The sequence below is a fragment of the Thalia democratica genome, chromosome 5 (genome assembly GCF_965202585.1).
Source record: "Thalia democratica chromosome 5, ktThaDemo2.hap1.1, whole genome shotgun sequence".
NCBI classification, from domain to species: Eukaryota; Metazoa; Chordata; class Thaliacea; order Salpida; family Salpidae; genus Thalia; species Thalia democratica.
The window spans coordinates 10052424-10124512 of record NC_139169.1 but is presented as its reverse complement, the minus strand read 5'-3'; the positions used below and the strand labels follow the sequence as shown (position 1 = coordinate 10124512).

The 72089-nt window shown below is 23.5% G+C and overlaps 2 protein-coding genes across 2 annotated transcripts in view; one reads left to right on the top strand and one right to left on the bottom strand.

Moving 5' to 3' along the window:
- Nucleotides 1-16429: 16429 nt before the first annotated feature.
- Nucleotides 16430-50526, bottom strand: LOC145835699 (epsin-2-like). Its single transcript, XM_082943397.1, has 12 exons — nucleotides 50436-50526; nucleotides 48387-48494; nucleotides 46380-46475; nucleotides 46095-46178; nucleotides 36261-36401; nucleotides 32768-32869; nucleotides 26787-26873; nucleotides 25983-26196; nucleotides 23333-23470; nucleotides 22774-22955; nucleotides 17661-17887; nucleotides 16430-17451 (listed from the first exon to the last, which is right to left on the bottom strand). The coding sequence occupies exons 1-12, from the start codon at nucleotides 50493-50495 to the stop codon at nucleotides 17106-17108; spliced, it is 1785 nt and encodes a 594-aa protein (XP_082799523.1). The 5' UTR covers nucleotides 50496-50526; the 3' UTR covers nucleotides 16430-17105.
- Nucleotides 50527-63618: 13092 nt separating this feature from the next.
- LOC145835419 (uncharacterized) overlaps nucleotides 63619-72089 on the top strand; it is a 19255-nt gene continuing 10784 nt past the window's right edge. The window contains exons 1-7 of the mRNA XM_082942999.1: nucleotides 63619-63792; nucleotides 65097-65186; nucleotides 65646-65695; nucleotides 67237-67404; nucleotides 68100-68238; nucleotides 68660-68955; nucleotides 71959-72074. Of these exons, the coding sequence (XP_082799125.1) occupies nucleotides 63687-63792; nucleotides 65097-65186; nucleotides 65646-65695; nucleotides 67237-67404; nucleotides 68100-68238; nucleotides 68660-68955; nucleotides 71959-72074 (965 nt within the window). The 5' untranslated portion in view covers nucleotides 63619-63686. The remainder of the gene's footprint in view (nucleotides 63793-65096; nucleotides 65187-65645; nucleotides 65696-67236; nucleotides 67405-68099; nucleotides 68239-68659; nucleotides 68956-71958; nucleotides 72075-72089) is intronic.

Sequence of the window (72089 nt, the reverse complement as noted above, 5' to 3'; positions counted from 1 at the left end):
AATTTCGCTTTCTTTTCCTTTTATTGGTCGTTTTAATTTTTTGCTCCGTTGTTTCAAAATTAAGTTTATCATTGTAACCGCATTTTTTCATTATTAATTCGTAATCTTGCTTTATCTTTAAAAAGTTTTCTTCGTTGCTTGATCTTTTATTTAAACGTTGATTAATTATTTTTCGTATTTGGTTTATAATATTTTTTGGGTGGCTAGAACATTTATTTATATACATAATTTTTGCGTTATGCTTTTTATGAGACATATAGGAGAGAACATACAAGTTGAGCTTCACATCCAGGTAGTCAGTCGTCAACATTGGTGATTCAATAGTGACTCTTAACCCCATAGATATGAAGAAGGCGTGCGTTTGTTTTTTTAGCCTTTTAACTATAAAACCAGAAGAAATGGGCAGTACAGCTAGACCATGGTCCCTGTACAACCCGTTATTGGTCTGTATCGGTTGAAGAATATCTTTGGTTTAGAAAGAGTTGGGTTGTACAGGGACGATGGTTCTAGAAACATTTTCATATAATTGTACAAACCAAAGTTTTTCAATTATTCTAAAGAATTATGATCAGAAAATCATATGTTTGCTATAAAGTAACTTTTCGATTTTTTATTTTGATAACTGAATATTTCTAAATAGCAGCACTACTAGTTTTTATAGTGATACATTTTTAGTTTTAGTAGTATAATCAAATGTTTATAAACTTCTTCACAATGATATGAGCTAATTGTTCAATAAATACATACTAGTTACTATAAACAAGCAAAAATAATGTTTTTATAAGTATAGAATAATTATATAAGTTTATTAATATGTTATTATTTTTCTTTAATAATCAAATTTTCATATAAGATCCAAAAGACCATTACAAATATATTTCTTCAAAAAAATTTAATTTTGTTGTAATTTTTCTGTTTTTCTGGTTTCTCCAATTATATTTAAATTACATTGGTTTGATTCTAATAATATTATTTTATTATAACAAATATAACTAAAAAAAAAACGATAACAATAGTTTCAAACTTTGACTACCTACATAAATATGATTTGCTTGACTAAAAACCAGAATAACTGATACAAAATCGGGTATTTGAAAACATACATAAATAATAATAATGAAAAAAAAACGATATCTATTATAAACTATCAAGTTTGAAACAGAATTTTAGGAAACTAAAAACTACTTACTTTATTATATTAATCTTTAATTTTTTGTTTTCATTAATAATATTAAAGTTAAAAATATATAATCAAAAATCGTCTAATTTATTACGTTTTTTTTTTGACAATTAGCATACAAATTTTTATAAAAGACAGTAAAAAAAATTATAATGAATTTTTAAATTTATTGACAATATATAAACATTTCAGAAAAGTAAAAAAAAATAGTTAAAAAACTTTACTAAAACTATATAACTGTTTTTTTTTTTCAAGCGAGTAAAACAATGCCTCTAGCGTCAAAACATAAAGTAGTTATAATTTAATTCCTATTGCTATTAATATATGAGTACTTAAAATTTTTTTAAGTTTAATCTTTTGCCACACTAAGATGTGTAAATTTTAAAAGCTGATGTATAATCAGTTAAAATATTTTAATTTTATTCATATAAATTCTCTTCATATAGAGTATTATGACACATATAGTAATTATTTAAATTTAATTAACTTAATTTTACTAAAAATTTTTATACACCGTCTGTCAAGCTAGTATAAAAATGCCTCTAGTGACAAAATATAAATGTACTCTTTTGTTATTATTGATGCTTAATATATATAATAAATCAGTATTTTCATTAGTTAAATTTTCTGACAAAAATTTCAGAAATTCTTGCTGAATTAAATTTTAAAACTGATGTAACATCAGATTAAATTGCATAATCTAATTTCAAACTTTTTCTTAGTTTACAAAAATTTTGTGCAACATATTTTTAAACTAATTAGTTTTAACTTAATTTTTCGTATCAATTTTTAAACAAATTAAATTAAACTTTTAAGTATTATGTATTTAAACTAAAAACATAAATTATTTCTTTTTTTATCTTATGTCTATACAATACTTTACTATTAAAATCACAAAGTTTTGTTTAGATTACGCTTATAAACTTTATTAACTTAAAATTTATATACTTCGGTTTTTTTTAACAACTATTTTAAATACGTGCTGTCAATAACGAAAAAATTTTATATGGATATGAGTAAATATTAATATCTAAGTTAGTTACTTTGCTTTATCTTCACAGTTGCTAAATAATTTACTATTTATCTTTTAATCCAAATTTTTGTATAAAAAACTTTCATAAAAGCTTGTAAAAATATAAGTTATTTAAAAATTATAGTCTTTTAAACATTTTAACATTTTTATTTTTTTTTATCAAACAAAATACAAAGTTTAAGTTTAATCATATGAGTAGCTTGAAGCTATATTGTAAAGTTAGAATTGAGATTTTGCATAACTATAAATATATGTAGATTGTTTGTACGATGATAAGTTTTCTTATAAATATTCCAAATAAAATAGTTTAACAATGAAACCGTGTTTCTTTCTTAACAAGAAACGTGATTCAACACTTTTGCACTAAATTAGTAGTACTATAAAAGTTTTATTTTGTTTTTTATCTCCACTTATACCACAAAAATTTAAAGTATTTAGTATACGAATCCAGCTGAATTTAAAATTTATAAAAAAAATCTATAACTTGGATTCAGTCGCATTTTTGAAAGTCATCCGTTAGATCACTAATTAAAACTAGTTAATATTTTTAAAGCGATAGCACTAACTCTTAATTGATATATTTTATCTTAACTTCTACTAATGTCATATAATACTTGGTTCGAATTCCTGTAGAATTTTTTTTATTCAATTGCCGCTTTGAACCCCTTTTGAGTATTATCATATGATTTTGCTTTTCATTTTTTTTATTCATTCGGGAATATATTAAATATACTTTTCTTTTTACGCTTTGAATATAAAAGTAAAACCTTAATTCAAACAAATATAATATTTAAAGATAACTTGATACTATAATGTTCAAACATTGTGTTAATATAGTGTTGTTTACATAAAGTTATGTATCGTCTGATGAAAAATAGATCAATCTATTTATTTGAAGTAAATTTATATATCATTATTTATTAAGTTCAAGCAATAAAAAATCTTAAGTAAAACCGTCCGATACATCTATATTTTGTTTAACAAACTTATAACTTCTGTATAACATGTTTAAACTTGAATGAAAACAAAAATCTGAAAAATTAAACTTATTTAACTAGTGGCAGGTAAACGGATTTGAATTAATTTCTATCATGTTATCAAAATTAGATGAAACTTGAATTTTGTCTAGACATTTAATTTAAACAACCTTATATTACTAATCCGATCCAAGTTTTACTTACAAGCAGTTAAACGTTTGTAATTAATAAAGTATAAATCAACACCGATAAACTAGAAAAATAGAAAAAATTATACTTTTAAGTAGTTTTATAACAAACCAATGAAGCTTATTTGTTTATAAATAAACTGAAATAAACAAAAATAAACTTTTAAATTATAATTAAATAAAAAAAATTTACATGAGTATTATTAAAATCGGTTGTCGTCCTATGCAGATAAAACAATAAAATTATATTTAATTTTATTGTAGACACAAAACTTTTTAAATCAAGATTTTTTTTTTGATTTTAGCACGAACGAGTAAATAGTTGTTCTACCTAACTTGTGTATAAAGTTGTAAAGGTTTGTTAAGACAAAGTTTGTTTTTAAACCATTTTGTAAGTTGACTAAATATTTGCATCTATATACTATTACAAAGTTTGTAAACATACCAAAAAAAAATAAAATTTTAAAATTTATAAAGATTTAAAATAATAAATAACTACATGCAAAAAATTTAAAATAAAATGTGTTACAAACGTTATGTTTAGCAACTTAAGAAGTACAATAATGTTTATGGTAAAACATATTAAATTCTTCAAAGCAATAGTGAACTAACCATTGAATTGCAGGAGGTTTTAAAGGTTTAAATTTATTTTGATTTATTAAAATTAAAGGCCGTGAGCGGTTCTTTTGTTTTTTTGTTGACAAATTTAGTTTTTAAGGGCTGTAGCCTGCTTAAGGTTTATTTTCAAATTTCAATACCTAGACAATTTTTATTATGTAAGTAATAGTTATAATTTAGTTTTATTTTACTTTTTATGTTACAAACCATATGACTCATAATTTATATCAGATAAAGTCTAGAAAAATATTTTTCTTTATTTTTTATAGTTTTTATAAAAACTTAAAAAAACTTATTTCAAGAGTTCACACAAAGTTTTATTACTTTATCTAGATTTTCTTATTTGCTGTAACACTTGAAAGTCAAATGTTTTGACTTAAATGACTTCATATATTTACGCAAAAACAATAAGTTTAAATTTAAGTATTTTAAAAAACTACACTGTAGATTTTCATATCGGCATTATAAAATAGTGTACTAATTTTTAATATTTAAATGATTTAAACTTATAGCTTTCGCGTATATACCAAGTGTTTAAAACTGTTATAAGTTTAACGCAGTATTTTTTTTCTTTAAAAAATATTCATATTTGAATGTTTTAGAATATGTTTAACAAAAACTCATAATTTTTTTATAGTTAGATAATTTAAAAAATTTTTGTATTATGTTTATATAGTAATTAATATTCTTAATTGTAGCAAAATTTAAAAAATTAATGTAATAGTTCAGGTAAAGCTAATAACATTTCACTTAAATAAGTTCTATTTTCAATTAAATAAAATTTACCTTTAGGTTAAATTTAGTTAGGTACTAATGAAACAAAAACTAAAGTTAAGAAAATATATACTTGACCTAATAAACAAATTGTAGCAAAGTGAGACTTTATTTTAAGTTATACTATTTTTTACAACCACTACAGCTTTGTATTCTTTCTGTTGGGTGCAAAACTATTCAAATTTGGAAAATTTAAATTTGGACAATTCAAATTCTTAAAAAAAAAATTGAAAGGGCCACAACTAAAAAAGTAATGTATATTTGTCAAATATAAAAAATACATATGTAGATCCTATTAATATATTCAAGCCATTTTTTCTTTATGCAAAACATTGAATAATTTTTGATATATGGTTTAGATGAAGTAAAAAAAAAGTTATTTTTATAAGTTTTAAAAATATCTTAAAAAGTATTTAAGATTTTGCAAAAAATAAAAAGTGGCTTGTAGATATTAATAAGGTCTACATAAGCATTTTTTATTTTTCTCAAATTTCAATTATTTTTTGAGATATAGTCTTCTAATTATTTTTTTAAGAATTTTAGTCGTCGGAATTTAAATTGTCCGAATTTGAATTGTCATGTAACCGCTTTGTATACTTTCTGTTTATAATTTTTTTGGCGTAAATTGGCTATATGTTACTTAATTAGACTGCCTCTTTTGGTATTCTTAAAATAAATTTTAAATAAACGTAGGAACTTTCGTTTTTTCATGAAACGGTAGTATTTTTTGTCAATTAAGTAAAGAACCGATAAGTTCTTTTTATACTCACAAATTAATAGAGTTCTAGTTAGATATATTCGTTCGTCTATAAACTTGAAAAAAAAAAATTTAATATAGCTATAGCTTAAATAGTTTTACTATCTGAAGTAATTTGTAAACATTTACACTTAATGAAAAAAGACTTCTTTATGTTTATTTTCTACGGTAAGACGGTATTTTTACTTAATTGTAGAAAAGATAAGTTGAAACTTTATCTTAAACTAGTTTTAAGGTTAAAAAAAAATTAAGTTGTAGTTTAAAAAATAATATATGTGCATTTGAAAAACGGTACCATAAACTTTTTAAGCATTATTTTTTTTAATGTATGAAATTTAAAAAAAATCTTTTTAGTTGTTTTTTTAAACATTTACTGAAACAATCATTGTTTTTAGTATCAAACACAATAACACTTCTATATCTTTTAACAATTAAAATTTATAATTTTTACTTGTAAAACTTAAACATGAAAAGGTAGGTTGGTATATTAAAAAATTATAAATATGTCTTAAGATACATTTTAAAATCTATTTTTAATACACAACATTAAAATAAGCACTGTTTATTTTTTTTTGTAAATGGGATTAATTAGCCTTGTAAAAGTTATTGTTCTTTTTCTATAAATTACGTCTTTCTTAAAAGCAATTTTTCAAATTGTATGTTAAACAGTTATGACCTAATTTTAATAAAGAAATAAAAAATTAAAAATTTTTGAAAAGATTTTTGTTTCATTAAATTTCAGTTAAAAACTATAGTTTTATTAAATCAGTTTGATAACGTATACACTTTGTTTTAACACGCTTAAAAAAAGTAACTAAGGTAATAATTATGGTTTAAAATTAATACAGCAAAAACTATAAATATGTTAACCAGAGCATGAATAATCATAATATGAGAAAAAACGTATCAATTTGTAGAAAACTAATTACATCCTAAGGACACCATCTGCGTGATTATTTATTTGCAAATTATTGTGGTAATTTTTATTTAAAAATATTAAGAATGAATCCTTGTCTTTATATCTTAGTAAGAAAAAAAACAGAAATAAAATATATTACATAAAAATGCTAGAAACTCGTTAGATTATTTAAATTAAATTAAACTGGCATAAATTTAGCTATTTTCATACAAAACTAACATTTAATTTATAAAGTTACTAAAAATAAATAAAACTGTAATAATTTTTTATGAAGATATTTTAACTTAATTGTATAAGTCTAAACATTCTTTTTAGTGAAATTTCAATTCCTTTTTATAAAAACTTATTATAGTTTTAATTACTTTATAATCTTGTTTCCTGATATTAAAAAAAAAATTTTTGTAGAGTAAATTAGTTATGTCTTTTATATTTTTGTTTTAAATAACAGGTTTGAATTTTGATATACAATTTGTAAGTTCATAACTTTTTTCTGGTTTTTTTAGTTTTATTTTATCTAAATTTAATACAGTATTTAAAATAAAAAATATAATAATTTTATATCACTACTTATGTTTCTTTTTTTATTTCTAAGCAGAAAAAAAGCATTTTAAACACAGAGTTTTTCGGCTAATTATTGCGTATTTACCTGGCAGTGCATACCTAAGAAATGCCTACTTAAGCGGAAAATTAAGAACTAAAAACAATTGTGAACCCCCTTTGAAAAAAATCTAGACACGCCCCTGGTGTAATGGATGTTAGATGTGTTCTTGAGTTTTCGGTTAAAACAAGTTTCTGCCTGGCTCACACATACAAAATTGAAATAAGCAAACATAATATTTTTGGAATAAATCATCAACTATATATTTTTAATTTTGTTTTGATAATATCAGATTTGAAAAACAATAATAGTTGAACAGAAGTTTTACGAACATCAATACACGTCATATGTGTTTAAAACAATGCAAGTTAACTAAATTCATAGGTTTTATATTTTACTTAATTAATCTTATGCTTCAAGTTTAAGTTTAAACGGGTAAATGGTAAAAAATTTTAAACAAAAACAAAATAATTTATTTTGCTAAAAATTATATAAAACTTTTATTAAAAAGGATATTATAACAATTGTTATAACTTTACTTTTCTTTAATTAACAATTTGCTATTTGAGAACTACATAAATAAAAAAAATTCTATAGCTCTGATTTTAAGTGACATAACCTTTCAAAGTATTTTAGTTTTCTAATAATTGTGTTTCAAACCTTATTCTATTTTGATAAGGGTTATAAGCAGTTGAACAAACACTAGAACATGTCAACTATAACAACGTTGTTTAAGTCAATATATCTTTAAGTATATTCAAATCAATTTTTTACAAACATCATAATCAAGATAAGCTAATATAATATAAGCTAATAATAGAAAACCATTACTTATTACTTTAAGCTAATTCGAAAAAAACGTTCGGTCAAAACTTAAGTATGTAGTAAAATTTAAAATCTAATATTTTACAACAAAAGTGTAAATTTTATAATTTTTAATCAAAAAAGTGCAAAACTAAATTTGAATTATCAGAGATTAAATTTATTGTTACTTAATCGTCAGAATTAAAAAAAAATTAGTTTGTAGCATTATAGTATTCAAGTTTATACAGTAAGATTTTGAATAGTCTGAATTTTAATCATAGTACAAAAAAATATTGAACTGTTGCCTTTGATTTGTTTGAATTGAAACTGTCGGAATTTAAGGATCAACAAGTTTTAAAAAAAGTTTTAAAAGAAATAAAATTCACTGATTAACTTTTTTAACTGGTGTAAAAGCGAAAAAAATATATTGCCGTTATATCAAACTTTAAAATAAGTGTGATGTTCTTTTTAAATTTTAAATTACGTTGTATTCTATCAGTCTCTAATGGCGTAATTAATTTACACACAAACATTATTCATAAGTATAAGTATAAAAGTATATACTCCATGAATATGTAGCCACTTTTTTGTGATTTGAATTTAATACCGGTGGAAACGAAGAATGGTTGTTTTTATATAATAATTTTAAACATTTTACATTTTAACAATAACTTAACTTTTTATTTACGAATGAAACACTCAAAATCTTTTATTTTAGAATAACTTTAAATGGTAATTAATATATAGAATTCAACTAAGTGTAGTAATATAATATTAAATTTCATTCTAATTTTTTGCAAATAGTTAACACTATTGCGTTTAAAAAAGTTGGAGCTTTACTCTGTTGTTAAGTTAGTCATTGAATATAATACTACAAACTACTTTTCATGTTTTATTTAAACTTTTGTATTATTTTTAATAGATATACGCAGTTTTGAGGACTGAGAAACTTGGACGTTAAAAATCGTTGCGAACAGGGTTGCGAACAGGGTAAATACTTTCAAACTTTAGACAACAACTCATAAGTACCTTTTTATTAAAATAAAAATCTTGAAAATCACATAAAATTGAAATACAAATTCAATTAAGTTTCTGTAAGGTTTTGAAAAATGTATTTTAATTTGAGATATATTTTAATTAAGTTTTTTAATTAACGTTTCGTAAAATAAAGTTTCTAAATATTAAACTTATTGTAAAAACTTGCAATAGTTTGGTTAAATTTTTTATGTTGTATTAATTAGTCAACAGTTTTATCAGAATACTTTAAAATTTATAATGGCAGATTATAGAGGGAATAAAATATAACAAGCATACTGCAAAAACTTTAAACACACAAAAAAAACATTAGTACATTGTTTTATAATGTTATATGTTTTTGAGATTTCTTTATAGCACGGGTGGGCAACGTACGGCCCATGGGCCGGATACAGCCAGCAGAGTGAAAATGACCGGCTCCCGACCGTTTTTTGAAATGAAATGGGATCCGGCCCGCGAGCGAAGTGACAAGGCTGCAAAGAGTCAGTATTTTTACAAAACAAAAATTTAGAATTTAGTATTTTGTAGGAATTAGAATTTAGAAACATGTTTAAAAATGGATTCTCAATTTAATATGTATTAATGTTTCGTGTTGTTATAACTTAGTTGAAATATCCTATTGTCAAATTACCCCAAGCACTTTATTTTTTAAGATTGGTATTTTCTATACGTTTCTTTGTCAATTCCCAAGTCAATTTTATTTATAAACATTATGTAAACATGTCTTTGTCTACATCTAAAGTTGTCAGACTTGAGAAAGTTTTGTGAATAAGAAGGGCTCTAAAAACTGACCAACCTTATCCATAAAATTATATTCTAGCCGGATCTTTAACTTTTATTTAAATTAAAGTCCGACAGGATCCGGATCTTGATATTAGTATCTAGTTCAATCCACATAAATTTTCAAACTAATATCCGGCCGTATACGGATCTGAAGACTCATTATCCAGCTAGATCCGGATACTGGATCCTTTGAATCACTAATTCAAAATGCTCCGGCCCGTAAAATACCATTTTTTTCCGGATCTGGCCCGTTGATTGTAAGAAGTTGCAAAGCCCTACTTTATAGTATCCTCTAATAATATACTTTATACCTTATTACAATCTGAAGTGTGTTTAAATGTAATATAACTTTTACAATGATTTAATAACATATTTAACTTGACAACTGATTAATGCTCACTTACACTTGTTTACAAAATGTTTTATAAGACGCAACTTCTGTCTAACGTTCTCTAGTAGTATGATATTACGGAAATTTTTACATTTGTATTATCAAATGTACCAAATATAATTATTATATAGGTTTTAATTGGGTGCTAGAAACATAGTTATTTCTAATTTTGATATTAGTTTTGTATCTACAAGTTTTTCAATTTTTTTCTCACTTAAGTTCTAAAAAAATATTTTGATAAACTTAGAGTATAGCTTTTAAATCGTTTCGTGTTACAAAAGTTTTGAATTTAGATACTCAAAAAGGTCAAGTAAATGAAGTTATTATTTAATATTTTTTTGCAGCATTTAACACTAAATGCAGATAATATCGTTTTGCTATTTACATTGTGAAAAAGTTTCAAAACACGTACTTCTTTGTTTTTACTCGGCTTAACATTTAGCTTAATGTTTTACAACCTGTTGGAGATGAATTAAAAAAAAAGTCTTGGTGTAAAAGTATCTTAGTGCAAAATTGACCAATCGTGCAATTTTTTCTACATGCAATTTAGTCCCGTTTCCATAAAAACACTGAGCATCTGTTAGCTATAAATTGAACTTTAAGCACATTTTAGCACTAAAAATTAACAAGCACATAAATACATTTAGTGACAAGCTATGAATCATATGTTGACCGCCAATTTTTTCTCTAATATTTAGTTTATCTGATATTGAAAAAATATATATAACTAACAAAATTCAATGTTTTAAAGTCAACTTGTGTAGAATTTTTAGTTATTATGTTTCAAATGCATTAATCTTTTAAAATTAACTTCAAAAAAATTATTATTTTATGATAAAGTTTTTTTTACAAGAAATTTTTTTTGAACATAAGCTATCACTATTTTAAAATATCCCTAGTTGGTTTTATTACTGTCCTTAAAAAAAATTTGAAAAAGTTTTTTACATTTAAAAAATACAAATATTTGAGAATTTGTTTCGTCTGAAACACAACTTTAAACTATTTTATTTGCTTTGTAGTTTTATATTTTAAAACTGGAACACCGACATAACCATAATAATGTTTTAAAACTACTAATATTTAAAAAAATTAAATTTGTTATTTCTATCAATTTAATGCTTGTTAGCATGAATATATGTTAGTAATGGTAAACTTTAAACTTCAAAATACATAGAGTAAAATAGAGTTAGCTAGAAAAACATAAGTTGATTATACTTTTATTCAAAATCTGTATTTTTTTTGCATCTTACCTTTAAAAACTAAGTCTTTACAAAGAATTTTCACTTTAAGTTTTATAAAGTAGGCAAAAAAAATTAAGAGATAACTGTTTTAAAAATAAAAAACAGATTATAATTAAGTGATCTATCTTATTTTAAATATACCAGTAAACTTGCTTTAAAATTTGTTTTTTGAGACAACTGTAACCTATTTTACTGAGTAAACTTTTCTAGAGTGTCTAAAACATTATGCCGAGAAGCACAGAAACTTGTCAATTAAGAAAATATTTTTATATATTTAAAAAATAATTAAAAATACACTTTGATGAGACACAATAAAAAAATAAAATGTTCAAACTTATACTTGATGTTTCTAAATGTGAAATCACAAAAATTGTAATCACTAGTAATTAAATGTTTTTTCTAAGGACTTTTTCGAAACGATGAGGTTAACTGTTTATTAGTAAAAAATGCCTTAATGAATATGTTATGTTTGGGAGCCGATCATTTCTAACCCGCTATCATTTCTAACCCGATCACTTCTACCCCAATCATTTCTAACCCGATCATTTCTAACCCGATCATTTCTAACCCGATCACTTCTAACCCGATCACTTCTAACCCGATCACTTCTAACACGATCTTTTCTAACCCGATAATTTCTAACACGATCACTTCTAACCCGATCATTTCTAACCCGATCACTTCTAACCCGATCACTTCTAACACGATCATTTCTAACCCGATCAATTCTAACCCGATCACTTCTAATCCGATCACTTCTAACACGACCATTTCTAACCCGATCACTTCTAACACGATCATTTCTAACCCGATCATTTCTAACCCGATCACTTCTAACCCGATCATTTCTAACAAGATCACTTCTAACCCGATTATTTCTAACCCAGTTTAGCCAGATCATTTCTAACCCGATCATTTCTAACCCGATCACTTCTAACCTGATAACTTCTAGCCTAATGTTTCTAGTCCGATCGTTTCTAAACTATTTTACTTGTTTATTTACATTTCTTTGTTTTAAGGATTTAATGCAAAAACCAACAAATCTTAATAAAGTAATTAAACCAATAAAAAAATTTCAATTTTTAATTTTTTATAACATAATGATTTAATATGTTACGTAAAAAATAATTTTTGTATAATTTTTTATTTTAGTATTAACTTAACATAATATTAATTTATTTTGTTTACCTCATTTTTTGAGTTGTATAAACGAATCTATTAACTTATATTTATAATTCATACATAATGATCGCTAAATAATATACAGTTTTTGTGTTTATGTAAATCTGTAAAATAATAACTTTTAAGACATATTAAAAACAAATTAAAGAAGTTTTTACTATTAATCGTGTAAAATTATTTTCGGAATTTTAAATTTCTAAAACTTTTAAATTTTTATTAAAAATGTATATTTATTTTGCTCTATATACAACTTATTTTTAAAGAAATATGAAAAATTCAAAATATTAAGTTTTCGACACTTAACTTTTATGTTTAAGTTTATTTTATAATATTTCTTATTTAACCTTTAGATATAATTTACCATTGGCTAAAAGAAAGAAAATCTAATTTAAGTTCTAGTAAATGACAGGGTCTATTTATAGACAAAAAAACGTTTACCTCTACTTTTTACTTTGTGCTATACAGTATACACTTTCGTTTTAAGAACTTATGATTTAATGATAATAATTTTTAATTAAATTACCATACTAATTATGATTACTAAATTTTTTTAACTGTATTATTTTAAGTTTCATATATACTCATACTAATACTCTTAAAAAATGGTATTTCGTTTAAATTTGCCCTAAATTTAAATGCAACTTGCCAGTCTGGTCTCCATACTTAAAATTTATACTAACCATATAGAATCTCTTCAAGAAAAAGTAAAGAATAGTCTTTAACCACTGCAATGCTCATTATATTTCTTACATTGACGACTATCAAAACTTAATATTTAATCTTTAGAATTCAGAAGACTTCTACTTTTCCTAATGCTTTTAAAACTAAAAACTACAGTTAATTTATAGTCAGTTTTTGAACTCTATTAAAATACTAAATTTACTAAATTGTCTCAATATGTATTGCTGAATTTTACAGAGAAGGTTGTTTGTTGAAAAGAAGTTTGAAGTAAATTCTAAAAAGAAAGGTTAAGCAGCTGTGTTTTGTTTTATGGAATTTTCTGATCGTTGAAAGAGTTGATATTTAAGTTGCTTATTATAAAATAAAAACTGAGTTTGTTAAAAAAAATTTTTCTCGAATCATAAGTAACTTAATTAGTCTTATACTAAGTGTTGATTTTTTTTTTTGCTGTTAAAAAAAAAAACTGTAGTTTTTGGTTTTAAGATATATAAATTTTTGTCTCTTTGTTATGTGTTATTTAGTTTAAGCTGCCCAGATTATTATGTGTGGGTCTAGCGTAGGTATTAAAAAAATTTCAATAACGATATATATCAAAAATAGAATTTTATTAAAGCTATCTAAACATTAAGTTTTACTTTAAACAAAATATACTAAGTTTCGATAAAAAAAACAACTTAGTTGAGATTTTTTTGTTTTTAAAACAAATCTTTAATTTACTTCAATAATACATAAACATATTAATACAGATCGAATTAATAATAGTCGGGTTAGAAACGATCAAGTTAGAAATGATCGGGTTAGAAATGATCGGGTTAGAAATGATAGTGTTTAATCGGGTTAGAAGTAATCGGGTTAGAAATGATCGGGTTAGAAATGATCGAGTTAGAAGTGATTGGAATAGAAATGATCGGGTTAGAAGTGATCGGGTTAGAAGTGATCGGGTTAGAAGTGATCGGGTTAGAAGTGATCGTGTTAGAAGTGATCGGGTTAGAAATGATTAGGTTAGAAGTAATCGGGTTAGAAGTGATCGGGTTACAAGTGATCGGGTTAGAAGTGATCGGGTTAGAAATGATCGGGTTAGAAGTGATCTGGTTAGAAGTGATTGGGTTAGAAATGATCAGGTTAGAAATGATCGGGTTAGAAGTGATCGGGTTAGAAATGATCGGGTTAGAAATGATAGCAAGTTAGAAATGATAGTAAACCGTTATGTTTGTTTTATTTATTTTCATAAACCAAAAACACTTTTCACAAAAAGCGGTCCAAGTATAAACTCACAATTCCTTTATGTACCTTTAATTTATTTCAGATTTTAGTTCAGCCATGTAAGTTGTAAAAAAAACTTAAACCAGTTTTTTTATAATTTACATTTTCATATCAAAGTATGATGGTTTAAATTTTTAACTTGTTGTTTATATTCTAGAGTTTTACTTTAGGTTTATTACGATAGCTGGTGTATTAATTAACATAATAATAAAAGGATTCTTCCCACTAAAACATGTTTAATCTAAACAAAATGTTTTTTTTTAATTGTAGTTAGGAATTAGAACAAATTTTACTAGTTATAATTGCTTACAGTGAAGTTTCTAAAACTTCCTTAATGGTTAATTTAAGAAATAAATAAAACTTATGTCAAAATCTAACATTTTTAATATTGTAATTTTACAGTGGTGTAATTACAGTTTATTTCTTTAAAGTACAACATGTTTGTTTTAAGCTAATAAACTTTACTTACCTAAGAATAATGTTTAACAATTAAAATTACATGCATTTGAGTTAATACTTTGAAATCTTGTGTTTACTTGTTTTACTGATTGTAAGACTAAAGAAAACTGTTTTTTAATTATATTAATATAAAGAAATGTTTAATGTTTTCATTGAAGATAAATTGTAGTTTTTAGTCTTAGTAAATTTTAAAATATATTCAAGTGTAGAGGTTAAAATTACAATACAACTACTGTTCATTTATAGAAAACTCAGTATACTCTTTAAATTGAAAATAACTAATACCTTGTTTTTTTATATATACAAATATTTCTATAACTAGGTTTAGGTATTCTTAATACTACAGTAGTATTTGTTATTATTTACAAATTCAGTTTTAGGAAAATTTGGATTTTTAATGTTAACACTTTTTCGAATTAATGGTTTAAACTAAGATTTATACAACAATTAACAAGAGCTTATAAAAAAGAGTGTGTAGTGAAATAAGGGATGATTCAAACTATAGTCGAGTTTGAAGCCAAAACTGAAGCAAAACACCTGACTGCATTAAATCATTATTTTATTTATTGTGCAATGTTTGACTTGGGCACCAAAATATGAGCCACTTACTCTCTTTTGATAAAACTGTTGGATTTAGGGTAAGGCTTAGACTAAAGAAGGGTATGCGTTTGTATAAGAGTTAAAATATAAGGTATAGAAGAATAATAAAAAAGCTAATGAGTAAAAAAATGTATGTCTCTGAAACTTTGAAGCACAAAAGAAAAAACATTTTTTATTTATATTAAGTTTTAATAAAAGTTATACTATTAGAACATTTTTAAATTGCAAATAAATAACTAAATAAATTAAAAATTAATCAAAAACAAACAATTGTTGATATAAATTTGCTGCAAAAAGTTTATTAACCGACGAATTTAGAATTTCATAAAAAAAATTATTATTTAATCTTTTAATAAACATTTTGAAAACAAAATCCATCATTACCTTATAAATAGTAGTGTTATCGTAAAATAATCGAAAACACGTTCATTAAATAAAAGGGACGAAATTAAATACTGCAGAGTATAAGCTTCGAAAATTCATAATCAAATTATAAAATACATTTCCAAAATTATAACAATTGTTTAGAAAATAACGAAGGTCTGATATAAAATATTATTTTTTCAAGCATTTTGTTTTTATTAAAAAATTGTATCTTTTTTCAGTAAAATCGAGAAAAGAAAAGCTGCTTAAACTTTTCAACAACTGAAAAACTTAATAGTTTTTTTTAAGTCTTGAATAGCATTAATTTTGACATTTAAAAGTTTTTACGAGAAAAAATAATAAATTACAACGACAACCATGCACTAACAGTATAATTTGGTCGAAAATAAAATTAAAACTTCTGATGAATAAATATAACAATATAAATATACAACTCATATATAAATTGATAAAAATATACTTCATCTATTTTGAAAAGTTTTTTTTTTCTTCACAAACTTTGGTTTTTGGATTTTAATATTGTTTCGAAAAGTTTATTTTAATAATAGCTGAAATTAAAACAAATAGTTTTTTTTTAATAATTTTTCGTAAGTTATGGGTAGCAGCAAAAATTTTAACATTAATTTAATAACTATTTAGTTTAACCAATTATACTTCGCACAATTAAAACAAAGAAAAATCTTTCCCTTAATGGAATGCGTGTTATAAATCAAGCTATATAATATTTTTCAACTAAATAAATGCTTCTTAATACACAAAGGATAATAAGTCAACGTGATTTTTCAACAACAAAACTGAAGTATTATACAATTTGTTTTCTAACTTTTTTTTCTTTAATTTAAACAAAGAAGCAAATTTTCCACGAGTCAAAATATTTTTTTTCCAAAATAACAACTTGCAACTTTGAAAGTTTCAAAAAGTTTAAGTCTTTATAAAAAGTAGCTGTTGCTGTAAATAAGCAAATAAAACAAAAATACTTCAGCAAAAACTTGATGGTGATAAAAATCCACCAAGCATTTTTTAAATTAACAAAAAAATAAATGAAAATAAATAAATTTTCATGAAATTTTTTCACAAATTAGCAGAAAATGTTTCAGCAGAAAAAATAAAAAATCACTTTCTACGCAGGAATCTGAAGTAAATTCGCCAAAAAAAAATCCCCTGATAGAAAAAACAAAAACTCTTTCTTAGGAGAAAATTTCAACAGAAAAAGGGAAACTCCCAGAATCCAAACTTTTTCACATGAAGGGGTTGGTGCTTCCCCCTCCGTTACTTGGTTGGGGGTTTCCCCAAATACTCTGGTTGCCAGGCTGCTGGTTGCCACCCATCATCTGTGACGTCATGAAACCGCCCATCTGCTGCTGCTGCGCCATCATCGGAAACATCTGCTGTTGTGACGTCATAGTATTAGGTTGTTGTGACGTCATGAAGTTGTTTTGTTGTTGGGGAAACATCATCTGGTTCATGGTTGGCTGATTGTTGGTCGTCATGCCAACTTGGAAGGGGTTCGCTTGCTGCTGATTGGTTGTTGGGTTCATCATGGTCGTCATGGCCGGCTTGTTACTAACCACTTGGGGTTGTTGCCTGGTGATTTGTTAATTAATAACTACTTAATTCAAAACAGGGTGTTTAGATAAAGTCTACATTAAGATTAAGTACTTTTTTTAGTTGATTTATGAGGTAAGTTTTTTAAACTAAAACTTGAAAAAGTTATGTTGTCCTAGATGTCTTAATAACGTTGTTATTTCTATTTATACACATTTATTGGTAAAAATATTTATCCAATCACAAACCTAGTAACAAGCGAATCGAGGTTTACAAGCGACATCGCATCTCCCAAGAAATCCTCAACCTTCTTCTGATCACTAACTTTTTTATCCGGGGTTTTCCCTGGACTGAGTAAAACTTGTTCTTGCTGAGGGGTCATCAGTAAATCGTCCAATGGTGACGCTGAAGTTTGTACCGGGTTTGTTGATGGTGCTGATAAGGATGCAAATGGGTCGAATAATTCTTCCTGGGGCTAAAAAGTGAGGTTATGGTTATGAATGGTATAAAGTTCTATTAATTACAAGGTAAGTACAATAGTTTAGTCGAATAAATTATAAATTAATAACAAGAACAATATTTAATATATTTTATTGATAGCTGCGGAGAAAAAGTTAGTTCTTTTTACGACATGTTATTTTTATTATACTACAGTAAATGTGAGTTTGAACAAAAAAATTACTATTATTAGTGAGTAATACAAATAACTTACTTAACTGGGTTACTTATACTACCCATCTTAACCTTTCAAACTTGTCTTAAAGTATTTTTTTATTGTTGTAAGTTTACTAAGATTTTCTACACTTTTTTTAAAGTATTGTGGATACTTAGTTAAGTCCCTTAGGGAGAATTTTGGCTATCAAGGGGCAAAATCATTGCTGAGAAATTAACAAATAAAGTGGCCATATTTACTATAGGGAGAAGTTTTTTAGTTGTTATAAAGTGGATGACCGTGAAAATGAATTTAGGAAACTCTCATCAAAGTTTATGCATTTTGTCTTAAAGAAAATTTTTGGAATTAAATTTTAAAACACTTTAACTTAGAAACAATAAAAATATCCTTAATTATCTATATAAAACACTTGACTGTGTATATATATAGTTAAATAAGTTATTGGACTTAACTATAATATAAGTTTAATTTTTCCTTAACTTATTTTGTAAAAGCAGAACTATTCTATATCTTTTTAAATGTGATAAAACTAAACTTCTATAACTTTATTATTAAGGAAAGAAGGAAAAATAAAATCGATATTTTTACAACCCGAAGTGTGGTTGAATATTTCCTGCACACAAATTCTTAACATTCTACAGTTCATTTTTATAAATGATTTTGAAATTTACAAGTTTTAAGTGAAATTATTTTGAAAACTTATTTAAATAGACTGATTCTGTGCCTAATTAAAAAAAAAAATAAAACAAAATAATCAACTAATAAGTGTAAATATATGCTATAAATGTTTGCTTATTAGTATAATTATTTTTTTTTTTGATTAAAATTATAATTTATATTTTCAAAACTATTTAAACTGTTAAAATGAGCTTTATTAACAAATCAATTAAACTTAAAAAGTTGTTTTAAACATTACTTATAGATATCATATAATATATGATTATAGGTGAATTTAACATATATCTGTATAATCAAGTTTAGAACAGTTTGAAGCTAAATTTAAAAATACAGATTATATTAATATAAAGCACGTTTTAGCTTTTTAAATGGAAGTTATTAAACTTTAATGACTAAAAAAGACGTTAAGAAGTAGCTAGTACTTTGTAATTAAACTTTGCTGTGTCTATGTTCAAAGTTTGTTATAAAAAGTTCATTTAAACGAACTAGTATAATGATACTTAAAACAATAAATAAATTTTAGTACGAAATGTTCAATTTTATTTTGTAAAACTCTAAAACTTTATTAAACTATAGCATTAAATATAATTAGATAAAGATTATAAAAATAATTTTAAAAAGTTACATTTAGTAACTTTTAAACGGAATAAGATAAACTTTTTTAAAACTTACAAAGTATTAGTTGTTTTTGTTTTACTACTATATTAGAAATACAAACACCATAAAATAAAACATCTTAAAAAATTAGTTTTTGAATAAAAGTTGAACGAACCACTTAAAAGTTGTTTGCGTTCAATGTTTATTTTATTACAAATTCTATTGAGAAAAACTTTTACATAAGTAAACAATTCTGTTTACTATCAAACTTTCTTTGATTTTTAATTTTTATCATGTTTTTATAATTTTTTTTTTCCAATTTGTAAATGACTTGTATTACAAAGTTGTATTTAACAAACAAGTTAGAAGTTAAGTACCAAGCATTTGAATATTATTTTCATTTTGTTTTAAGTAATAACAACATTTTTTTCTACGAAATATAATATTAAATCAACTAAAGATAAAAAACATGTAGATAGTATTGCAAAAACCATCACAAATAAGGTAAATATTTTTGTAAAAAAATAAATACTTTAAAGTAGTTCTATGGTCGCTTTTAAAATGTTTATTTTTTAACTATATGGCTAATTAACCAAACTATTCTGAAAAAAAAAATTTAACTTATGTTCTAAAACTTAAACGTTATAAATTTTACTAATTTGTACCAAATGAAGGCATTGGAAATTAAATAATTTTGTAAATTTCTAGGAAAATTTGCAAATTTTTTTCTGACTTTAAAACATTTTTAATTAACTTTTACCATTTGAAGGCTTTGGAAAATAAGGAATTTTGTAAACTTAAACTGAAAAAATCTGACTTTGTTTTTAATTTTATCAAATTTCTTGACTTTTCCTGATTTACTTTTAAAACTCCCCATTTTTTCCTGACTTTTGTCTTTTTTTCCTGATTTCCTGACCATGTGTCAACCTTGTATAACATTAAAAATAACTTTATGAGTACTTAAGTTACACTTAATATGATTTTAAACCTTTTAGTACAAAGCAAAATAAACTATAAAAGAAACTAGAAAATGAAAATAGTTTAGTTTGCAAAATGTAAATAACACATTACATGAGATCAAAACAAGTTAAAACTAAATTCATATGATCTGAAAAATTTGCAACTTTGCAATACTAATACTTTTTTTAAAATGTATAAACAACTAAGTTATTTGTACACTTATAAACTTTAGAATTGGTTTATAAATAATTTAATGTAAGAATATTAATAAAGTTGTTGCCAAAATCACTTAAATTCTTTTTAAAACTAAAACTATAGTATTGTTTTTCAAAAGCAATCTTTGCAAACCTTTATTATTTTATAAATAAACTTGAAATATAAGACAACACACTTGAACAGCATTAAAATTTAAACAGATAAAATCAATAAGTTAACTTGAGCTTTTTATACTTGAGAAAACTTTCTAATTTTTCACTCATGGAGTTATTTCTATACAATAGCTTCAATAAAGCTTTTAAAAACTATATAGTTTTCAACTAATTTAAAATAACGAAAACTAAAAACAAGTAAGGGTGCTTATAAAACTTCTTTAAAATGTATGAAAAATAAATAAAAAATACTAAATATATTAAAATCTAAATGTAATAAAAATCAGACTAGAAATATTTATTTGAAATAAAACAAACAATAAACATTTTGGAAATGTTTAGATATCTTGTAAATTTATTAAAAATGTGTAAAACTGTTTTTTACAACTTTTTCTTTTCTTAAATGATGAAGACTTGTTATAATTAAAAATATTTTATATCTTTGTTTCAACAATGTATGTTTAAGAAAAAATATTGATTTTTGAGTTTCAACCAAAAGTTCTCTAAAACACATATTTTTCACTAAAAAATTTAGCAAAATGTTATTAAACTTTTTTATTACCTATATAGGTTTCTTTTTTTTTTTTAATTAGCTTACAAACATAATACAAAACTGAATTGTTTGTTAATTGAAATATTCTATGTAGATCTATCAATGACAACAAAATTTCAGAAGTTTTTATGCATGAATTATTATAAGATTAATTGCTTGTAGATTTATTTTACACTCATATTTTCTTAATAGTTGAGTTTATATTTTTTTAAAGATAGAATTTAGTTAGCACTTTAATCTAGTAACTACTACAAAAATAAATTTTAACCAATAGTTTATAAGATATTTTAAATATATTGTTTTTTAATGTACTTAAACTTTGTGGAAAATTATATTTCTATATAAAATATTTAACTTTTTTTGTTTATCTTAAACAGGAACTGCTGAGTCAGTTTATCAACTGGCCTCAGCAATTTTTTGCGTCAGGAACTATGTCGAATAACAACTTAAAAAAATAACCTACTCTAAAAGTATCATATAAACCAATGAACTACAAAATTAAATAAAACTATTTAAAGTATTAAAATATTTAATCTATAATATAAAAAGTATGATCAATAACTTTAAAGCTTACAAAAGTTTAAAAAATATTTTAAAATTAATATTTAAGATAAGATTGATTACACAGTAATATCAATCCATATACAACTAACAAACTTATTAAATAAATGACAGAAAACATCTAAAAACTATTTTAAATTGACTTGAAGTAAGCAGACGTTACAAACTTTGTTTCTGAACTTTGTAAATTTTTTATATTGTGGTTATAGCCAATTGTGGTAGAGTGGAATTTTTTTACCACAGATAAAAACAAATAGTTTAAAAAACTTCTTTACGAAAAAATTTCACTATTTAACAGCAGTTTTAAATTTAATAGTATGTTCAATTACTTTAAAATATTAATAACCATTACAACAAATTTTAGGATTTGTTATATTCATATTTTAGAAATTTTTTCAGGCTACAAGTTTAAAACAAATTTTATAGGTTTTTTGAAAGACGCACACTAACCTTTTTATTTAAAATAAATTATTTTAAATACTATCAAATGAAGAATTCAAATTTGAATATAAGTTTTTTATAGAAGAAAAAATACAATTCTTCAGTTAACGAGGTAGAAGAAAGGTTTTATTTTTGGTACAAATTTATAATGAAAGTTTCAAGTCCGTGCAAAAACTTTATATCATTTTTCAAATAAAATGTTGATTTCATAAAACATAAACTATCTCACTTTTTTAACTGCAAAATTAACACTAATGTTGAATAACAGAGAGTAATAATATATGTAAAAAAAAGTTAATGCATTTACACAATAAAAATTTATTTTTAAAGTAAATATTACTTAAATATTTCAATAATCTAAATTACATTAACGGTAATAGCAGCTTGTTGCTAATAACAGCTTATTTATAAGCTTTGTTAAACAATTTATAATAAAATATTTTTTAAATCACACCTACACTATTAGCAGCTTAACAACGCATTGATATTAAAAATATTTTATAAAAGTTCAAATTAATCATTTTTCAAACCTTAGTAACACTAGTAGCAGCTTGTTGTGGTGTGGGGCTTGGGCCCCATGGATCATTTTGTACTTGTTGTTGCGGTTGAAATAGATCATTAGATTGCTGTGACTGAAACGGGTCATTTTGTTGAATTTGCTGGGTTTGTGGCTGAACTGGCGTGGTTGACCATGGATCGTTTGAGGGTCCGCCTTTATAAATGCTCAGTAGTTAATATTATTATCAAGTTACTTGCGTTGTTTAACACAATGTTTTGTTTATAAATTCGCCACATTTTTAGGCAAAAAATTGTCTATAATGACTACAAACCAGGGTTTACCAAAGTGGGCGATTGTGGCTACATAAGGGGACTACAACTAGTAAGAGCCGGAAATTATTAGTAGAGAAGAACGATTTATTTAAACTTTTGCCAAGTGGATAATTATGAAAATGAGTTTGAAAAAGCTGCTATAGAATAACCTAAGTTTTAAAAAAAAACTTTAGTAAATAAAGTTTTTTGTTATTCAAAATTTTAAATGTTATTATGATTTCAATTTTATTTCTAAAATTGTCAACACAGTTTACAAACCGAGAATATTAGCAACATTGGAAGTTCCATTAGAAGGAGCAGCACCCCACGCTGTATTTGTTTTGGTGTTTCCCCAAGGGTCGTTACTAGCAACGTCGTTTGTGAGCGAGAACAAATCATCTGTTGCGCTGGTTGTAGCTGTATAATATAATATTAATATAATTTATAATATAATAGCAAATATATTAATATATAATATTAGTTAACTTTGTTTCAATTTATCATAACAGTAGATAATGAAAATAAAGCATCTGTTGAAGAAAATGTAGCTATGTAAAAAAAAATGTTTAAATATACTGGAGAATTATTTAAAAATAAAAATAAATCATATGTTGCTGGTTGCTGTAATATAAGTGAATGTATATTTTTTATTTAGATTAAATTATCATTTGAAAGTGAAAACAATTCATCAGCTGCACTGGCAGTTGCTAAATATCGAACATATTACAAATACATTTTATTTTTAACTTATTTATTTCTTAATTTAGTTCATCAATACTAACAACTTACTTATTTTAGTTTATAAAAAATAAAATTGCAGTGAATTTATAAACATGCATAAAGTAAAAATTTAATTCATTCGCTGAAAATAATAAGATATTACTATTTTGTTTGTAACAAATTTGAATAGTTTAATTTATTAAACATAAATTTGCAGTATATTTATTCACATAAATAACGCATAATATAAATAATTTCAAATATCATTATTATAAGTAAATAACTAGTTGATGATAACTATTTATATTAAAACTTGTAACTGTAACTGAATGGTTATTCACAACAGTGCTAGTAGCAGTAAAAAATTTATCTCAGTAATTTGAGTTTAATCTAAGAAATCAGATATCAAAAAAAAAATTTAATTCTAACTAAAAACTTTTTTATTTTTATTTTATCTTTTAAGATGAGGTGCTTGGGGTAAAACTGCTTTTTCTATTGCAGTGAAGTTTAAAGACAATAAATAATTAAATAATTACAAAAAATATATAACATAGACTAGGAAAATTTTTGTCAATTTATATTTGAATTTTATTTTGGTCTAATCAAACAAAGTTAACAGTTTCCGAAATTACAAAAAACTTTATACAAATGTAATGTGACAGTGTAGCAGTAGATAAAAGGTTACAGCTTTGTTGAAAATACTTTAAAAATCGATTTATACCAGAGTTTTACAGAAACTGAATATTTTCTTCTGTATTTTGTAAAACTTTTTTTACAATTCTTGTTGTATGTTTTAGTGTGATACTTGATAAGAAATTATAAATCGACTAAACAAAATTTTAATTGAAAATGTACATAGATCAAAAAAGTTTTAATTTACTTCAACGGAAGCTATTTAAAATTATTATCAAAAATATAAAATTAAATTAAAATTACAGTTAGTATAATAAAACTAGACATATATTATTTCAATTTAATTATGTTTAATAGATTTTTTTTAGACTTTTACTTAACTTAATCAATTCGAGGATAATTTGATTTTCGATATTTAAACAACACAATATCTGCTCTAACAATCTTATCTCAAAAATTTTTCTTCACAAAAATAAATTTTAATCGAGTTTTGTAACATTAATGTTAGCTATTCTTAGATACATCGACGTTTTAGCGAGATAAATTTAATTTAATTTTTTATTTATTCCTACTGATTGAATTACAAAATAGGCAATTTGGTATTTTTGAATTATTTTTGTGTTTAAACTAATTACATTAAGAACAGAGATACAAATATTTAATTCATTTAACTTACAACATAACTAAAAACAACTTACTTGAAAAATTCAAGAAATATTAATTTAAAAGTAAAATTGATACTTTAATTTAATTTGTCTCTTCAAATAAGTTTAATGTTAAAGAGATACAGTAGAAAGAGCTAATAAAACCTATAAATAATTCATATAATTTTTAGTTTTGTTAAAAGAATACAAAAAAGATAAAAGAAACTTAAACCAAATGTGCTTTAGGTTAGAGATTAAATTAAAACATTTTGTTTCGATCTCTTACAAGCTAAAAACTTTTGAAAACTCTCTGAAACTCGAAAGTTTTTTTAATTTTATCACGTTGATTCAAAATGGTATAATAAATTTTTATTAAAAAAACTATATTGAACTTCTAGTTAACCCTTAAAAAATTTCTTAAAACTTATAGAGAATGTTGTTGTGTTTAATTTTTGGATGCACGAATCATACTAGAACAAATTTTATAGACTACTTTTAACATCATAAAAAGAGAATTTTGTAGTTTATGAAAGGTTATAATAAATATTTATAGTTAGTTGTTAACTTAAGTTTCAGTAAATGGTTCATTAAAACTTCTTCAGTCGATAAACTGGATGTAAATATATTATAAAACTTTATTATATTACAAGCAGACCATCATTCAAATATTTTGTTTTTTATCCAATGTCCGAAACAAGTTTGAAAACTACAACAATGTTTTCAAAATAGTGAGTACTACATTATTACATTACTACGTTTAAAAAATTATGATAAAATAAAAGTAAAATAAACAAATAAAAAAGTTTCGAAAAATAAATAAAAAAAATAGTGAAAGAAGTGCTTCCATTGGCACATCATTAATATTAAAATAGAAACTAATACAAAAACCTACAACAAAACAATTTTTACATTAAATACATAATAAACCTTACCTGTAGTGGGTGCAGGAGTACTTCCCCAGGGATCATTGCTAGCCGCTTGTTGTTGTTGAGAAGATTGTTGCGGAGACTGAAGCGTCTTGGCCGCCATGGACAGATCAACCAGGTTCTTTGATTGGCTGACGGTTGGCGTGGCTTGCTTGTGATTGGATAGTTTCTCAGATTCCGACAGGGCCATCTGCAGTCTGACCTGGTCGCTCTCCTGTTTCTGTTGTGACGTCATAATTAGTATAAAATAATTTATTTGTTTTTATGAACAGCTAATCAACTTAACACGGGTATGTTATTACACATTACTAAAAACAGTCTTTGATATTAAAAAAAGTAAATAAAAAAAGTATACTTAAAAAAACTGAATAAAAAACTTGTAGTTGTAGTCAAATGTAGTAAACAACATTTGACTACGTATTAAAAATGCAGCTGCAACCAATTGATTTCAAATAATGTTAAATATGATAAACCTTGTTTGTGATTTTATACTTTATTGAACACAAAGCAAATTTAAATTACTTCAAAAAAAATGGTAGTCAATAAAGATATATTTACGTATAATTAGCTTATTATTAGTTTGAAAACTTTATTGTTACAAAAACTTTTGATCTAACTTTAATGGTTTTGTATCGTAAGTTTTTAAGTTTAAATTTGGGTGAATATTTACTAACTACTAAAATTTTGGTTTATGTAAATTAAAAAAAATAATTTAAAACTTTTTTATCTTTTTCAGCTTCCTCTTTACTCATAGTCAATGCTAATTGTAGTTGTAAATAATAAAAATAATAAATATAAAATAAATCAAACTTTTTTATCTTTTTCAGCTTCTTCTTTAGACATGGTCAATGCTAACTGAAGTTGTAATTCTTCTTCGGTAGCAGTCGATGGTCGTGCCTTTATATAATAAATTAAAATTAAACACCTACAATATAACAACATCAAAATACTTTTACTACTTTTAATTTTATTAGGTAATTGAAAAATAATAATTGTTTTGGACATATAACAGCATATACACAATTTATATCATTTTTAAGTTAAATGAAGAATATATAGTTATAACACAAACAGTTCAGCTAAAGTAAAGAGTGTTTTTTAAACTTATTTTATAAATTCGATTTATTTAATTAAAAAAGTAAATAACCAGGTGTTAACGTTAAAGCAACTTAAACCAGAGCAACAATTATTTTAAAACATTATTTAAACACATTTTAGAACAAAGATTTTTCTGTTTCTTTAATATCGACAATATTTTACTTTCTCATTAACAAAACATTATATTGATGTTCTTTTTGGATAAGTTCCAAAATAATTAAAAACAAAAAAAAATTGGCATAAGACTAATGGATAAATACTTCCAAAGTTTAAATTTTATTGATAATTGTTTCTCGAAGTAGTTTTAAAAACTTCATAAAATAGAATTTATTGCTTATATTTTGTTTACGCTGCATAATAAAGATTTAAAATAATTTCACAGACAAATTGATAAAACAACTTTTAACATGTTGTAAGGTTTTTCACGATGTTTTAGTAAAGTGTTTAGTTTTTTAGAATAACAATTATAGACTGAAATATATAGACTGTAATAGTACACTAAATATGGAAAATAGTGTGGTTTTAATTACAACTTAAAAACAGAAAAAAATACATATTGAAATTAAATTTCACTAAAAGCTTTAATATAAATAGTGTTACAAAAAAATTTTTTTTTAATTGTTTAAGAAAAGTTTTAAATACATATAAAACTACACAAGTTTTAAGTTGTAATGAAAAGTTACAATGAACATTATATTTCTCATAAAAAGCACTAAACTGCCTATGACTAACACTTTTAAAAGTAATCTTAATTAAAAACTGATTAATTTTTTTAAAGTACAAAAAACTTAGTCACAGAAACTTCAAAAATGACAATAAAGTTTGTAATAGAAGCTAATTAGCAAAAATAGGTAGTAAAAATAGATAAAAAATCAATAAATTTCTGATAGGTAAAATCGTTAGTGAAACCAAAGTGTATCAATGTATTCTATAAAATGTTGTACATTATGTTAGATAAAAATAGTTCAACAAAATAGTTTGAAAACACAGCATAACTAAATATTAGTTTTTTTTTATTATTCAGCTTCAACTTATAATACACTTCATATTTTTATTAAATATTTAATACTAATAAATATTTTAACTATTATAATTATATAATGTACAATATTAATAAATTATTTATATTTCATAATATATAAATAATACAAAAATAATGTCACATGGTTATTTGGTAAACAGCTATTTCAATTAAAAAACTACAAGTTTTACTGTTTCAAGTAATAGTAGTAAACTAAGAAAAACCTGTTAGTTTCATTAATAATTTGATTTTAGACTTATAACTTAGTTCATAAATTTATTAATTAACATAATAAAAATAACACTGTTTAATTATTTCAAGTTTTAAACTTATATAGCTTGTTGGTTAGTTTATTTATTAACATTACCATAACCATTACCATTCACTTCATAAACTTAATAATAAACAGAACAAAAACAATATCATGTAGCTAATTCAAGTTTTAAACTTAAATATTTTGTTAGTTTTTATAAAATTATAATTCACTGCAAATATATTTCTTACCATCAAAGCTAATTTTCTTATAACCGCTTGTGAAAAACTTATCTAGATTTCAGGTTTTAATAAATATAAACATTCTTTTGTATACAAAATAAACTAGTTGAAAATGTTATAAATAGTAAACTTTTTCAAATATGTCCTTAAAGTTTTACATTAGGACAATAAAACGTAGTAATTTAAATAATTAAAATAAAATATATACATTGGCTAAAGTATAATCTTATATCTTGTATTTTTCAAAACATTCGGCCAGGAATGAGTTTTATAACTTTTCGTGATGTACTGCATAATAACTATTTTTTAGTTTCAAGACTTTTTTTTCAAAAAAACACACACTGAACATATGCAGTAATACTTTGTCGAATTTAAACTTTGCTACGATTAAAGTTTCACTGATAAACTACTTTTGAATCATATTAATCAAATCATGTTATGACTGATAACCTTTTGGTAGTTTTTAATTAATATATTTTGTTATAAAATAGAAAAAATATTTAAAACGTATCTTAAGTTATCAGTTTACTTCAGTAAAAATTTTATAAGTAATTTAGAACCAACAAATTTCATTTTTATCGTAGAAAAATCAGTTCTGTGTTTACAAATATATTAAATTGCCAAAATATTTCTATTTATATTTTATATTTATTCAAAATATTTATATTTGTAAAAATTACAAATGATTTTATCATTTAATATTTCTTATAACTTAAGTTGTCTACATTTGAAACAAAACTCTGTGAATAGATACTTTAGACTTAACTTTTTAAATTTTTTGTTATAAAAAACTAACATAAAAAAAAATTTAAGCAGAACTTTAGACCTTACTTATATCAACTACTACTTAAACAATTTTTATATGAAAAAACACTAAATAAAAATTAAATAGTTTTTTAAAATACATTTAAACTAACAACTTTACAGAACCAATAAAAGTTTTTGATACTAAAAATATTATACATTTTACTTTACAAAACAGTTATGACACTTAAAACTTTCTTTTATAAACTAAAATGTTAAACATTTAAGTACACCCATATACAAAACTCGTGTATTTAGGAAGTAAAGTGATGAACAAAATATATGAATTTAACAGGTAAATTGAACTGAATGTACTTAATAAACCACAAATATTCCAACGTGGATAAATGGCTTGCACTAAACTAATTCCACCAACAATGTTTTAATGCTTTCTTATCTTTATATTTGTTATATGTAATATAACTACTTAAGTTTAAATGCAAAAGTTATCAAATGCATTAGTATGTTGTCTTTTTTTAAACATTTAATGAATAAAATTTTAATTATTTTCAATTTAAACTGTTAGGTATTGTTGAACTATCAGATTTACTAGTAAGAAAATAAATTTTTACTTTAATATTTTATAAAATTAAATCTAAATTTCGATATAAATTTTAACAATTTTGCATTTTTCTTAAACTTATTTAGAAAACTATTTAACTTATAAATTAAATGTTGAACTTGAACAAGCATAACAAATTTTATAACCAGATTTCTATCTCAGTTTTTACAATACTGTAAATTACTAAACACAAATAAAATTAATTAAATGTAAACAAATATACATGTTACGCTGTCTTTTTATTAGTAATATATCAAGTGTGTGATTCATTTAAATGATTAAATATTTGTTGCTACTAATAAAGTACATCGTTATAAGTTCAGATTTACAAGTTAATTAAACTACATAAGTAAAATACATTAGTTATACCAATGTACAATGTGAAATTTCTACATATGATGTTTATTGAAAAAAAAATAAAAATTTAAACTATGAACAAACTAAATCCTTTTCTTAACTCAATACTTATTTTGGTAAAAAAATCTTAGCTTTAATTTAAGATAAGAATGCTTGTAAGAATACTTTTATACTCTTTATCTGGTGGAAGTATATTTATAACAAAATATTATTACAGGTTGAACGATAAACTGAATAACAAAAAAAAAAAACAAATAGTTTAACTATTTTGAAGTAAAAGAACTTTTTTGATTTATTCATTTAAAATAGGAAATTTGTAGTACTTTTATTGCAAATATTTCTAAGATAAGAAGTTTGCTACAAAAACTAAGTTTATTAGCATAGTTTTAATAAATTATATTTAGTTGTCATTTGAATAAAATATAAAAATTGTTTTAAATTATTTACTTTTTTATAGAAAACTATTACAATTTGACCATAATCAAATTACTAAGTTTAGTTATATTCAATAAAAAATACTCAATTAAATTTAAAAGGAAAATATTAAGTTCAACTAGTACTATTAAGCAGTACACATTTACAATTATGTAAATAAAACAATTATTTTTTTAATTATTTCCGTTTCTTATTGGTTAGTTACACTTTGTACCAAGTAAATTACTTTGTTACGTAATAACTTGTTTTCGTTATTCAAAATAGTTTTAACTGATCAACGTTTCAAAATTGAGCTGGTAATTTTGTTTTGGTATTTTTGTAACTTGAATACTTTGTTTTTTATCATTTAGTATTTAAACACTTATTGTTTTTTATACTCATTTAAATCATGTGTTTTTATTTTTTCCTTGACTTTTAATGTCAAGTACTTTTTGTTTTCATAACAAATGGGTGAAATTTTTGTAACTAACTTGGTAAACAAGTACTTGAATAAGTTATTACCTATATTAAAATCAATTAACTATTATTACAGCTTTTGATAACCTTTAGTTTAATTGGTAATTTAGAAGAGAGTGATATTTAAATGTAACTGAAATTTTTGTAGTATTTTTATGGAATATAACAACAGCTTTCATTAAAATATATTAAATAAATTGAACGAAGTTATAACATAAACAAAATATTATAGCACTTAAACCACTTTATTCATACTTATACCAACATGTTTTCTTACAAACTTTAAGTTAAAGAATAAACAAAAATTTTTCTCAAAATTGTAGTGCTTGTAACAGTATACACTACGTAAAAATTAACATATCTAATTAAACTAAATTACTTGTCTGGTTCTCTATATTTGACTTGGTAGTGTCTACGAATTTTGATTAAATGATATGATTTGTAATGTTTATATATCAGGCGTTAACATTTAATTTAGACTTAATATAGAGTTGTTAAATATGTTTAGATTTGTTTTACAGTTTTTCAAAAGTATAGGTTTTTCAATCCATTTTTAATGTTAAATCAAATTTTAGGTCTTAAATTTTATTTACGATATTAAAATATTAAAAAGAAACTGTAATGGTACGTATTAATGTTGTTAGTTTCTGAGAGTTAAAAATTGTATCACTATTTAGGTTCATTTTGTTTAAAGTTACAAAAGAAGGGATAAGACTAAACAGTATGACAAATACTAAATCAATAACTAAACATGGTTTATTTTAGAAAGATTCATCAAACTAATCATATAAAAATTAATAAGTTTCAATAAATAAGTTTTCTAAGTTTCTTATTTTGGTTTGTTTAGTAGATTATATTGTCTTTGTTTGTATATTTAAATATACTAAAATAATACCAACAATAAATATTGACAAACTTTTTCAATTTCTTGTTTAAGTTTACTTGGCAAGGTATATTATCTGTGATTATTTCTAATAAACTATGTTAAAGCATTATAAACATTTAGACTAAATTAAATTATTAAAAACATATAAACTAAACCAAAATATTGTTACATAAACACTGTATTAAAGTATTTATAAACATATAAACCATATTAAAGTATTATAACCATTATAGACTAAATTAAATTATTATAAACTTATAAGCAATATTATATTATTATAATCATATAAAATCATGTAAACTACATTAAACTATTATAAACATATAAACAATATTAAAGTATTATATACATTATAGACTGAATTAAATTATTATAAACATATAAACAATATCAAATTATTTTAATCATATAACTAAATAAAATTATTAGAAACATATAAACTATATTAAAGTATTATAAACATATAAAAAATAGTAAAGTATTACAAACATATAGACTAATTTAAATTATTTTAAACACATAAGATTAAACTAATTATTATTAACATATACACTGTATTAAAGTATTATAAAAATTATAGACTGTAGTAAAATTATTATAATCATATAAACAATATTCAAGTATTATAAACATAAAAAAAATATTAATGTAATATAAACATATAAATATTAACAAACCTGTTCAATTTCACTTTTAGGTTGAGTTGGAAGATTATATTGTCTCTGATTGTTTCTGCTCACTGAAGTCTGAGGAACCGAACTGCCGTGACCGTATACTCTCTATTATGAATTATATAATCATTGTTAAACATATATATTAAATATATGTAGGCTAAACACCGTATACTCTCTATTATGAGTTATATAAACATTGTTAAACATTTATATTAAATATATGTAAACTAAACACTATATACTCTCTATTGTGAATTATATAAACATTGTTAAACATTTATATTAAATATATGTAAACTAAACACTATATACTCTCTATTGTGAATTATATAAACATTGTTAAATATATGAATTAAATATACGTAGATTTAAACACTATACACTCTCTATTGTGAATTATATAAACATTGTTAAATATATATATTAAATATATGTAGACTAAAAACTATACACTCTCTATTATGAATAATATAAACATTGTTAAACATATATTTTAAGTATATGTAGACTAAACACTATATACTCTCTATTGTGAATTATATAAACATTGTTAAAAATATATATTAAATATATGTAGACTAAAAACCATATACTCTCTATTATGAATTATATAAACATTGTTAAATATATATGAACTAAATAAATGTAGATTTAAACACTATATACTCTCTATTATGAATTATATAAACATTGTTAAACATTTATATTATATCTCTATCACATAAAAAATAAAAGATAATAATAAACTATGATATTTTGTATGGATAAGCATCAGTATATACCCTCTACTGAAACTGTTATCATTATAGATTTTATACAAATGATAACAATAATATGGCAGTATACTGTTTATTGTTAATACGATAGTATATAAAATATTTTATATACAAACAAGAATTATGAAAAAAAACTTGAAACACGATATGTTAAACAAGACAAAAATATTAATTGTAAAATTTTAATATATATACATATTTATATATATATATGTGTGTGTGCTTTCTATGTAAAACATTGATAATTGCATTTTAATTATACAACTATATTCAATATACACTATTTTCTTTTATATCTTTTTAGATTCTATGAACTATATGTTATTATATCTATACATTTTTCAACATATACATTTTTAGTTTTTATGTGTTACGTGAGCTTCTTGTGATGTTCAAGTAAAATTTAATAAATATGTTCTTTGATTTTAAATACCAAAAAACTAGAACTTAATATAAAGGTCAAAAGAAAATACCATTTGCTAAAAGTTACAGTATCATTTGTAATGCATTTATAAAACAAACAGCCTTATAAAATTAACTTTTGCTTTTTTAATGGTTTTTACGTTTAAATTTTACCATCTAGTCTATCTAAAATTTTATATTCAAAAAATAAATCAATAAAACGTAAAAAATTAGCAGTTTAAACTTGAGTGTTTAAGAATGGCTCAACTTTGCAATTTATTGATTTTTTCAAACTTTGCATTAAAATTTTGATGCAACTGTAGTAAACACAGTTAATCAAATTAAATTTATAAACAAAATATTTTATGTTAAATTTGCCGTATAGTATTTCGTATAATTTAATTATACTTAGACGAATTTAAATGAAACAATATATAACGCTAATAAGCTAATAAAAATCAGAAAGCAACTAATAATTTAAAACTTAAGCTTTTTATACAAAAAGTTATAACATTCAGCAGAAATAGTTATCAACAGCAATGAATAAATTATTAACTTATAATCTTGTAAAACCTAAAAATCAACTAAACAATTATCTTAAAGCTTTAACAAAGCAATTTTTAACTTTATGTTTTAAACCACACCAAAAAAATATAGAAAAATTAAAATAACTGTATAAATTTGCTAAAAGTGAAAGCAAAAATTAAAATCTAGAACTTTATAAATAAAGAAACTTATAAATAAAGCTATACTTTATAAACAATAAATTCCCTGAGTCTCCCTGAGTTACCCTGAGATTTTTTATAAATTGAAAATTCCCTGAGTTCCCTGAGTGTGTGTGGCAACCCTGAAAATAAAAGATTGTAAAAATTAAATAAAATACATGAGTGAAAACATCACTACAAGCTACAAATTTATAAAGTAATTCACCATAAATAAAAGACAGCACTAACTTAAACTTTAATTTATCAAATTATACTACTTTTATACTACTACTCTCACTAATATATATTAAAATAAAAGTATATATGCATACCTTGCAACTAAAATATCTGAGCTTACTATTACAGTGTTCAGTCTAACTAACAAAATAAATAATTACTCAGTCTACATTTCTACTATAACGGCAAAGTGCTAAAATTTAAGTCAGCAAAAAAAATATGAAGTTCAGCAAAATTTTATTTTCATTACAACACTAGCACAAGTGTAAACAAATATATTTGTTTTAATTGGTACTTGAAACGACTTCCGTTGATAAAATATTGATTAAATTTAAAAAGGGAGTAAAAAAATTGGCAGGATTTTTTTATTGTAGTTATTTCTAAGACCAACTATAATTTCTATAAAAGTAGTTTTAAAACAAATGTCATGTTCATTCTGAAAAAAAAAAAATTAAAAGATTAGATTTACATTTTTAAAGAGTGTTTTAAAAGTCTTGCTTAAAAAAAAGTTCTTTTTTAATTATAAAAAAAAATACTATAATTTAAGACGAGGCTGCAGTTTTCGAAAAAGCTTAGTTTTTATTATCAGCCAATAGTTAGCATGAAACATTATTTTTATACACATTTTTTTTGAATTTAACTACTAAAATTAGTTGAAAGATAAATGACCATTGATATAAAATCTACAACAATATAACTAAGAATACCATCACCAAATTATTTTATAATGCAACTATAAAACTTTTACAGAAAAACTTAACTTAGATATTGTGGGAAACTTTTTATTATTGAGCTCTTTATTTTTTAAATTATAAGTTATTTCCAACAAAACTCTAATTCTGCATATAAAATTTCAAAAAGACAAATCTACCGCCAAATCAAAGTTCTGCACCGATATTTATCTATTACATCACACTAGACCTTTTCTACTTGTTACGTCGTAGACCTCAAATTAACTACTGTTACTTCATAAACCTCAAATCAACTACGTCATATACCTCAAACTTTCTTTTATTATAAGCTTCTAAAGCTTTTCTCATGGACTTCCTGTTATGGCCTCTGCTTGAAAAAATCTGCTCAAATTCGTACAAAGTATTTTGTTAGTAATAGAAATAATGAATTGCAACTATAATAGATTTTATTTTAAAAATTAAAAATAAACAAGTGCAAATAATTGTAAGTAAAATTAAAAACATGTAACTAAAAGAACATAAAAAATTAAAACTGTTACGTGTTATTAAGAAGAAATTTAAAAACATGTTATAAAGATTTTATTATCTTAGTATGTCTAAATTACTCAAGTACTATCGATAATAGAAACTTTATTCTAGAAACATTCTATTTATAACTAGATAAAAATAATAATATAGAACTAACAGTTTTATCACTACCAATACCAGTAGTCGCTTGCGCGAATCTTTCTTTAGCCTTGAGAGCCCTCTGCCTTTCCGACTTCAATCTCTCATCATCTTTCAGTAAAGCTACAAGTTGTTTCGATTTTTCTCTGACGTTCACACCCTGAAAAATTAATTAGATAATTATATTATACTACCTAATTTATTTTGCTTACACTTTAAATACACTTGATTACTTTTAATATATGCAATAAGTAAATAATAGCTAAACTCAGAATAAAACTTAGTCTATAATTTCTAGACAAACATGAAGCAATTTAATCTCTTTTATGACGTTCACTTGTACTCACTTATTTACTCATGAATAAACAGCTACATGAATTTCATTTTATGCAGTTCTTATACAAGTCAATAAAGTAAAGAGTTGTAATCGCGTCTTAATTATTTTTAATGGATTAAAGCTTCCAAATTTTGTTTTTGTAACTCTATCTTGTTCAGATTAAATGGATGTTGATCTAATTGTAAAAATTGCTACACTTATAAAACTTAAACTATGACAATCATGTTACTGCTTAAGAACAGTGGTGCTATTCAGTTCACCCACAAAAACATACTTAAGAACTTAAGAACTTTATAGCTTGTTGTAGCTATAACCTTTAGTACATGTTTCCTTTAACTACATCATTAAAAAAATCATCAGTTACAAATATTTTAAACATTTAAGTTTATTTAATTAGTTTTAATAACCTTATTTATTCACTTAGACTCCTTTTAGCAGTAGAACTACTTATAGATAAATTTACAAGTTGAAATTAATATTTGTGTAATTTTTCGACATATCAGAGTTTATATTATTTAATTAATAGCTCCAAGAATGACTTCATCTACTGATTTAGTATAGGCACCATGTTTCACATAGTTACAAATTGAAAACAATTTTAAAATGTTTGTATTTATTTTTGAAAGGATAAGTTTATTACATGTTAAAATTAAACAATTTTTTCAACTAAAAAGTAATACTACGTCACTATACATTTCAGATGGTTGAGAAAATTTATACTTTACTGAATAAATAGAGTTATGTGAAAATAAATCTGATTGAAAACATAAAATAAAAAGTTTTGGATTAAAGCATACTTTTCAACAGTTACATCATTCAACTTACATATAATAGATAAAACTACCGAAATACATAATAACATGCTTAAGTGGTCTAGTGATGGGTGTTGAACTACAGAGTGAAAATATAAGTTGATTATAATTTTGTATTAAACTTATGTACAAGTAAATAACTTTTTAATAGTCCTTAGAAAGTGTTTTGCTTAAATTTATTTAATGTTATACCAGTTAAAAACATACTACATTTTTTTACTTAAACAATACTGATTATTACAAGTACAATACTACAAAACTATAAGTACATAAGTAAGCAAGTTTAACTGCACTTACTTTAGTAAATTTTTTAGAAACTAATAAATGAAACAACTAGTATTTAGGTATTTTATATTTTTCAAAAAGATTTAAATATGTTACCATCTTTCGAAATGGTTTTTGAATGGATTATCAAGTTGTTTACAACAATAAATATTTAATTATTTAATTTCAAGCAATTAAACAATTAAGTTACTCAAAAAATTTAAAAAGTTTTCTATTGAAAATTTATGTTACGTTCTTAAACATTTCAGGTTGCCTATTTATTAAATATTTAATAAATCAGAGTTTTGTTTTAAGTTTGAAAACAAACAAAGTTTTTAATTTAAGTAGAGTTCATAAGAACAACACATTGATATTCTAGCTAGATCCGAAATTTATGGCCCGCGATTAACTTTCTAGTTTGATTTTGTCTTAAGCAGTTAAAACAAAATTGATCTATTTATTACAAGTACATATTATGAAATTTGCTTTTGGTTTATTTAGTCCTGGGTGTAGTGCTAATTAAATGAATACTTCATTACAACTTTTATTCTTAACTGTTATTAATTTTATAAAACAGTTCCTTAAATAACATGGCCCGCTAAGACTTTTTAAACAATTCTGGCTTGCTAAATATTATTCTAACTAAATTCCTTTTTTACGACCGTATAATAACTACAAACTATTTATTATTTTTTACAGCTTTGATCGATGATTGCAATTAAACGATTTTTACCATACTTTGTGATAAAAAAATATCATAACATACATCTGTACATTTTACTATGTCAACTCAAACTGTAAATATTATAAAATTGTATCATCTAAGAGTTTATCTAATCAACTCAGTCTGTTTTAACTGATTGTAATAAAATATTAAGTGGTATTTAGTTTAAAATCGTCCAACTTTATCAAACTATTATTTGGAAACTTTAAGCTCATATTTCCAAAACGCGTCATTTGAAAAATGTTTGATGTTTTATATTTATATCTTACCATCTTTCCAGATGGTTACAAATTGACGGTCAACAAATACGTAATATGAAAAGGAAATGTACATTAACCCATGTCGATAACTGTATTGTATTTAAAATTCAATAATTTTCGAGGTAAAAAAATAAACTACGTCACTAAACTTGTCAGATGCGAGATTAATTATTTTATAAATTTTTGAAAAAAATAGATATAGTTTGAATTTGTGGAAACATTTCAAAAATTTCGCTTAAATATTCAAGATCATTCTAACACGGGAGAGCAAAAACATTGCGACCCACAAGTACTTATATAATCTAAAAGCATACTTTTTAAAACAAAAAATAAAGTTTTGTGGTAAAGACTTACAATCAGCTCCATAATTTATATCAAAAAAAATTCCAGTATTCTATAATTGCTTATTTTCTCAAGTTTTTGGTTTAAATTATCATTTCTATATTATGTGCTACAAATTTTATCGAGAGTCGTAAAACCCGATTCAAATACGAAATTCCAAACTTCATAGAGATTGTGTTAATTTAAGTATTGGGAAATTTCTTGTAGCAAATGCTTACATAAGCTTACATCTAAAACTTATTATCTTATTAAATTTACCAAACAGTATTTTTAAAGATTTTGATGTGGTAACAATATTATCATTGAAAAACAACATATGTATTTTTTCGCCGGATTTTATTGTTAGTTTTGTAATCAAAAGACAAAAGCTTTTCTTTGTTTTTTGAACTTTGTATAAGCATTTGCATCAACTGTTTCAAAACAAGCCTGCGAGCTATCAACATTAGAAGTCTACTAAATCCAAATCAATGCAATTTCATTCAATTTGAGACATCACTCAATTACCCAATTCATTTTAAAAAATAAACAATTCTCAAAGTTTTAAATCGCCCGTGAACTGTAAGGCCCTTTTTTTTGTGGTATTCAATTAAAACCTAAGTGAACTAGTGTAAGTTTCAAATTTTGATTCATTGCAAGCAAATTTACTTGCTCGCAGATGTTTACCTTTTGTGTTAGCCGGATTCAACTTGAGTTTACTGAACATTGTCTGACCATTTTTACTTCGAGGACCGGATCCTGCCTACGGGCCGAACGTTGCCCGCCCCATTAACTGGAATAATAATTACGTCTACGTCCACATTAAATTATATATACAGAAATCGGCCGGATAACTCCAAACTTGAAAATAAATCAAATTGATTTCGCACTCAATACAATTTATTACTTAATGCAAATAAAACTGCAATAAAACTTCACTATACATTTTTGTTACATTTAATTTTATGATGTAAAACTCAAACGATATCAAGCGACAAAAAAATGAGAAATTAATAGCTATTTTTTGTAATAAAATACATCTAATTTTACTTAAACAAAGAAGGTAATTAACTTGCTCTAAGTAAAAATTAAATTTTCTAAAAAGTTGTGAAACGGTAAAAAATTATTTCAACCCTTTTTTTTTACTCATATTTATAAGTAGTTTTTTCTATATAAAATTATTTAACAACTTAATAGTTTAATCGAGAAATATAAAATTAACGATTTTACTAAATCTTTAAAACATTTATTGTTCAAACATATAGGAGTGTGCCTACCCTACCTATTGTTACATCAAAAGGAATTTTTCTGGTCAGAATTACCGGACTGGACTTGTTTAACAAAATTCATATTGGACCGAGTATTTTTAAAACTATGAAATATTTTAAGTGTTTTTAAAAATTAAGTCGCAGATGATTACACATACAATACTAGCGTCACACTTAATTCATGTTTGATTTTATTTTTTATCATGTACTTTTTTTTCATTATAATTTTATATCTTATTTAAATTTCAAACTTGAACTTATACCTTTCTAATACCAATGTAAAACATCAAATTAAAGTTATTTAAATTAATTACCATCTTTGCAGATAGTTACAAATTACCATGTATGTAGTTCTCATTTAATAAAATCATTGTCATTACACAAACCTTAAAGTTTTAAGTAAATTGAGAAAAAAAATTGTACGGAAAAACTAAATTACGTCACTATACATTTTTGTGCAATTAATTTTACGATATATAACTCAATCAGTTTCAAGCACTAATAAGCTAATAAAATTATAAACATCTTATTTAAACACAATTAATACAAATTAAACAAAGAAGGTAATTAAATTGCTGTAGGTTTAAATTAAATTTTGTAAAAAATGTATCCTTCGAAGTTTATTGCTATTAATACACTTCTTCTTAGCTCACAAAATAACACGGGCTTACCCATAAAACAAAACCACTTTTAGTATTTGATAAAATGGATACGTTAGTTAACATTTTTGATGTAATTTAGAACAAATTGTTGACATAAATCTAAATAGAAACTCAAACAGTTTGAAAAAGAAAAATAATAATTAAAATGACAACCACATTTATAATATAAATATCCTGGCTTACATGAGATAATAAAAATTATCTTCAAGTACAATTAGAGTTTTATTAAAAACTTTAATATTTTATCTTATTTTTAATTTACTAATAAAAATTTAACTATGCACTTTAAACCTTGACAGTCCAGATTATATTCAAATTGAAGGTCATAATAGTTTATATTCTATTACCATCGTAGAGATGGTTGAAAATTTTCCACATTTGTTCTGCACATGTAATGAAGACTATTAATTTATTTTCGATTATTGCGAGTTTATATACGAAAGAGAATCTAAAATACTCGTAAAAAACTTGATTACGTCACTAAACATTTTAGGTGCACTTACTTTTATGGTTAAAAATTCAAACGATTTCAGCAACAATAAGCTAAGAAAATAGTTGCTAAATTTTTACTGTAATACAGCTAATAATCTTAGGAGGATAATTTAAACTTTGTAAAAACATTTCAACTTTTGTACAGTTTAAACTTTTTAAGTAAATAATTTTCTTTATTGAAGTTAAACGCTATAATACTATTATTAACAACAAACTTATTTTAATTTTTTTTTGTTAAGGGTATAAAAACTCTAATTCGCAAATGTTTGTATTTAATTATATTATTTTTAACTACTGCATGCCTTAATCGATAAAAATATAAAATACAGTCTTTATAAAACTTCAGGATTTAATATAAACAACTTTCAAGCAATCGCCTAGCAGTCGTGTATATTGTAAAAAAAAACTTTACAAAATCTTGCAAGCTGCAGATTTTGACTTTGAGGACCGCATTTGGCCCGCGGGCCGCAGTTTTCCGATCCCTGGTCTATCTCAAAGGTTCCCAGACTATTTGTCTATAAATTTAAATGTTGCTTCCATTCATTACAACCCCTTTAACATATCGTGCAGGTTTTAAACATCGTATGAATTTACTTTTTTAATTATTCATTACGAATTCCAGGATATCTAGAGTAAATTGTAAATATCTCGTAAATTGTACTTAAGACTTTTTTTTAATTTCAAATTCAAAATTTTTAGATAATAGCATTGTAAAGTTTTTGTTAGCAAGAATAGTAACAAGATTTAACCAAAGACTTATCTTAAGTTCAAATACTTTTTATTATTATTTACTTAAGAATCTGAGGTGTTCATGTTGCCATCAACATTTAGATTGTTAGTTGAGAAGGAAATACCAATATTCATTAATTAAAGTTTTAGAAAATTAAGTTGATACTTATATCACAAACTTCATGTATTTTTTTTTAGTTTTTAGATTCAAATCTAATTTCAAACACAAAGCATATTTTGAAAAAAAGTATCTAAATTACAAGAACTGCTTGTAAAATGTTAATAGCTAAACAGATTGTTAACAAAATACCCATTATTAAGTTCAAGAAGGTGTTAAGCTGTGCACAAAATGTTAAGTATTCCCTTTTAATGATAGTATAAAACAATCACATACTAACTTTCCTTTACATTTTTTACTTCTATTATAAAATTTCGTGTATTATATTTATTAAACAATTCTTTCTTAAACAAGAACATTCGTTTAATCAACAACAGTTTTAACATAACAAACAAAAATAGTAAACTGTTTTATTTCACCTTAGTTGTTAAGAACTACAACTTTAAAAATAAACTTTTTAATCTATACAATCTCTCATTGATTAAAAATCGATAACTTTGTACTTAATTTACAAATACACTTGAAAGTTACCAAAGTGCTTAAAAATGATTATTTCAATTGTTGCATTTAAAGAGGTTTTATAATTTTATTAAGTAAAATGTTACAAAACTAAAGAAAGCGACGTTTAAAACAAAATAAATATCAATAAAATATACCAACCAATTATTAAGGGTCATCGGGAATACAATGTAGTTTTAATCTAGAAAAAAATATGAATAAACAAAGATAACGCTTTATCATAGCAAATAAAACCGTTTTTACTTGACTTAGAGTAAATAGTAGTTTTCAAAATGATTATTTTAGGTTTATAAGAGTGATTTTACTTTTTCAGAAAAATGTTACAAAACTACAGGGATCTGCAAAAACTTTTTCTTGCAAATTCGTTCCATTACTCAAATAAGTTGGATGAAAAATAATAGTGCAGATAAATAATGTTACCATCTCAAATAATGGTGTCAAATCAAATCATAAGTGATGAGTTACAACTAATTAAATATCATGATGGTAATTTCGTAACAAAGTTATAATTCAAAATTAAACGAATTTCTGATGTTAAACAATATTACGTCACTAATCAATTCAAATGCAGATTTATAAGTTTTTGTAGAATTGATTAATTTTAAAGTTTTACATTCAAATACTACTAGTTTTAAATAGTAAAACTTCGTAATTTCAAATTTATCGAGATTTAGAACTGCACGAATTGACATAATAATTCAATTTCACATTTGTAGTATTTACAAAACCACATTAAAAAATACGCTTTTTTTACTAGTATTATCGTTACTCAGACATACGAACAAAGTATTAGAAAAAATGCTAACCTTTGCCTTACTAATATTTTTAAAAGTCTAACTATTAAAAAGTTTGATTAAATTTGCAAACTAGTTTAAACTCACGAACTTTTTGTATAATAAACATAAATAAATAAAAACAAATTTAACTTAAAACAAAATTTGAATTGATCTAGCACAGATTTCCTTGCTTAAAATATGTAAAACCAAAACAAATTTAACTTATACATCGTAACTTGGCTTTAATAAAAGTACATCATGCTAAAGTTTTTTTTTTTTTAATTTTTATACCAAAACACCAATACTTTTAGTTGGTCTCAATACTTAATTACTAGCTTTTATAGATGAACTATTACGACAGAAAATGTTTAAAATTTAGGATAAGTTCATAACATAAGACCTTTTTTTATATGAGGTAGTGAGAAAAACGGAAAATCAAAGAAACTAAAAACTAAGATGCAATTTTATTACTAATTTTTTAAGGATTTTCTGTTAGCTTCAAAATAAATATATAGTCACAATTCAAGGTTTAAGATAACTTTTAAAAGCTTTTATTTAAACTGAGCTATAAATTTATTTAATTATTTTTGTGTAATTTCAACTCAAAAGTACAGTAATCTTTTAAATATACAAAAATTATGTATAAAACTTCGAATAAGTGAAAAATTTTTTTTGTGTTTTTTTTTTCAAACTTTTAAAAACTTTGAAGTCCGAAATTTCCTTACAAAATCTGATAATTTATACACATAACTCTTTTATAACCAAGGCAACTCAAAATACCAGAAAATTAAAAAAAAATAAGTAAACAAGTTTATGAAAAAAATAAAAATAAGTTAACTTCAGGCAAACTTAAAAAAGTATACCAATTTTCAATTTTTTACTAGATTACAAACCAACTTAAGTTTATAAAGTCCATTAGCAGATTCATACAAAGCTAGCAGTATCACTTTTAACTTTTATACTTAAATTTATTCTTTGCATTTTCTGTAATAAATAATTGCTTTAAATTTTGTAATTTTCAAAGTATACGGAGCAACTTTTATATTATGCTATTTTTAAAACGTACAGCATTCCTTCATTTTTGCATTTTGAAACTCAATTTTCTACATCAGCTTGAAATTGTTTAACATTGGTTATTGCCACCAATATGATGGTTACAAAATGTTTATTTTAGTATGATTTTGTTAGTTCACATAACACTGAAAAGAATTTATACAAAACTATACAATTATTTTTCAATGAAAAACACGCAAGACGTCACTAAACATTTCAGATGCAATAACTACAAAAATTTTGTTTGATCACAATTGTATGAGAATATTTTAAACAAATATATTTAATACTTTTCGCTAATTTTTTATTAATTTATTATTTGATTAGTGCATAGAAAAATACTTCTCCAGATCAAAAACAGATTCATCAACAATTTAGAATACAGTTGATAACAACTTAAACATCAAGATTTTATCAGGAAAGAAACTAGAAGTGGTAGATTTTTACTGCTTAACAATCGAATGTTTTATCTCTGAAGATTATTTTTTTTTAATTAGTTTAAAATTATATCTAATCAGTTTTTTAAGTCAAAATTCGTAGCTTATAGAGATTTTTTTAAATAAATTAATTTATCAGAAAAATTCTATCGTAGCATGTGTAGAATAAAAGAATAAAGTTTAAATTTGAAAATTTTTAATTATTACAGTTTTCGTGAAAAAAAAACTGTTTAAAAACTATTTTTAACATAAACGACAATAACTTTTTAACTTTCTTCGCTTAATGCAATTCCATACAAATGTCTTAAATAAGTATCATGTAGTACCATAAATAACTTTTTTAATTCTGATATAAATTATTTTCTTCATAATCAAGTAGATTTGTAGTACTTTAATTACATGAGTTTTAGCTGTAGAGGTATAAGCTATTAAATCTACGAGCTATAAGTAATATAACTGTTTATGTTATTTCTAAACAAATTCTTTAACATAATTATTCAAGAATTAATATTATTAATTACTTCAAGTATAACTAAACTTGATAGAATAAGTAACACATTAAGCATTACAAAGATTGGTCAACTAACCTATTTACAATTCTATACTTAACTGGGGTAATAATACCAAATATATTACATCAACTACACCTAAACTACTTGTAACCAGATATATTACAAAAAATTCAAACAAAAAATCGACACGCATAATAAATAATATCATATTGCTCAAGTTTATTTTCCGTAGAAAATATTTTTATAATCAGCTAAATTTACAAAACTTAATCATAAACACTAACACATATAAAGAAAAAACAAAAACTGTACAAAGCCACTAAGTATTAATATTAATTCTTTTTTTTACAAGGGAACTCAAGTGGTAAATGAAACAAAATTAAAAACTTAAGTGAACACACAGACATGCAAAAATTTTTAGGTTAAAACATTCTAGTTAAGCTTTTGTATAACAAATTTTTTTCATGAGTTTTATATGCACCAACGCGTTCATTTAAACTTTTTCAGCATTATTTTAAAGGTAAAAAAATTTGCAAAATTAAACTAAATTAATATAATAGTTTTTAAGAAACCTGGTCCTTGTTATCCCTGTCAATGAACTGAAAATCCTTCAGAGTTTGAATCGAATAAATATTTTCCTTGCACTGGACGCTTACCTATACAAATAATACAAAATAATTAAATCCAGTAATACCAATGAATTGTCAACAATAATAAACATGCTTACACAATCATTATATAAAAATAACTAAATAAAATAATACAATAACTAACTCTTTCACTACCAGTTTTGATCAAATAATCCAGTAATACCAATGATTTGTAAACATTAATATAATAAAAATACAACAACTCACTCTTTCACTTCCAGTTTTAATCAAATAATCCAGTAACACCAACGATTTATAAACGTGCCTCCAATTCTTACCGTGGTCATTTACTCTTTTCCATACCTAAGAAAATATTTAAAATAAATTTACTAAACTATTTTAGTTAACGTAACCTAAAATTAATTTTGTTACAAAATAAAGGTACTGAAATATTTTAGTATGTTTTATCTATATGACAAAGCAGTTCAAAGTTTAAGAGAAACAAGTTTGATTTCACCTTATACTTTGTTACAACTTTTCATGGTCCTACATATAAAATAAAAAGCGATAGCATTCTAGTTGTTCGACTCAGTATTTTATGTGTACTTTTGTAAAATTAATATTTTTAAATTAATTTTTTTTTTAAACAGTTGAATTTTTAACACATATGTGATGATTTGAAAAACTTTATTCATCTCTATTCTTTTATGGTTAAGAGTTATGAATATATTAACAGTTTCAGAGTTTTAATGAAGTTAGAGTTGAAATTTGCAAATTTATAATTTGTTTATGAAGTATATATAATTGGTTAACATATTTTAGTATAATCTCAAAGACAACTTAATTTCACAACTATAACTTACAATTTTGGTTTTACTAAAATGTTCTACTTTAGACTATTTTACTTTAGAATTAGTTTGCAATTAAAACTACTAAATATATTTTCATTGTACAATTTAACTTCTTTGATTTTGTACGAGAACATCTAGTAAGATTAACTATATGATAAGCTATAAGGTTTATTTAAAACTGCACTATATACAACATTTTAGTTTTGTTTAGATTTTATTGCATGAAGTTATTAATTAACATTTTAGATAAAAAACGTTGTTAAGTGCAGTTTACTACTTTATTATAATTGACAAGGTTGTAAATTATTTTGACACCAAAACACAGTAGTGAATAAAGTATTTAAATTTTGATTGTTACTTAAAAATGTACAATATAAAATATTGCTACGGATAACTTTTATGTAGTCTTCATATGTAAACTTTGTCATACTTCGTTTTATTTTATACTTAATTTTATATTGTGTTTCAATGTTAAACTCTTATGACATCAATATGGTATTAAAATGAAGCTAATGCAATATAAAGTTGCAAATCATTAAATAAAACCACAACACAACAACAACAAATGTATTAAAGTATTTATAAAAACATATTAGCATTAGTCATGTGTGTTGGAAGACATTAAGTTTCTCAAAATAATATTTTATTTTCATATTATGACTTTCATTGGGCAATGAACTCAAAATTAAACTAATTTTACGGTCAAAACAACTTAATAATTACTAAGTATTATAACATGAAAATTAGTATAAATATTATGAACTAAAATATCATTTGCAATGACTTCTAAAAATAACTATAATATATTTTCAACTTTTTAGTTTCTTAAATATACAAATGTTAGATTTATATGAGATAAAACTCAAAGAATGTTTAAGTTAAGCACTTATGTTATGTTAATATCAACATTTATTCAATACATTTTGGCTAGCCTGAGGCAACAGTTAATATTTACAGCCAACTATAATTAGAACTACTTGAGTTTTTTAGATTTTATAACTTTATCAAAAATTTAATCAAGTGTTTCTCAATTTAATGATGAAAGATTTCATAGAAGTAGCAAAAATATCGTAAAAAACATTTTATGAGAATTTAAAGTTAATGCAATAACAAATAATTATATGTACAACAGTGCATTAAACAAACCAACTTTGTTAATGAAAAACTTATGATACCATTACACGCTTGAAAATTATAAGACATATTGAGTATAACAATTATAATTTTATACCACAAACTAAAAACACATAAAAAAGTATTTTAAAAGGTTCATTTTCTTTATTAAGACCTTAATTCAGGTAGTATAAATTAAAATATATGTAAATACCAACTCTTCCCTTTATTTCATTTAAAACTTGTTTGTTGTAAGTCATATATACAGTAATAAGCTAAAAATTTATATTCATAACAAAAATAAACAAACCATTTCCATAATTTCATTGAAAGCCTGATTGTTGTAAGTCATATCTGCTATATCAGACATTAGTGAACTAGAAGGTCCCCATGCATCATTAGAAGTTGCTTCACGTACCTTTACAAAATATTAAAATTTATAAATGTTTGTAAGTAGACACAGTGTTAATTTTAATTATCTATTAACATTATTTGAAGATGCTTCACGTACCTTAATAAAATAATAATATTCAATTAATTGGTTATCTTTTATTTAGAAAGTATGACTTTTTTTATTCTGCATATGTTATTAAATTGAATTAAACCAAAGCTTTTAGTCATGTAAAACTTAAAACAATTAATAAAGTAAAAAATAATGTAGTAAATGACACCTTTTAATCTAAAAAAATATAAAACTAATTATATGTTATAGTTCTTTTTTAAAAGTTAAACTATAATAAGTTTTTAATTAGATACTTCTAAGATAAAAATATAAACATAGTAAGGGCCATTAGCAGCCGTCATATGGTGAAAATATGTTATCTAAAAATGATGTGTTTGAACTTAAATACAGTTTTATGTCTTACTTAAATATCAAAGCAAATTTCAAGGTCATTTTTCAAGCACTTTTAAAATAAATTAGACTTTGTTTTGATTGAAAATTTAAAGCTTTGCTGAAAAAATCTCAAAACACCAAGATTTTGAAAAGAAAAGCACTTCTGAAAAATATAATAACTTCTGTAAGCAATTTATAAGAAATTAGTAACAACAGAAAATTTTAATAACATTGTTCGAAAAGATACATTTTTAACAAAATAATATTTTTTCAATCTATTTAGTTTGTACCCTCTATAAGACACTAAACTAAACAAGTTTGATCCCTTTTTTTTATAAATACTTTGGATTTTTAAGAGAGTAAGACTAACTAGTAAACAAAAAAAGTAAGATCTACAGCATGACCTTAATGCAACTTTATTCAATTATTGAGCAAATTTTATTCAAGATAAACCATCAGTGTGCTAAATAGGTTCACAAAAGAAAAAGAACTATTTCATTAAAAATCTATCTTCTTTTTCATTTTTTACCAATTTTTTTTTAAATTTTCACAGAAAGCCCACTACTAACTTTTAATAGACTTATTGCAGATTTTTTTTATAAAAAAAAATAAATTATTTAAAAACAAAACTTTTTTATTGTTTATTTTATCTAAAATTTTAATTTTTAAATATTTTTAAACTCGCAACATTAATATTCATTTAAACTATATAAAAAACATTTCCTGGAAGTTTAAGATCACTAGCTCAAAAAATGAAGGAGAAGATAGATTTTTAAATTTGATTCCGAGGAAATTGACCCTGAAAATTTTGCCGCCCATATGTTTGTATCAAAAGCTTTTTATAAATATTGCAATATCTCAAAAGTAAATTATTTTTTTTTTATAAAAACTGGCATGTAGGTTGTACTTTAAGCTTTCATAAATTAGCCAATGAAAATGTTTAAAAATATTGACCCCAATCTGCCTTTAAAACAGTAAACAAACTATTATGAAAACTTCAAAACAAGTCATAAATGATTAAATTAAATGAATTTTAACACCTAGTAACCAAAAAAAGCTTTACTTTTGAATTAAAAAAAAATTTGACCAAAATTAATGAAAAGTAAATCTACAACATATAAAATTTTAACAAAATTTTTCTTTATATTAACAAAGTCTACTACAGAATTTTTACACTTAAGTTATATTAACAAAATCCAAAAGTTTAAGTGAAAAATGTTTACTTTACTTTAAATTTATGTTGTTCAAATTTAATATTTGGTGCAGATAAATAAAGGTTAAGGGCATAGGGGGCGGGTAAATCAGTTTTTTTCATAATTTGATCTTATTTTATAGAGTTTTAACTAAGCTATAAGATGTTTTTTTACAGATTTTAAAAGTTCAAGATAACTTTTGAGATACAGCAGGTTAAAGTCGGATGCAACAATAGGTTCCTTGTAGGAGGTGCAAAAAAAAAGACTATTTCACTAAGAATAAGACCTAACAACATACTTTTATAAATTATTTTTCAATGAAAAAAAAAACCTTAATTTTTGCATCAGAGTAGTTTCTGACAACGTTCATCATGTTTCGGCGCAGAGCCATTTTTGCCTGTGATTCTTATTTATATACAGCTGAAAAATATTAATTACAATAAAATAGGTACCTTGTGCAAATTGATCAATTTTTAAACAAACAAGAAAGGTAATTAAGATCATAATTATAAAAAAAATATATTTTACATAAGTCAACAAAATTTTATGAATTATAAAGTGCCTAATCAATTTCATAAAAAATAGAGTTAAATTAACATATATTGAATAAATTTTAATTCATTTTATTTTCAAAAAGTATTTTACAAGTTATTATTTTACAGGCTGCCATTAGTCATGTGATTGTTTACTTAAATTTTTTACTTTGCAAAAAAAAATCAAGCTTCTGAACATAACAAAAATTAATTACTAAGTGGCAACACAATGTGTTTATAAATAAATAGTTGTTACTATTAGTGTTTTTCTTTTTTCCTTTCAAAATATTAAACTAAACTTTTTTCTTAATACTTTTTGTATATATGTTTTATTTATCTCAGCTGTTTTTATTATTCTTTTAAAGTAAAAATAACATTTATGATACTTTAAACTAAAACAGCTTAGTGCAATTACTTAGTAAAAAGTATTTTGTACTTCTTTATAACATTTTGTACAAACAAAATAGTAGAATAGAATTTTATGCAAAACAGTTGTTTTACTCAATTTACAACATTATCACTGAACTCTAAATAAAAATAAAAATAAATTATTTAAATAAATTATAAACTAATTACAAACATTAAAAATATATTTAGTTGTTTATTTTATCACTTTGAAAAAAAATTTAAATATTACTTACTATTATCTTATTCAATTAAGCTGGTAAAATATATATGTACAAATTATGGTTTTAAGATATCAAGCTTTGAATATTTTTTATTTTTGTAAAAATAAAACAGAGGTATTATATAAAACTACAATATTAAAAAAAGTATTTGCTTAAAAATCATTTAAAATATTAAGAAAAAGGATACAAAAATCTAGATTATTATTTGTTGTCAAAAATTAGTTGTCAAACCAAGATTAATTTAGATTAAAAATTAAAAACAGTTAAAGAGTTGTTCTAGTTAGGAGATTAAAACAAGTAAATAAACTTAATAAGATAATCTAGCAATATTAACTAAGCTAAACTAGAAGATTAAATAACTTAAATTTTTATATAGCAATGATGTAATAAACAATGCATAATTCAATTACATAATTTACTCATAGTCCTTGTTTCGAAGCTAAAATGTAAGTATTATAATTTAAAAAAATAAATTGAACACTATTTAAATCATACAATAAATTTATATCATAAAATGAAGAAGAATAGCAAAAAGCTTTGAAACAAAAGCCAGCCTGAGTGACTAAAATCTAGTATGTATTCAAGGTTGACACTTAACCTTGAAAACCAAAGCACCTGAAAAATGTGAAAACTAAAAATTAGGCAATCAAACGTTAAATAATAAAACTTAAACTAGGTAAAAATTAGCTAGTGTATACAAATAAAAAACTCATACATAGGTCAGTTTTATTTATTCAAAAACTCATATTGAACAAATAAAATAATATTAGAGAAAACATCAGCAAAGTCTACAGATCCTTAGCCTTTCTTATGCCACGAGGCAAGCTCAAAGTTAAATACTATCAAGAAACTAAGAAAAAAAAAACTGATTGCTTTTATACCAAACCTGAATTTATAAAAAAAAATTCAATAATATTAACTAAGTTTAAATTCCTAAACTACTACTGATTTTCAGATTTTTTAAACTACAAGTTTTCTTTTTTATTTTCTTTTAACAAAACTGTTTTAAATAGTATAAAATTACTATAAAAATACTGTAATGCTACTTTAAACACATTCTGTAACTAAAAATCAGTTTATATAATTTTATTACTTTATACAATAATTATTATGTAACTAATCCAAATTTCAATATTTACAAAGAAAAACTGTTCAAAACTCCAGATTTTTAGGTTGTTCTATCTTGCTCAAAACTCAAGATTTTCCAGATTATTGTTTAATAAAATTTTAAAATTCTATATTTTTCAGGTAAAATGGCCATTATGTATTCTAAAAGCCAGTTTGAGTTAGATAGAAGCTTAATAAAGTTTTAAAGGCAAAAACAAAATAATACTGTAAATCAAGCTTGAACACTTAAATAGGCATCACAACAACAAAAAGATGTCTTTCAAAGGAAACATATATATTAGGAAAGAGAGATCTTTAGGCCACAAAATATCCCTGATATTAAAAAAAAATAACTAACTGAGTATTTCAACAAACTGCAAACAAGCCTAAGATAATTTTTTAAAATAATCTGGACAAGTTTCAAGCTTGCCAGAGTTTTTCAGAACTTTTAAACTTGTCTGAGCATGAGTGGCATGAGGGTATAATTAGAGTGTGACAGCTTTGTAAGTACCCATATGAGATAAATAACAGCAACTATGTGTGAGTAAACTTTAATGACATAATTTGATTTTCAATTGTAGAGTTGGTGAGGGAATTAAGCTTCCAGGTTTTTTTTGTGATAAAAATTCCCAGTTTTAGTGATAAAAACAACTATTATTATTTTAACCTTGTGTGTGACTTTTATTAACAAATGATGTGCAACCAAGAGACTTGTGTTTAAGAAAATAGATTTTTGTTTAATTTCACTAGTTCAGTGTATATTACATTATAGAAGTAGGTAAAGTTTAACAGGTTTAAAATTACTAGCTCAACTGTGAAAATGTTTGTTGTTGCAAAAGGAAAAATTAGAGACTTTTTTTTATTTTTAAATTAAATAGTAAAGTTTTAGCAGTTAAAGATTTTTGTTTTGACCCTTAGATTTTGATCTTACAACCCTTAATCTTTTTAAAAGTTTTTAAACTTGTCAAATGGAGACCTAAGCCTTCAAGCCATATTTTTCAAGCAAGTACCAAAACTATTTCAAACGTTTTTACCTCCTAAATAAAGATGATAAGATGATTAATTGTTGATAAATTTAAACTTTTATTAGAGGTGTATTATTTTTATTTGTGTTTATTTTTTGTTTTAATTATACAACAAAACATAATTATTCAACCATAAAACCTCATATGTTTTTTATTGTTATTTGATAAATTAATAAATATTTATTGTGTGTCAACTACTGGGATTCAATTTTGAAACCTTTAACTAAGAGATTATTCATTGTTGTCCTTGAGACCTCTATGACATCTGGCCGCACTAAGAAAAAGAAATAATAAGAATGTACTGAAAACACATTTTATTTTCGTGTTTTAGTTTTTTTTTATAACATAAAAAAGTTAAAAAAATAAATGACATATACAAACTATGTACAGAAAATTTTATTACAACCAAACACTTTTTTGTTGAAATTTTGTACACAACTTTTAGATTTTAGGTTAATATGTATCTAAAGTTGTATATTATGTTCCACACTCACTAATACCCATAAAACATTTATCTTTTAAAAAGGTACAGTTACTACTGATGATTTTTTGACATCAAAAAAAAAGGTAGCAAAAAAGTTGTACAATATATTTGCATACACATACTTAGTAAAAACAAAGACAAAATCAATTTTTATTGATTTTTTTGCAAAATTATGTTGGTGTAAGGTTATTTTGTAATTAAAATAATTTGGGTAGCAAATTTTAACATTGGAACTGGGTTAACTATTTGTTCTACATAAAGTGAATTGTTTTAATTCCTCAAACCAAACATTACCCTAATCAATTAAAGGGCGAAATTGTAAACACACTATCAAAGCAAAAACCGACATTTTTCAAAAATACTTTTGTTAATTTCTTCTAAAGTCAATGAGTTTCTTAGTTATTATAACTTGAAAATTTCATCAAAACATTTTAATCTTTAAAAATACATACTTTAAAGCTTCGTAGCTAGTTATAAATACAACACACCTTTTTGTTTTTAGAAAAAAGTATCTTAACTTTGTCTGTTATACAATTTAATATACAGTTCAATTCTTTAAACGTTGTAAAAATAATAACTTTAACATAATTGATACTTACCCATTATAGAGTTTAAGAAACTAAATATAGTAAATATACCTTTTAACTTTTAATCTTTAAAATACTGTTCGGACATAATTTACATGACTTATATTTTTTTGAACGAACAAGTATATTTTTGCAAACTATTAAAATGTAGAATGTAGATATAACAGAACTCTTTAAAATAAGTATTTATCTCCTTGGATCCAAATTAAGTCTAAAAAACTATAATTTTTAGAATTAAAACAAAAAGGATATGTTAAAAATATTTTACCCACCAGAATTAATACCGTTGTTTTTATTTCAAAAAGTTCCACAAATTATGAACTAAGTTTACAAAATAATAGCTATACTCTTTAAAAGTAAACTTAGTTGTGAATAAAGGTATTCTATTCTGTTTATCTACGAAAACACGAAGTTAGTTCGTAGTTTTGTTTTATTTCAGTTGTATATTGAATAAAGCAGAGTGTATTTTTCTTCTAAGTTCCACAAACAGTAAGTTATTTATTATTATTCTTCCACTACTTATTAAATTAACTATTTTTATATAAGTTATAAATGGTTTAACAAAATGTTTTTTCAGTAGGTATAGTAAATATACTGTGTATAAATTTACATTAATTTATGTCAAGGTAAAACGGAAACAAATTAAAAACTTAAAAACTTTGGGTAATAAAAGATAAGTAGATTTAATAATTATTATTTTATTTATTTTTTTACTTAGTTTATCACTTCTGTTAGAAGTAAAAGCCTACTGACCGGAAGTATTTAATATTTAAAGTAAGCAAATACTGATTATATTTCTCGAATTTTTTTTATAATAATCAAAACTATAAATCGAATCGTGAAACAAAAAGAAAACAATTTTTTTATTAACTAATGTTGCCTGGATTTGAAAATATTTTTTGTTAATATATATCAGGGGCGTCGCGTGGGGTGTTGCACTGCCGCAACTGCACCACCTTGAAATTTTGTAAGAAAATAAAAAGTATCTATAACGTTTTCGTTATTTTTTAAACGAATTCTCTTTTAAAACTCCAATTTTGAAAACGACCATTTTGCCCACTTAACTGCCGCAAACTCTTAGCTGACTGCCGCAAATGAACTCAAAAAAGCAAAATTTCTTCAAGAATTACCGCAAAACCAATATCTTGCGGTAAGTAAGTTAAGTTGAAAATTCCCTAAAACAGGACTTGCAAAAGTATCATCTACAAGCTATTGTAAACATAAAGTAAAATCAAAGCTAAGTTACTGCAAAGTGCAAAGGATTAAACTTAAGTTTATGTACCCACATGAATTTTTAAATTTAAGAAATCACCTCTATTAAAAAGAAACAATAAAAAGAAAAAACTTGTCATAAATTACATATTTTGAAAAAATAGATAAAAAACCTAAATCACCAAAGTCTTAAAAATTTGATTTTTTTATTTTAATCTGCATACATGAACTTAACTATAACTGATTATTGTTATCATAAAGTTAATAAAATATTTAATTAAATTATATTTAAATGTAAAATTTGAGTTCTGAAAATAAATGTTAAGAAGTTTATTATAAACTTCTAGTTTACTCTTACAAAAAAATAATTTAGATTTATATTAAATAAAAATTAGTATTATTGATACAGTCACATATTTAAATAAAGTAAATAGCCTTAATTTAGAAACTTTGATTACTTAGAGTAGTTTAACATTTAGGAGAATTTAGTCTACTTTATATAACTTTTGGTTTAATTTTCTCATTAACAAAGAAAAAAGTTTATTAAAATTGTTGAAACATGGTTGCCTTGGCTCATAATCAGGATAACTTAAAATTTAAAAAAAAACTAAAGATGACCCAAGATAAATTAAAACAGACCAAATTAGAAAAATATTCAGGCTGACTAAAGCAGTTTTAGTTTTTTACTCTGAAAATAACAAGCTTATTAAAGATTGAAAAATAAGTGTTTTACCCCTAATGCCACATGAAAACTAACTAACCAATTTTTTCAGTGCTATAATGGTTACATATTTATAATTTATCTTAAATTTATTGAAAAGTCAACAGCCTCACCAACTAAACTTAAAAAAGTTGAGCTCCTGAGAAAAATACTGTCATCAAAATGAAAAACAAATTAAATTTAAATAAAGAAAAGATACCCTTAAAAAACTATTGAATTTTAAACCTCCAACAAAAAAACATTTAATTTAGAAAAAATTTAATAAAAATCTTAATGTTTGTAAAAAAAAATTGTGCAAAATTTTGAGGGGTAAGGGGGGGTGTATAGGCTCTTTTTTCATGTTGTTCTTATTTTAACGCTTTCAGAAAGCTAATAGTTACTCTTAATAAACTTGAAATTTCCAATGAAACTTTTAGATACAACAGGTCAAAGCCAGAGAGTACAATGATTTATTATACAAGGAGCAAACCAAAACACCAAAAAAATACAATTTAATGAAAACTTATATTCTCCATAATTTTTAAAGCAATTTTTATCAAGTTTTTTCATCCTAATTTTTAGAAAACTTTATACTTTTGTTGAAGAGAAGTTTTAAATTTCTAAGTATCAATATATATTTTTATATATAAAAAAAAATATTTTTGTTATAACTTTTTTTTCTTAATGTTTTAGATATGTATTTAAGCAATTTGTTTTTTTATAAAAGAAACATCTAAAGATTTTGAGGCCAACTTTTAAAAAAAAGATATTATTATAGTGATTTGATTTATTATTTATAATTAGTTATTTATAAATTTTACTTAAAATAAACTTGCAGTTTGTACAAAACTTTTTTTTTTAGACTTTTTAATTTTCTTGCCAAGTCTAATAAGACATTTATTATTTTGTTAAGTTAGATATTTGTAAAATAACCATTCTTAGTATGATGTTTAATCAAATATTTTCAAATTAAAGTTGAGGCAAAAAAAGAACTAATAAAGTTGCTGTATTTTTCAATATAATAAAAATTTGTTTTGTCTAAATTTTTTTTTACTGTTAGTTTAAACTTTAAGCCTTCTTAAAAATTAATTCTCACAAGTAAGCTAACATTTTTTGAGTCTTTTAAATTACTTAATTTTTTTTTTATACTCCTATATTTACTTTAATTTTCAAAGTATTTACCTTTTTTTTAAGTTATTTTCTTAAATATGTTTTTTTTGAAAAAACAAATGTTTTATATTTTAACAAAATTTCCTAAGTTACATTAGCAATTTTATGTAATTGTTATAGAAATAAGTCTTTATTTAAGATAAAAAAGAGTTTTAAAGTAGGGGATTTTTTTTTAAATTCTGCAGTCTGCACCACCTAAAAAAAAATACCACGCGACGCCACTGATATATATCTAATAAAAACAACGAAGAGCTTGTAAAAATCAAACTTATCTTTAAACGTTTTATGTTTACGAAGTTTGGTAAAAGTTAGTGATTTTTATGGTTTTGTCGCTTATGTACGTTTTTGAACATTTAAAACACAAAACCGCTATAAACTCTTTCTACAGCTACTCTACTATACTATTCAAATTGATATGTCATCAAGTAACTTTGTATTAGCTACTTTTTGATTATACGAAAAACATTATTTGTTAGGAAGCTGAAAATGAAACATAAATAAATGTTACCTTCAATTACCATGACTTAATTTTTAAGTTATTATATAACAGTTTAAATTAAATTTTAGTTTTCAGCTATGTTCCTTATGTTATGGTGATAAATGTTTCTATTGTTTATAAAGTTATTGTTGATGTAAGCAGTTTTTGCACAAACTTTGTACATATTGTTGTTCCTCATTGCTTCTATTAGTTCATTAAAAGTATTAAACTATTTGTAGCTTTGTAGCTCTTGTATTTAATTCTATAGAAATAAACTTAGCTTTTTTATTTAAAAGTAATCCCTTAAGACAGGTCATAGGGTTGCAATTAAACAAGCAGTAACAATAAAACATTTAGAAATTATAGTAACTTTTACTCAATAATAACTTTACGTCGTTTTAATAATCTTACTGAATAATGTAGTCCTAAAAATATGTTACGTACAAGACTTTAAAATTTATCCGTAGTGTGCGATTCGATAACCGAAAGGTATTTTGTACACCAGGTCTTAGGACTAAATATTTTAATGTTTTATGATTAATTTGTTGGTTTAACATCGATCGTTTTTTTCTTTATAAAGTTATTACTACTACTTACTAAAATATTCGGTTGTCTATATAATTTTTTTTTTTAAACAAAATTGTTTATGTACTTACCTTTTGTAGCAATGAGTGTTTAGTAAAAAAATACCTGAATATAATACTTTAAGTTTTAATACAAGTTTGTCCGGAAATTCAGAACTAGAGCAAATTTTAATAATCCCCGTTTGTACATAGTTGTTGCTTATAATTTAAAGTTTAAATTGAAGGGTAAAACAAAACAAAAAACTTTTTCATTGTTTGCCGTTGCTTTGATTTGAATAGTTTATTAGTCATATATAAAATCTACGAAAAGCTTGTAATAATTAGATTTAATTTTCAAATAAATTAAATTTTAAATAGACTTAACTTTTAAAAATCTCTTTATAAAAACTTTTTAATGATGTCTAATATAATTTACCTTTGAAGCTGTTAATTTTATCATACTTATACTTAGACTATCACTTTGAGATTCTTTAAACTAAACGTTATAAAACTACAAACATATAAATTTTGTCTTTTTTTTTACTTTTTAAAAATGATTTCTCATGTGTTTTAAATACTTATATTAGTGTAGAAATACCTCATTTTGTTAAAAATATATTTTTTTTTACATTTTTTTTATTAAGTTAAAACACAATGATAACTAGCAGCTACGACGTCATCTAAAGTATTTTTATTTACAAATACGATAAAAAATTGATTTCTAATTTGGAAATCAAATTTTTGTAAGAACATTGTTAAACATTAGCTTAATTTCAAACCTGAAATATTTAACTTAACAGTTCTTAAAACTCTACTTTTATTTATTAAAACTATACAATAAAAAAAGAAATATACAATATAATTTTAACCAAAACGTTAAACTGGTTATTATCATTATGCTAAATAAAGTGAAATATTTTTATGTAATAATGTAATGTACCCTTATGTAAAATAATAATAATAAAATTTTTAAACTCTTACAATTGAAAATATGATACGAAATTTAGATTAAGTATAAAAGTTATTTGATGTTTTTTTTTTTGATTTTATATGAAAAATCATTTTAACAAAAAATGTATAATTAACAGTTTAAATATATTTTAAAACTTACACATAAATTTAAGATATATAGATAGTTATTTTAACTTCTGTGTAAACTGTTTGATACGTTTTTTTTAGATCAACAAAATTATAACCGAAAAACTTATCTAATGACCCTTTATTTTTTTAAGTGCTACTTATTCAGTAATATACTCAGAACATAATTTTACTTATTGGTAAATCTAGTTGATTATAATAGACTAGGAAATTGTAAGATCATAATTTTAGTTTATTGTGGTAAGACATAAGAAAATTAAATCAGTTATATGATTTACTAATAACGATAATAACAAACTTAAAAAGAAAACCTGGTAAGAAAACCTTTAATAAAACAAATTGCACGAATATCATTTATAAAATAAAAACTTAATAGAAACTTTTTACTACAATAAACTATTTGTTTACCATGAATTTATTAGTTTTAAGGAATATGAGTTAATTTTTATCATTATTTTAATACGAACTAAAATGTTTTAAATCGTAGATAAGTTTGGTGTAACTAATATACTTAAATAAATTGTCATTTGACCAAAGATATCAATGGTTAAATTTGTCTCATTGTGTACCATAAAAAAGTTTTCTTTTTAAAAAAGTTTTATTTTTGTTTAAGTTATTTTATATGGAAGTTTTATGTATACTTTCAAAAATGTTTGTCTCTAGCAAGCTTTATAACTATGATGAATATCTTATAATTTGACCTAAAACATAAAAGTCTAAATTTAGTTAGAATGTAACAAAGTATGTTACTTTAGTTATGTACTTTGTAATAAGTTTACAAATTTTTATGTACACATTTGACACATCCACAATTTACCAAAAATAAGCTTGCATTATGAAATACCACTTGTACAAATATTTAATTTATCAGCTTAATCTGAAGTTTATTACATTTAAAAACTGCACCAACTAGTTTTAAGTGTAAACGCAATTTTCTCACAGAATAAAAGTTTCAAAAAATTTCCTAAATACTTTAATTAGCTTATTTAACTTATTTGTCTTGTAATTTCCACGTATAAAAGTTGATTATTTGTATATTAATTATCTAAAAGAGTTATAGTAATAAGGACACAATTAACAATCAGAAAGTAGTCATTGCCTAAAATATAACTAATTTCTGATACTGTCACCTTTAAGACATTATTAATTTTTCGTAGTTGTATCGAATATAGAACTTTTATTAAAACAACGTCTAAATGGGTATTAAGTATTTTTTGTTTTATAACCAAGTGTTTTTACTTTCAATACGTAAAAAACAACACACAGCCGTTGGCGGAGAATTAAGCTTTATAAGTTACAATAATTCTATTGTGTTGCTTCGTAAACAGTTTATTCAATTTTCAATCTGTATATTACGAAACTTTGAAAAAAAAAAGCAAAATGTTTAGTAAACAGCTTTAACTTATAAAAGCTGTTTAAAACAGACTTTAAAGCTGCTTAAAATATATCTTAAAGTGTAAGAGTATAAAAAGAAAAACAATTAATTAAAAAATTACCTTAATAGTTGTAAATTAAAAGTATAAAAAAAGCTTACGTAGTTTATGAACTAAACTAAATTTTAAATACTTATCATTTTCAATCAAGAAAATTTTTAAAATTTTCAAAAAGTTTATTTATTTATGTTGTTAGCATAAAATTAGCAGTCGGTTAAGAATTTATTTTTATCTTTTAATACAATATACCCCGGGGCTATTGAGATAGCTGGATAGAAAAACTCGCTTTTTATTGTTAACTGTTAACATTTGAGCTAGTAGCATCAGTTTTAATCAAATTGTTTTTGTTTATATGACAAATAGTGATAGTAATTGATAGTTAGCAAATTAGTTAATTACTTTTTTAATTGAGTAACTATCTGTTATATAATTATTTTTTTTTAATATCTGACTTAATTGTAATTATTAAAACTATTGATTTATTTTCAAAGTCAGTAGCTTAACTTTTATGAAAATTTTACACTCTAAAGCAGAATTTAGAACTTTTTCAAAGTGATTTATTCTTGTATATGAACTTTTTGTTTTTAGTAGAAAGATTGTTTTAACCATGTGAACTATAAAATTTTTTTAATTGTTTTTGAAATAATGTTATAGTGAAGAGATCTAATAGAATATAACTACTATTTAAAGTACTAAAATAAATAGGTTTTTTTATTTATTTTTAAACGTTATACCAATAGTGGCTTTTCGATTGTTGTCTGATTCATTTTAGATCTTTATCTATCTATATTAGTTTTATATCGTTATCTATATATTTTATATATTTTTTTAACCCATTTAAATAATTTTTAATGTGTTGCTATTAACCTAAACTAGAAGCATAAAAAAAGAAACCAAAAAGAACATTAGACGTAAAGTGTATAAAGTTTCTTAAAATTTCCAAAACTCTAAAGTTATAAGTTTTAGATATTTCAAAATTCCACTCATATAAAATCTGGATACACTTTACGTTAATAAGTTATAGTTTTAATCATACAAACTGTTAAGGTTAGGGTGAAAGTTAGAAGGAGTATTTAATTAATTAATTTAATCCAATCAAAATACTGAGATTATTAAAAAAGTGGGTATTTTTTATTCTTAAAAGAAGTGGAGTTTTAAAGCTAGCATTCATACACTAAAAGTTTTATGACGTACAAAATTACTATAATTAAAATATTTTTTTTATCTTTTTCTGTTGTTACGTACCAAAAAGTATTAGTTTTTTTAACTAAAAATATCTTGGTCATTACTTATTAAGAACTATATCTATCATCTAGAGTAGTTTTTAGGTCTACAATATTTTTTTTGTCATAAAACAAGCTAAACGAGAAAAGGACCTAAAAACATTTTATAAAATAACAACAAATAAAATGTAAATATAGTTATAAACGTAGTAAATGGGGTCAATAAAACATCTACGGAATGTTTTTAGATAAGAGTTAAGTAAAATTTTACGATCTAAAACTTTTAACTTGAATGTTATCGACTTACAATTTTCAGTTTATCGTTGTAAGATTAAGATTATCAATTTAAATTTCTTCCCCATACAGGTAGCATTATTACCATAACTTCTAAGTTAGAAGTAAGCTAAATAATAATTTTGAACATAAAAACTTTATAAGTTATTCAAATTTACATTTTTTTTAACACTTATCTTTTGCAAATTTTTTAAAACTGTATAAGTTAAAAACAAAAATTTATCAAACTGTTTAAAACAAAACTATACATTTAAGTTATTTTATCTAAGCATAAAACTTAAAAAAATCTTGGTAAAAGTTTTATTCCATATACTGCTTATCAATGTATATTTAGGAAGTACATTTTAGATACATGTATTTTAATTTCAATTATAAAAAGGTCAATTGGTATCATGTTACTTTGCTTCGTAAGCAATTACAAAAACGTTTTAAAAAGTACACAATGATTTTATATTTGATTAAATCGATCTGTCATGTTATGTAAAACGTGTACTTTAGTTTTTTAACATTCAATCTTTTGTTATAAATGCATTAGATATTAATACAGTTCATGTTATGTTTTAGTTTTACTTGCTATAAAATCAAAATTATGGCTTAGCTTTAGTCTATTTTGACAAAAACTAACATAAAAACGTTTTTCGAGTTGCAACTTTTCAGGAAACAGATGGTTTCAAATTTGATAAACGGTACGGTCTTTACAACAGCGAATAATTAAAACTTTGTTTATCTAAGTACTTTACAGCCCAGTTAAACGATAAACTTTTACTTTTAAACTTCTATTTCGTTGACAATTTTTTGGTAGTATTTTTAAAGCATAAACTTAATAGAAATTAGATATTATAATAGTAAACAACAAATTTTATATTTATACACTTTTGATGACATTAACCGAATATGCACATCGGAATATGCATGTTATAACTGGAACTTGCTATTATTGTGATTAGAAATAATGATAAATATATACTTTTCAGAAAGTTAATAATGCAATAGTAAACAACAAGACCTAGTTATTTTTTTTTTAATTTTGATGACATTATTGAAATATGGACATCGGAATATTAGTTGCAATATGTATATTATCAGTTGAACTTGTTATTATCGTGGTTGTGGTCGCCTATATGATGAAAATGGCCAGAACACGAAGAAAAAGTTTGTTTATTTTAACTAATATATAAGAAATTTGAACATGTGATCCTAAAATAAATGAAAAACAATTTTTTCAGTTCATACTTTAGTACTGATATTAATACACATTTACTAAAAAAGTCAAGATCAATGGTTATTGTTTTGCAAAAATTGTAACTACTTTTTTTTGATGATCTTAAAATACGTAAATTTCTAACATACTTTTTAGTTTTTTTTTTTTTGATTTTTTAAAATGATAGCAAAATATTTTAGCTGTGTTTTTTTGATTTTTATTTAAGAGCCAAAACAGTAGGCATAAGAATCAAGTAATAAAATTAAGCTCGAAAGCTATTGGTATGTATATCAAATGGTATGCTAGTTTTAAAACACCTATGTTAAAGATTATAACTTGGTTCATCAGAAGTAGTGTTTTATATACAATTAATCCTTGTCTTGAAAATGAGATCAACATTCTGAAAATTATACTTAAAAGATGATAGCAGCTAGACTTTAAATTAAATAAACAGTCTAGCACCCATTACCTTTTTGCTATTTTTTGTTTATTTTGAACTTTTAACTATAATATAAGAACACTAAATCGGTTTATAGTTATCCCTAAAATAAGATGAAATTATTAACAATTAGAACTATATTCAGTAAATTTGATAAAGTATAGACTGAAAATAATTAAATACCAGTCAAAATTTGTCTCCAACCTTTTTTGATAAGCTTTTATTTTGGTCACAAAATTGACATAACGCAAAACGTTCATGTGAATCCGACTCACACCCTTTTTTAAACATGATTTTATATATCCCGGTTTTTTATAACTTTTCAGTTATAATATAAGCTTGTGTTTGTATGTAAACTTATAAAGATTTCGAACTAGTCACTCTTTTTGATGGTCTGTATGACAAACTTGAATATTTATAAAACACATGAGTTTGTAGTGTAAACTTTTAAAGTTAAATTGTTTAAATATTCGTTAACATTTTTATAATAAATTTAATTTTTAATCTATAACTTTGACACTTTTTGATGCAGTATAATCATAACTTATTTTATTAACTAAATAAAATAAATTGTTTAAATTAAATTAGTATATTAAGTTGTTTTGTTAATTAAATAAATACTACTGTTGTTTCAAGTGACAGTATTCAGTTTTATAATAATTTAAATAACTACCGTAACCATTTTTACATCCGTGAATAATATTCAGATTATAATATTGTTGATGAACGTTTAGTAGAAGATAATCAGCTTACTGTTTTAAAGCTACTAATAAACCTTATTTGTTTAAAGTTAACGATTGATAATTACTTTTAAAGATAAAGAGAAGAAAGCAGAGGCTGAAGCAAAAAGGTTAAAACTTGAAGCAATAAAAGAAGAAGAGGAAAATAATAGAGTTAATGAAACTGGTTAGTTGTATATCTATTATAACAAATATTTATTTCTTAAATTATATTAGTTTAGTACTAGGTAATAAACATTTTTTTTTTAAGTTTTAGTATTATACTTAATCTAGATACGCTTGATTAGAACTATGCTTTTATCGTACAAAGCTGTTAGGGTTACTGTATTATATTACGGTATTATATTACGAAATATTAAAAGTAGTATTCAACTCACTGAATTAAACGAATGAAAATGCTGAGATTATTCAAAATTAGTAGAGTTTTTTATTTATTTTAAACAAGTGAAGATTTGAAGCTAGTATTTATATATTAAAAGTTTAATGACATACATAACTATTTAAGATTTTGATAATACGGTTAAAATCAAAATTAAGTATGTAATAACCGTTTACCGTTTTGATATTAAAAAAATATAGATAATTATTAACTCAAATCTATTGTAAATGTTAATAAAATTTACAGAAGAACCTGAAGCAGCTGTAGTAACTGTAGAAACAGAACCCTTAACTACGGTATGAAGTTTTAATTAAAAAAAGTTTTATTTATCAAACACATTTATTTGCTTAAACTAGTTGGTTTGAACAAGCTTTAAAATAGTTTTCAGTTATGTTAAAACAGTTATTAGCGTTAATTTACGAAAAAGTAGTTTAATAAAAGAATATTATTTCACTAATATACTTTAAAAATTAAAAAAAGACGACAAGCTTTTAAAACCAACTGTTTTTAATTAAATAGTCAAACTGCATGTTAAACAACACAGTTTCTTTGAAAAACACAAGTTTTAAAACGTAAATTTTGAAACAGAAAAAGCTAATTAAGTCAGTAGAATAACATTAGTGCCAAGATAAAAATATATTGCAGTCTAAAGTCAAAAATGTGTAACAATCTTGTTATAAGTCTCTTGTTCACGTGTTGTAAGTCTAAAGTTTTTGTAAAACTTGAAAACTTTTTGTAAAACTTCAAGTACGTATCATGCTTGAAGCTTCATAAACACGTGTTCAAAGTATTTGTAAAATTTCGTTTTCATTGATAAAACTACGGTTAAAGGTTATATTTGCATATAAAAACAATGAAGCTGATAAGAAATATTTTTATTTTTAGCTTTTGTTTTACAATTTTTGAGCTAAGGTTTTACTTTAATTGTACTTGTGGTGTTTTTTTAGAAATAAATTCAACAACTGTATTATTATTTTTAGTTTAAAAATGTTTTATATATGGTTTTACATACTTTTAATATATGTTGTTCAAGTATTTTTGTACAACTAACTTTTAAATTAAACATTTATAATTTCACACGTTGGTGCAGTTTTAAGGATAATAGACTATTTAAAAAGATATCTTTAGAAGAACACTACATTTATTACTGACAAAACTAAGACAATTAAAAAAACAAAGTTCAAAAGTATAAATCATTATAATAAATGTATAAGACCAAACAAAAAAGCTAAGACAATTTAAAAAACAAAGTTCAAAAGTATAAATCATTATAATAAATGTATAAGACCAAACAAAAAAGCTAAGACAATTTAAAAAACAAAGCTCAAAAGTATAAATCATTTATAATAAATGTATAAGACCAAACAAAAAAGCTAAGACAATTTAAAAAACAAAGTTCAAAAGTATAAATCATTATAATAAATGTATAAGACCAAACAAAAAAGCTAAGACAATTTAAAAAACAAAGTTCAAAAGTATAAATCATTATAATAAATGTATAAGACCAAACAAAAAAGCTAAGACAATTTAAAAAACAAAGCTCAAAAGTATAAATCATTTATAATAAATGTATAAGACCAAACAAATAAAGCAGGTATAGAACAAACTAAAAGTCGAAAAAATTAATTTATAACTATACAAAACCCTCAGATAAAAAAGTTAATGAGGAACCTAATTTCGACTGCATTTTCAATGTAAGTAAAAAACAACAGTTTTATAACTTGTGTGAACTCTCAAAAGCAGCTAGAAAAAATTAATATAGAACAAAATAAAAGAACAGTTGTACTTATTACTTTCGAAATAAAGTTTTATACAAAAATACAAAAAACACAAACAGGTAGAAAAAGTCAACGAAGAAAACCCACCAGAAGATCCTCCTAAATTGGAGGAAAAAGATGTTGATGATGAGACTCCTATAATCAATCCCGATTCTGAAAATAACATTTATCAAAATCTTCCTGTAAATAGTGAAGACAAAGATGAAGACGGGAATAAAACTCCCGAGGTTAGTTTTTTACTTTGATTTTGTTTTGTAAATTACCTAAGTGTTACAAGACTTTAAATTAAAATAGTATTGCTGTTCCGGGTATAACTATAAACTCCTACTGTATGCGACAATTTCAGATGGTAACTATTAATGAGTTAAAATAAATCATACAAAAATAAATTGTAATAACTCAACTTGTTTTTTTTTTGTTATTCCGGACCAACTAAATCCCATTATGTTTGAGACTGTTCTATAAAAGCAAATAAAAAGTAGTTTTATGCGCCGTAAATCTAAAATTTATACAAGTTAATATTTATTTGCTTATATGTCTTTCGTAATTTTTCACACGTTCTTCGAAACATTATCTTATTTAACTAGAATTGGAATTTTTTAATTGACAATTTTGTTTTTAAATACGCTTTCATAAACACAAATACATGTAGAAGGTTTTTCATGATTTAGTGTCTGCAACACTGATTATGAAGTTAAAACTTTAGTTTCGGCTTAGCAATGTAACAAAACAGCTACAACTAACTTATTTGAATAAAGTAATTTAAAGTTTAAAGTTTAAACTGTTGTTTAGAAAAGCATAAAACTATAAACGATGTTAAATTTAGTTTTGAATTATACATTTTATTACTGAGATCGAAAAATATATTGAAAAATATAAGTTATTAAACATACTAGTTATAGAATTAGGACAAAATAAACAGAAAACAATAGACGACGGACAACCTGACTCGGTCAAGGAAATTGTCGATCAAATAGAAAGAGTATTGAGTGCTGAACCACCTAGCACATTAGAAAAAATTGAAGAAATTGATCATGATGACAAAGAAAATGTTGAAACTAGTTAGTTTTGTATATTGAAAAAACAAATTAATCTATTTAATTTGTATAAAAGTGGTAAAATATATCAGTGAAAATAATTTATAACAAAATAAGCACCAGTGATATAGTGTTTTTTTAGTTATTTTAATTTTAAAATGATTTTGCAAACAAGAACTAAATTTTAAGAATTAAAACGTTTTGAGCGCCTGACCATTTAAAAATAGATTCAAATACTTAAGGGTTCTAATATCATTACAAAATTAGGCATACTGTAAAAAACATTAAAGGTCTTGCTTAATCAAAGTGCTCCTCATACACTGATCAGGTAAAGTCGTAAGAGACTTGGTAGTTTTAATCGTTATCAAGTAATTTCTCATTGAAAATAAGTAGTAAACAGAAACTAATGCGAAACTAAAATTGAATAGAAAAACTGTTATTCTAGCTCAATCAGAAGACGACTTGGATCTTCCGCCACCACCAATAGAGAAGGACCACCTCCCTTCCAATCAACCAATCAGCATCGAGGAAAACCAGCCAATCACGGAAGAGATACCACCGGTGAGCGAACTGGTCGAGAACATCGAAAACTCGGAATCGTTCGCCGAACTGCGGTTCACCCCGACCTTGTCGCAGACCCCACAACCCACACAACAGCGCCACCACGCGGATAAACAGCACGTGGACGTTATTAGGAGGGTTGAAGACGTGCAGAACTTGCCAGTTCCTATATCTTTATATGTGAGTTGAGTTTTGAAAAATAATAGATAAGTTGCATAAAATGTTATTTATATTAAATAGTAGAAAATATTTTAATTTGTTCAAAACTTTCCAGCTCTATTTTCATTATAAAGTATAGGATTTTGTAATATTTGAACTAACAATTATTTTGAAGTAATTTGATAAATTGCTGTTCCAGTTTATTTAAACATAATCTAAACGTAGTTTTCTAGTAGCAAAATAAAAACTATTTTTACAAAGTAGACTAATCGAAATATGTAAATGAGCAAAAACACAGTAATAAACTTATGTTTATAACTAAAAAGTATAACAAATGCTCATCTGATAAATTGTTATACTTAAAATAAGCCAATTACTGTTAAAAATTTAAACATAAATAATATGTTTTTTTTATTTTGTTTTATTAATTATAATACACTTATTATACTAATTTTATTAACTATAACTGCGTTTGAATTGTTTATATCTTTGTTAGTTTTTTAAGAGTTGTGATTTTTTGAAACATTATTATTAAAAAGTTAAGCACAATAAAAAGCTAAGAGTAACTTTTTGTTATCAAATTGTTAGTTTAATTTTCAATAGTAAAAAACCTAAATTTTGTCAACAAATTATCTTCAAAATCGTCCTTTTTTATACTTAACCAGCTGAAAAAGTTTTGTTTTCACACGTAATCTAAATACATAAGAAGCGAGTAGGAAATAAATAAAGTTTTTAAACTGTAATCAATTAAATAAAAGTTATTTTTTTAAAACTTTGTCGTTGAGTGTATATACACTTATACAAATTATCTGCTATAAATCAAAGTTTGTTTATATATCCGTGTAAAAAACTAGAATGCTTTGTTTGAAGTTCGACATTTTTATTGTGTTTATAGATCTATTATTTTAAATAAAACAATACTAGCAATATTTATTTTGTAACGTCTGACGAAGTTTTTAGTTTTGATTACAATGATGTTTTAAATTTCATTAAATTTGAACTGCTAATTATTTAAGCACTTTCAGGCTTGTACGTAATACTTAAAATACAACAATAGTAATTAGTTTATTTACACTTACATACTTTTAACTTTGTAAAAATTAAGCTTTTAAAAGTTTTAAGTAAATAAAATAAATTGTCAAAAAGTTTTACTTTCACATAAAAGCTTTTACGATTGATTAAAGTCTTATTGTGTTAAAATTAAACTAGCTAAAAGTTTGACGTTTTTATTTTTTTATAGAACTGATTTTGGTTTGTAAAAATGTTCTTAATCTGAAACATAGACATTTGTAATGTCGATTTTTTTTTCAATTTTAGTAGTGGTTTCATGATTATAAATCTAAAGTTTCAGCTAGATTATCTACAAAAGTCAAAACCATAAAACCACAGTTTTGACGTATTGAAAAATATACACGTGTATTTTATCATGATTATTTGGTAAAATATTTCTTTGATAATGTTTCAGATTTTTTTATTACAACCATTTTACTGGTCTTACAATTGATAATATTTGGTATTATCATGATTACTAGGCAAAATTTTTTTTAATTTGTATTAAATATTTTGTTGCTATCAATTTACTGGTTTTGTGATTGTTATAATACATTAATAAATTTAATTCTGGGGAAAACGTTTATATCATGTTCATTTACTTGTGTTTTTGTTTGCAAGAGTTGATTTCATACAAAATTTTTTCTAATTAACATTAACATTTATTTAGTTAATTTAATTAATTTAGTTTACATTTGTTTAGTTATTTAACATTTTGTCTTGCTATGTTCATTTAACTTTATAATTATAAGTTAGGATTTTAAATAATTATTTTAAGTTAAGTAAATAACAAAATTAGATTTTCTGTATAATAACTTAGTTGATCACCAAATAACTTCAAACCTATGTTCTCTGTATATCTTTGTGATTTTCAACTAATTTGATATTTATTGATTATTGTCAGTGATTTTGACAAAGTATATGTCTTTTTCAACGATATTGGTTTATTGTTATTTAACTTAATTAAAATAGTTTATATTTGTAAAATATTTTAACAGATTAACGAATAGATTTGTAAATTTGATAATTTTATTTTCAAAACGCTATTTTTACTGCGACGTATAGAATTTCAAACTGTGTATTTAAAATTTCAAGTATGTTGTCGTGATTACTATTATTAATGTAAAAAATTAATAAAGTTTATTTTTATCTAATCTGACATCACAGGAAAAATTTCGATAAATTAAGTTCTTATTGAATTTATTGAAAGTTTTGAACAAAAACCATAAAAGCTAATTAATAATTTAAATAATTGTAAAGATATGTGTATTATGTTTTAATGACATAACTCTTATATTAAGTTTAAAATTAATGACAGAAATCTAATGAAATAAGTTTTACAAAGTATACTCACACAAAGTATTAATTTAAGTTGAATTTGTTATAATTTTATCACTAATAAATCAAATAAATCGAAAATATTTCAATTACTATATTTAACACTATTATATCAGATATTAAATTAAAAATGTTTTTAAAAACGTTAATAAAATATGTCATGTAAATGACACAAATAAAACCACACAAGTTTTTAAGGAAATATACAAATTAATTACTTACTAATGGTTATCTTTGACAGGTTAGAGTTTTTAACTACTTTAGAATCCCTTAAGGCACGTTTTTAAATGAATAAAGTTCTCAAAAATACCACAAATGTTTTAGTTTGATTGTATCTGATTATTTCGATAAACAGCTAGTTTTTTCATAATTTTACGTATTTAAGCACTACAGGTCAAATTATAACGTTATGAAATCTAAAAAATATTTATATGATAATGTATTCAGTCGTTTCATAAATCTACACCAATTAAGTTCTCGCATCAAAAAAAAAAGTGTTGTTTGAAATGTTTTGAAGCTTTATTTTAACTGTGATATCACAGTCAAAAACTTTATGTTAGTGGTTATTAAATTTAAAAACAAAAATATGCTAAACTTTCTACTATTTTTTAAATAACTATCAACAATGTTTTATAGGATGACACTTCAAAAAGTGAGGAGATATCAGTATCACAGACAGAAACAGCTGTGGCAGGAGTTGTGAATGTTACAACAGGAGAAAAACTAACTGTTTGTCAAGCTGCTAGAAAAGGGTAAGTATATGTGAG

Coding starts and splice junctions, on each gene's coding strand:
- LOC145835699 (XM_082943397.1), bottom strand. CDS start 50,495: ATGGCTCTGCGCCGAAACATGATGAACGTTGTCAGAAACTACTCTGAT. Junction 46,179..46,379: donor TTAAAACTGGAAGTGAAAGA/GTGAGTTGTTGT, acceptor TTATTTGTATAG/GTAAGCGTCCAGTGCAAGGA. Junction 17,452..17,660: donor CTCGATTCGCTTGTTACTAG/GTTTGTGATTGG, acceptor ACAAATCACCAG/GCAACAACCCCAAGTGGTTA.